At 35.7% G+C, this 52,042-nt stretch overlaps 4 protein-coding genes and 1 long non-coding RNA gene across 8 annotated transcripts; 3 read left to right on the top strand and 2 right to left on the bottom strand.

The window, feature by feature from the left end:
• The first annotated feature begins 11,824 nt into the window (after positions 1-11,824).
• LOC124542521 (putative nuclease HARBI1) lies at positions 11,825-12,806 on the top strand. Its single transcript, XM_047120465.1, has 2 exons — positions 11,825-12,417; positions 12,564-12,806. The coding sequence occupies exons 1-2, from the start codon at positions 12,121-12,123 to the stop codon at positions 12,804-12,806; spliced, it is 540 nt and encodes a 179-aa protein (XP_046976421.1). The 5' UTR covers positions 11,825-12,120.
• Positions 12,807-13,270: 464 nt separating this feature from the next.
• LOC124542520 lies at positions 13,271-15,256 on the top strand. The gene has a single exon (XM_047120464.1). The coding sequence runs from the start codon at positions 13,271-13,273 to the stop codon at positions 15,254-15,256; it is 1,986 nt and encodes a 661-aa protein (XP_046976420.1).
• A 1,522-nt stretch (positions 15,257-16,778) lies between these two features.
• On the bottom strand, positions 16,779-19,994 carry LOC124542666. 2 transcript variants are annotated; one of them, XR_006967336.1, is made up of 6 exons: positions 18,201-19,994; positions 17,976-18,085; positions 17,815-17,882; positions 17,433-17,534; positions 17,221-17,343; positions 16,779-17,071 (listed from the first exon to the last, which is right to left on the bottom strand). XR_006967336.1 is itself a non-coding variant. In XM_047120594.1 (3 exons), the coding sequence occupies exons 1-3, from the start codon at positions 18,270-18,272 to the stop codon at positions 17,627-17,629; spliced, it is 438 nt and encodes a 145-aa protein (XP_046976550.1). In that variant the 5' UTR covers positions 18,273-19,994; the 3' UTR covers positions 17,542-17,626. The 2 variants fall into 2 exon arrangements, 1 of the variants encoding a protein (XP_046976550.1); XM_047120594.1 differs by lacking the exons at positions 16,779-17,071; positions 17,221-17,343; positions 17,433-17,534 and having other exon boundaries at positions 17,542-17,882.
• Positions 19,995-22,246: 2,252 nt separating this feature from the next.
• Positions 22,247-25,333, top strand: LOC124542665. Of its 3 annotated transcripts, none has more exons than XM_047120593.1 (3): positions 22,247-22,812; positions 23,312-24,763; positions 24,910-25,333. In XM_047120593.1, exons 2-3 carry the CDS (start codon positions 23,794-23,796, stop codon positions 25,308-25,310), a joined length of 1,371 nt encoding a protein of 456 aa, XP_046976549.1. In that variant the 5' UTR covers positions 22,247-22,812; positions 23,312-23,793; the 3' UTR covers positions 25,311-25,333. The 3 variants fall into 3 exon arrangements, with proteins under 3 accessions (XP_046976549.1, XP_046976548.1, XP_046976546.1); XM_047120592.1 differs by having other exon boundaries at positions 22,247-22,869; XM_047120590.1 differs by having other exon boundaries at positions 22,247-24,763.
• An 8,502-nt stretch (positions 25,334-33,835) lies between these two features.
• Positions 33,836-40,991, bottom strand: LOC124542667. Its single transcript, XR_006967337.1, has 3 exons — positions 36,691-40,991; positions 36,148-36,460; positions 33,836-34,875 (listed from the first exon to the last, which is right to left on the bottom strand). It is a non-coding gene; the product is annotated as an uncharacterized LOC124542667 (long non-coding RNA).
• Between the last annotated feature and the right edge of the window lie 11,051 nt (positions 40,992-52,042).

Below are 52,042 nucleotides of genomic sequence, written 5' to 3'. Positions count from 1 at the left end.
CCGGGTATCTATAGGTTTGACAGCGGCAAATAAACAAGCTCCTCTCCTGATGCATGTCGAATATCGTGTCTTATTGCCTGATCATGATTGGGTGATTGCTTCAAGGCACAAATTGATCCCTAGTGTATATGCTGGGTGCATCATAAAAGGAAATTATATGGGCCGTGCTGAAGCAATTACTTATTCAGGGCCAACATACGTGGCGATTAGAAGTGGCAAACATTCCTCTTCGACACCTTCTACTCATGCTGTGGACTTCAATAAGCTTGCTACACTCAACAATTTCAAGGAAATTATGCGGGATGAAGAAGGACGCCTAAAACCAGTTGTTCTGATTTCATCTGATGGAGGACCCGATGAAAACCCGAGATATCCAAAGGTTATTTCCCATGCCATACACCACTTTGTCAAGCATGATTTAGATGCAATATTCATTTTTACGAATGCACCCGCAGCGCATTCAACCGTGTTGAGAGAAGAATGGCGCCTTTAAGCCGGGAATTATCTGGACTCATACTTCCGCATGATTCTTATGGAACTCATTTGTATGAACAAGAGAGAACAAAAGATCATGATCTCGAAAAAATGAACTTTCAGAAGGCTGGAGAAGTTCTCACAGAAGTATGGAATAATATGGTTATCGACGGCCATGACGTCGTAGCAGAGTACCTCGAGCCCGATGACACTGCTGAAAGCTTTGTTCCAGACTTGCCTTCTCTGCAGTGGTATAGCGAGCATGTGCGAGAGAGCCAGTATTTGCTTCAGGTACATTAGTAAAATCTCATTTATTATTATTTTATCATGCACTTTTCTTATCTAATATGATTAAGATATCTTAATATGGTGGTGGTGAAGTGTGATGACCACGCTTGCTGTGGAGACTTGCGGAGTTCTCTTCGATCTATTCTTCCTGAACGCTTCGTTATACCTCCTTACCCAATTTTGCAGTCGTCTAGTGGTCTATGTATTCCGAAGCCTCAAGAGCATGATGGCAAGACGTTTGCTACATTTCTTCTGCGTCGGTTAAGGTACATGTAAATTCATGTCACAAGCAACCTAATCCGAGCAGTAATAGTGTAGAGATGCACAATGTTCGTTCTTCACGCATCCTCACGCGACGATCAATCGGCAGATCGAAAGAAATTCTCTGCGTTGTGCGCGAAAATGATGACACCGAGTGGCTTGATGACACCGAGTGGCTTGATGAAACCGATGTTGATTTTCAACAAAGCACAGTGCCAACAACTGACCTGCAAGATGCTTATCCAGTTGTTAGTGTTAAAGAATGTCTTGCTAATCCGTGGTCCGAGGACAATATACATTAAATATATTTATGTACTAGTACAATACATGTTTTTCCTATGATTACACTCTTCGTTTATTATTATTGTTATGGCAATAAAAAAAAACTTGCAACCTGGTGTAGACATTTTTATTATGGTCCTTAATTTCAGAATAAAATAAGATTATAGTTTATACCTGTATTTAAATTAAGATAATATTCAGAAAATTTTAAGATTTGTTGTAGGTACTAAAAATACACGTGATGTTGAGAAGGGGGCGGGGGGGTGGTCTTAAACCTCACTACGTATCACCAATAGGGGAGGGGGGGTTAAAAATGCTAAAAAAAGATGACGTGATTAATGGACAACCCCTAAGAAAAAAAGCAGGGTCTTCTAAGTTTATATATCAAATTGTGGAAGACAAAGCAAGTGTGGATGTTAGAGATGTAGTTTTGCAATTACCAAAACCAACTTTCTCCAAAGGCACATCTCGAACATCGTCGCTTTATTCATTTTCGGTAGATTTAACTTGATATAATATCCAGTAAATTGTTTTGTAATTTATATGAGAGTTTTTAAGATTATTTTTGTTAAATTTTTGATGTTAGTTTAATTTTTTTAAGAAAAACATTGTTAATTTTGATAGGAGGTTCAAATATTATATTTTCATTAACAGTATTCAATGTTAAAGTCTGATTGCTTAGTTAGTGTATAACTGATTATATAATTAAGAAAATAATAGAGAATTAGTCTTGTTCTATGATGGCAATATTGTTTTTTTTTTGTGATTATATTCCTTAAGTAACTTAAAAGACTGATTATGGCTAATTTATACTCTTAATAAAAGGTATTTTGTGATCTCAATCAATAAAATTGTTTTATTTCTTAATTTTAAATAATAATTCAATTTATTTTAGGTTTTTAGTCAGTTTAAATTTGCATTTCATATTAAGAGAGGCCCCGTGGTTAGAACGCGTGCATCTTAACCGATGATTGCGGGTTCAAACCCAGGCAAGCACCACAATATATATATGTGCTTAATTGTGTTTATAATTCATCTCGGGCTCGGCGGTGAAGGAAAACATCGTGAGGAAACCTGCATGTGTCTAATTTCATCGAAATTCTGTGCATTCCACCAACCCGCATTGGAACAGCGTGGTGGAATATGTTCCAAAACCCTCTCCTTAATGGAAGAGGAGGCCTTATCTCAGCAGTGGGAAATTTACAGGCTGTTACTTTACTTTTTTTTTACTTTTTTCATATGGATTTGAAACCTTCTCCCTAAAGGGAGAAGAAGCCTATGCCAGTAGTGGGATATATACCAGCTGTTACTTATGGATCTGAAAGACGTATCAAACTGCCCCACCCAGTGTATCAATGGGCCCCACTGGTGGGGCAGATTGATACAAAGATGATATTTTCTTAAAATCAGTTTATCTCTATACGTCGCCAGTTTTTGCGGTTTTTGCGTACCCAAAATATAAGCTGACATATCAGCCAATGCACACATCAAAACAAATATTTAAATATAATGCTTTATGGTCCTCAGAAAAGAGATTAAATTTTTGTGTATCAAAGTGCCCCCCCTACCCCTATATATTTAGCTAGAAGCCCTACTCCGAGTCAAAACTCCCAACGGTCCCGTACCAGTAACTGATGGTACTCACCAGTTTCTCTCCTCGTGGGCGAGGCAAGTGTGCAGCGGGCCAACGCCGTCGAAACACTAGCCAAACCACCTGGCTAAAAAACCCTGGCCCAGGTTAATTTCGGTACTACGATTTTGAATGCCGATGAAAGGCTTGATGACCTTCTAGGGAAAGTTCAGTGTACAAAATGATATCGTGAAGTTCAGATTACAATACAATAAGATTGAGCACAAAGAACGGTTCGGTCGGGCACAGAACGGGGTGTAGGGTCACAATAATTGTAGTAGTGTGTGTAGTGTATCATGTATGTAACAAACACTACTTGACAAAATGTGCCTATAAAAGTGCATGCAATACGAAATGTGTAGGGAGTATTCATTGAATATTCAGTCTGTATTCAGTTAGTATTAAGAAGTCATAATGTGAACACGCCCAGTAAAATACCGAAATAAACAATGACTATTATTTTGTCTCCCGCTTAACCTCCACTTCATAAAGAAATAAATTAGGGACTAAATATAATGGAATAGCCCCCTAAAGTGGTGACCCCGACGTGATACCAACAACTCTGACGTGATATAAAATGAATCCACCAACAACGCCAACTCACACCGCGGTCTCGCACGTCAAGATGGAGGATTACGGAATGGCGGCGATATCTTTAAGTTCTCGTATTCCTGACTTCTGGCCAGATCAACCTCGCGTGTGCTATGTTCGCGCTGAATCGATTCTTTTGCCACAGAAACTGAACAATGAAGCCAAATTCAACGTTATCGTCTCAAAGCTCAGGAAGGAACCTAATCAGCAGGTAACAGATTTACTTTTAAATCCACCGGATACTAACAAGTACGACGCTTTAAAGCAAAGATTGTTAGCCATATATGAAGAATCAGAAAATAGACAGATTCAAAAGTTGATAAGTGAGATGGATCTTGGTGACCAACGGCCCTCTCAGCTGCTGCGACGAATGCGAGATTTGGCACGCGCAAAGATACCGGACGATACATTACGCATCCTATGGCAGAGCCATCTGCCTCAGGCTGTTCGCGCAGTACTGGCAGTTACGGAAGCCAGAGACCTCGAGCATCTCACGACCATCGCTGATAAGATCGTTGAGACAACGCGAACGCCAAAGGTTGAGGAGGTAGCCTCTACCGCAGATGCAGCCACCGCAAATTGACGACTAAGATCGAGCAATTAGAGAAGAGGTGCAAGAGCAGACCACCGCAGCGTTCCGGTAGTCGTCACCGTCATCGTTCGAGTTCACGTATAATGGGTAGAACGAGGCGTTCACCATCAAACCCAGACTGGTTATGTTTTTACCACTTCAAGTTTAAAGAAAGAGCCAATAAGTGCATTAAACCCTGTGCTTATGAAAACGGTCAGTCAAACTAGTGCCTGTGCAGGTTGCGGCGGAATCCTGTACAGTATCACCGAGTCACCGCCTATGTGTTACAGACAGGAATAGTGGTTTACAATTTTTAATAGACACAGGCGCCAATGTGTCGGTAATCCCAGTGAGTAAAACATGTTTTTCTAATACTAAGTGTTCCGAATATAAACATTTTGCTGCGAACGGCACGGAAATAAAGACATTTGGTGTAAAGACATTAACATAAGATTTACGTTTACGTAGAGTATTTCGTTGGAATTTTATTATCGCTAGTGTAAAACAGCCTATACTGGGCGCAGATTCTCTCAGCCACTATAGACTGTTAGTAGATTTAAATAGACGTAAGCTAATAGATCAAGTTACAAGTTTAAAGGTAGTAGCACCTATTTGTACTTATAACGATAGCGATTTATGTATTAAGACTGTAGATAATAAGGATCTTTGGCATATACTGTTATCGAATTACCCGGAGTTGACTAGGCCCGTAACGTATAAAGAGACATGTAAACATTCGGTGTTACATTACATAGAAACCTCCGGACCACCTGTGCATGCCAAAGCTAGGCCTTTACCCCCCGACAGGTATCGTAAAGTCAAGGAAGAGTTCAAAATAATGTGCGAATTAGGCATTTGTAGGCGTTCAAAAAGCGCGTGGGCAAGTCCGCTGTGCTTTGTTTCCAAAAAAGATTTCCAAAAAATAACAAGACAAATTCGTCCTTGAGGCGATTATAGGCGCTTAAATTCAATAACTAAACTGGATCGTTATCCAATTCCGCGTTTGCAGGACTTTACGTATTTGTTGGCGGGAAAAAAGATTTTTACTCGAATGGATTTAGTAAGAGCTTATCATTTCATTCAAATCGCTCCAGAGGATATAGAAAAAACCGCAATTATAACGCCCTTCGGGTTGTTCGAATTTCCGCGAATGACTTTTGGATTGCGTAATGCCGCGCAGTCATTTCAGAGATTTATGGATACAGTAGTATTAAAAGATTTAAATTTTTTGTTTAACTGTATAGATGACGTCATAATAGCCAGCGATAGCGTCGAACAACACAGAGAGCATCTAATTACAGTCTTCAAGCGATTTAGTGAGTACGGTATTTCTATAAACGTTTCAAAATGTTTGTTTGGGAAGGTTAAATTAGACTTTTTAGGTTTTGAGGTATCATCGGAAGGCATTCGACCCCTGGAGGATAAGGTACAAGCTATTAAAAATTTCCCGAAACCGAAGACCGTGGAGGAGCTACGCCGATTTTTAGGTATGTTGAATTTTTATAGGTCCCACCTGCCTAGAGCTGTTGATTTTTAACCTGAGTTAAACATTTTTTTGCACAATAAGTAAAAGAATGATAAGTCTATCATTAATTGGTCGGATAAGGCTAAGGTAGCATTTGAAAAGTGCAAGGAAAGCTTACAAAGCGTTGTTACACTTTCGCATCCTTTTCCGGATACTCCATTAGCTCTCATGACAGACGCCTCAAGTACTAGTGTAGGCGGTTTTACAGCAAAAAGTTGATAATAAATGGTATCCCTTAGGCTATTTTTCTAGAAAGCTAACGGAAACCCAAAAGAAATATTCCGCTTACGATAGGGAATTGCTCGCAATTTACATGGCTGTTAAACATTTTTGTAATTTGATTGAAGGTCGAATATTAACAATATTTACGGATCACAGACCTTTAGTTTTTGCTTTTTCTAAAATTAAAAATGACAAAGAAAGTCCGCGCAGAATTCGACATTTATCATACATCAGTGAATATACCACTGACATTAGGCATATTAGTGGAAACGAAAACATAGTAGCGGATACACTTTCGCGCATAGAAACGATTAGCTGTCCCACTGTGATAGATTATGCGTTGTTAGCAAAAGAGCAACGGAATGACGAGTACCTACGTGACGCCATGCAGGTGTCCGATAACAACTTGCACTATAAACAATGTCACAATCCGCAATATGACACCTATTTATTGCGAAATTTCGACTAGTAAAATTAGACCGTATATACCTGAAAGTTTTCGTAAAATAGTTTTTGATTCTGTACATAGTTTAAGTCATCCAGGTATTCGAACAACAAAACGTTTAATTAAACAAAGATTTTTTTGGCCGAATATGGATAGGGATATAGCCAGATTAGCCAGATCTTGTGTACAATGCCAGAAAGTTAAAGTCAATAGGCATACAATCTCAGGATCTGAAAAATTTCAAAGGTAGATCGTTTTCAGCATCTGCATATCGATATAGTAGGTCCTTTACCTACGACGGCCGACGGATATCGATATTGTGTTACTATGATAGATAGGGCTAGCGGATGACCAGAAGCCTTTCCAGTTAGAGAAATTTCAGCTGAAGCAGTAGCTAAATTAGTTTATGAAGGCTGGATATCTCGTTTTGGTTGTCCTTCTATGCTTTCTAGCGACCAGGGCAGACAATTCGAGAGCAATCTGTTTGGGGAGTTAATGAAATATCTCGATATTCGTAAGATAAGAACCACCCCGTATCATCCACAAAGTAATGGCATGATTGAACGATGGCATAGAGCATTAAAAGTTGCTCTGATGGCACTTTTGAATGACAACAGTTCGTGGGCCATTGAACTGCCTACAGTATTACTAGAATTACGAACTGCGACTAGAAGTGACAACGGCGTGAGTGCAGCCGAATTAACATACGGCAGAACACTACGTTTGCCAGGTGAGTTCCTAGAATGTGATACTAATAATAGTTATATTTCAAATTTTGTAAATGACCTTAAGAAAATAATTAATAACTTAAAGCCTCGACCATCGAGTCATACTGATTCAAACCCAATTTTCGGTCATCCCGATTTAAAAACATGTGAGTATGTATTTTTGCGAAAAGATGTTCTTCGTAAAACCCTTCAACCACCCTATGATGGCCCACTCCGCGTCATAAGGAGGAGAGGTAAAGTATTTACTATTTTAATAGATGATCGTGAATATTGTGTATCTATAGATCGTTTAAAGCCCGCATACATAATAGACAAAAATTACTATGGACAAGTTGACAAATCTAAAGAGAGTGTTAATAAGGCTCCAATAGAGACTGATAACTCGACAAGCGATGCCACTTCCAGTAAGGTTTTACTTCCGAAGATATCGCGGAGTGGTAGAATTATCAGCCTAACTGTGCGTTTTGCAGACGCACAATAATTAAGTTGTTAAACATAAAAAAATATTAGAAACAATAAATTTTACAAAGGGAGAAACAAATAACATAACATGATAACTTTTAAGCGTAGGCAGCTGTCGCAACGTGTTGTTGCTGCTGGGATACGCTCAATCCGCTAGCGCTCCGGGGACTCACATCGGGCGCTTGCTGCTGTATCCAATTTTTTATTCGGTGGACGCAGCGTAGTTTAATTACATACACAAGAGCTAGTCCTAAAAATAACAGGGTTATATCCTAACATTTCTTCAGCAAGTTTAAAATTCAGCAAAAATGCATTATAAATCATATAAGTAACATATAACTTATTGAAAAAACAAAATGAAATCTTATTGATACATGCTTAAAAAATAGTACACGAAAACAACTTAATTATTGTGTTCCTCAAGGTGGCGTTCTCTCACCTCTGCTCTTCTCTATTTTTATTAATAATATATTGCGTGTTATTTCTTCTCCCTATCATCTGTATGCAGATGATTTACAATTGTATCGTCATTTTGAGTTGAGTGAGCTGTCTGACACTGTTAATTGCCTTAATGAAAATCTTTCGGCTGTTCAGTCCTGGGCTAAATCCTTTGGTTTATTGGTTAACCCCGACAAATCTCAGGCCATGATTGTTGGTAGCAGTAGATTAAGATGTAAAATAGACTGGTCGTCTGTACCCTGTGTCATGTATGCTGGGGTTCCAATAGCATACCATGAGAAAGTAAAAAATTTGGGCCTGATCATAGACTGCAACATGTCTTGGACTGCTCACCTCAACGATATCAGTAAGCGTTTTCATTACACTTTTCACTCTCTCAAACGTCTCCAATATTTTCTGCCCTTTAATACCAAAATTATGCTCGCTCAATCACTTCTTCTCCCAATTATTGACTACGCCGATGCCTGCTTTCTAGATGTAACGGAGGAGCAACTTAATAAGTTAGAGCGCCTACAAAACCTCGCTATTCGTTTTATTTTCGGGCTACGTAAGTATGACCATGTTTCTCATCTCCACTCTCAACTTAAATGGCTCCCTATCCGATTTCGCCGAGATATGCACATCCTTTCTGTCCTTTTCAACATACTCAATAACCCGCATACTCCTTCGTACCTTAGCTCCCGGATCAACCTCCTACCCACTCCCATACGCTCCTGGCGTTCTTGCATCACTTCGATGCTTGATGTGCCTAGGAGTAACACAAAATTTCGACTGCAATCGTTTACAGTACGAGCTCCGATACCTGCCGAAATCCATCCAAAACAGTGGTAGTATTGAGTTATTTAGAAGCCGCTTTAAACATTATTTTCTCTCACAAGCTAACCCTTCATCTTAACTTTACTTCTCCCCATGTCTTATCTGTTTTATTTTATATACTAAATTAACCGTCTACGGAAAATTCGACTAAAACAATTCGTCTAAACCAATTCGACTAAAACAATTCGTCTAAAAAACTATGCGACTAAAAAAATTCGACGAATAACAATTCGTCTAAAACAAATCGTCTAAAAGAATTCAACTAAAGACAATTCGACTAAAACAATTCGACTAAAAATAAATCGACTAGAAACATTGCTCATTCCCCATTACACTTCAGTCTCGCGACTCTGCAGTCTTCATCGATGTTATTGAAAATTTGCGACCACTTGTGAACTTTCTGTCTTCCCGACACCGGCCCGGCTATGTCCCACACACCATCCGAGATGCCCCACACCCTTTTTTTTGTTTATTTTACGCCTTCCGCCTGGCCGGGGGACCGGGACGGGTATGTGGGACTCAACCGGGGCCATAAGGGCCCCGTGCCAGGGCTGAAGGACCTGTCCTACCCACTAAAACCATCCTCGGGTTTCCACCATGCCGCCGAAAGGTGAGGCAACGGGATCGCCCAGGGCATGCAACCGCGACCCCACCAGCGGCAGCCGCCGTAAAGCAGCTGAATGACTAACGTGGAAAGCGCGCCTAGTGCGCGCCTTTCTCCTCATCCTCCACGTGCTCATGTGACGAACTCCCCCGAGTCCGCCACTGGAGGCTGGGCGTCAACGAAGCTGACGCCCTGCGGCGGAAAAGATGCCGCCTGTGTAGAACACCTGGGAGGCTCGAGTAGCGAGCCCACCCACTCTCTCCTAGCCAACGAGGCCACTCACATGGTCCGCCCCGACGCCGACCAGGAACGTACCAGAAGCAGCCACGCGGCATCCTTCCCGCCAGTCTTAGCCGTGGCCGACGAGCAAGCTCAAGCCGGCCCCGTTGCCCAGGGTGCACTATGAGGAGGTGACTGACATGCACCCCTGAGATGCCCCGAACCCGCCCAACTATGACGATCCGATATATACAGACAGATCTGTATACATCAAATCAATTGTGAACAGTCTGTCGATATGAAGAATTTATTTCATCATTTTATATTTTTCTTTTTTTTTATTGTATTCTTTCTTTCATCTTTGAAATCAGCTTCTCTCCATCGTTCGTTCAAGAAAATAATATTAAACTTAATATAAAAAACAACAAAATATAAAAAAAACTTTTTATATTTTTTCAGCAAAATTTTTATATTGACGAATTATTATTATTAGTATAATTTTTTTTAGTAGAATTGTTTTAGTCGAATTGCTTTAGCCGAATTGCTTATAGTCGAATTGTTTTTTAAACGAATTGCTTTAGTCGAATTGTTTTAGTCGAATTGCTAATAGTCGAATTGTTTTTTAGACGAATTGCTTTAGTCGAATTGTTTTAGACGAATCGTTTTAGATGAATTTTCCGCAAATCAAATTAACATCTATCTGTAAATATGTATGTATATGTATTTATATAGTTTATATAAATAATATACGTAGTATATGTATTTTGTGCACTGTATTTTTATGTATGTTTATGTTTTATATTTTTATTTATGTATGTATTTATATTTTCATATTTTTCTATATATTTTCTATACTAGTCTGCACTATCTTACCCGCTACAACACTCCGTCACTCACCTCCATAGGTTGACTGGAAGAAATCTCTTTTAGAGATAAGTCCACCTGTGCCTGTACTTATTTTACTGTACAATCATTGTATACACATATTTTAGTGCAATAAAGAATATAATAATGATATTCACAAAAAACATACGTGTATTCCAAATATGCTGACTTTACTCTAAATTAAAAAAAAGTCGTCTAAATTTTTTTTAAATGGAAACCTTGCGAAGTCGAAGAAAACTTCTCGATTTAATATTATTATTTAAAATTATGAATGGCACTGTCTAATGTGAACTCCATAAAATTAATATTTCAGTCCCATGTCGCCCTCCTAGAACACCTAACAATAAATTGTTTTACATAGCGAAGTCACGCACAAATGTTTCTAAATATTCCCCGATAAATAGAATATGTGGCCAGTATAACGATTAACACAAAATATTGATTTTTTTTTTTCGATTCCATGCCGAAGTTTAAGCGAAAAATTTGTGATGTTTTGTCAAGTTCTGTTAGTAAAATTTAGCTGTAGTAGTTTATTTTACTTGTTATGTGACATTCTTTTGTTATGTGTATTTTTTTCGTAATATTTTTGTATTTGAAAATTCTTTTGTTATCTTTATTTTATTTTTGTAATCTCAAAAGTTAAGTATTATTATTAAGCAGCTAGACAGTAATCTTCAGCAGTGCTGTGTACGTCTGTAATTGGTACATACATCAGATAAGTGTCAGTTTTATATGCTTAGTTTTAAGTGTTTAATGTATGTACTGTTGATGTGCCATTCAAGTAAATAAAACGTTTACTCAAATTACAAACCCCTTATAAAATTAAATAAATATCTATCTATCTATCTATCTATTTAATACTAATCCTCAAAGTGCTAGAACTCAGTGCAACAAAAGTACTTAATACTAACTATGGTATTCAAAACAGTATCTTTAACCAGTCAAAAATATTATAAGTTTTGATTTTATGTACAATTTAGTATGTTCTCTAACTGAATTTTTATTTATTTTATTGAAATTTATTATTCGTTTCTACGATATTATTTATCTTTTCTCGTTTATACGATATTATTTATTTTCTGACCTTATTGTAGTTGCCTGTGACTTCCGTTATTTGTTTATAAACAATTATATACATAGCATAGATATGCTATGATTACACCTACGTAATTAGTTTTTACAGTTTAAGGTAATCGAAGTGCTACTAATAATACACCCATTACACTATTATTTTAATAATACAACTGCGTTAAAAATTAAATGGAAAAATAGTTAAATGTTGAATACATTAGTCATACACGTAAATTACGTACCTAGGTATCTAAACATGCCGTGTGCCTAAACAAAACGATTTACGGCCTTACTTATAAACGTTGATTAAAATTAAGACACTGTTAAACAGTCTATTAAAAAATAGGTTCACTTAAAAACTATAATTAACGCTAACCAACGTCTTAGCGACGTCTTAAATAGCTGTCAAGTTAAGTAGCGTTGCAACCTTGTTTAAAGCCCTAATTACCAACATGGCGGACGAAATTTGAAAAAAAAACAGCTGACGACAGCGTGACGTGCGGTACGGATAGGATTACGTTCCGTGCGGCCATTTAACCTCTTTTATTTAATAATTACAAAGTGCATTTTACTGTTTGTGAATTAAAATGGATATTTTTGAAAATGATGATGTGTTGCACACATTCCGAGAAGACATAGAAGATATAAGGAATTTCAGGAACGGTATAGGGAGAAATAGGAAACGAAAAGTGTACAATACAAGAGCGAATCCAATGGAAGAATCGAGTGAAGAAGACTTTAAAAAACGCTACAGATTCAGCAAAGAAAATATGGAAAAAAATATTAATATTTTGAGAAATGATTTATCCATGGATAACCGGGGTGGCAGTATATCTGTGGAGTTGCAAGTAATGGCAGTTATCAGATACTGGGGCCGACACGAGGTAACTACTGACCATACATATTGTCTTGTCTTGCCCATTATTGTTATTAATTAATTCAGGCAGACAGTTGATATTATATATCGGATATTAGGTAGGCACCTCTAAAACTATCTAGAGAATTGCTAACATGATTTGTTTTTTTTCAGATTCAAGAAGACTGTGCCGAACTCCATGGTATGAGCCAGCAGACATTATCAAAAATGTGTAAAAGAGTTGCTATAGCATTGGCTTCAAAAAGTTCCATTTATATCAAAATGCCTTCAAATTTAAGAGAAGAGACAGAAACCATTACAAAATTTCAATCGATTTGTGGATTTCCACATATTATTGGAACAATAGATTGCACTCATATTAAAATAAGAAAAGTTTCAGGAAATGCTGGTCAGTAGGGGAGACCGAGGGCATTTGAAACAAAGGTGATTTGAAACAGTACAGATTTCTTGGAACTCAAAACCGTTAGCGAACTGTTAACGTCGCTTTACACCAACTTCCGCGGACATGTCAGTTGGCGTCCGTCGCGTAAGTCGTGCGGTTGTGGAGTTTTGTGTGTTATGTGACAAAAATCGTGAAAAGTAAGTTTTTAACGTATTTTTAAGATGCCTATATTTTGTTAAGGGTTTTGTATTTTGGTTTAAGATATATATGTTTCAAAAGCCCATTAACTAATGATTTGTTATGTATATTTGGTACAATTGGTTTCTGTGTATTTTCTTCTTGATCACAAATTTAATAAAACTTGGGAGGTTTTTTCTTACTGAGGAGATTTGAAACAGGCTGTTTCAACTCTCCTCGTTTTCACTTTTATATCGCAAATATTTTGTTTGTTGATTTAATTAGGTTATTTTGTTTTAGCATGCCTACTGATTATAAACGAAAGACTGATAGAGGTATGGCGAGTCGCGAGATATATGATCTCGCAGCAGAAGAAGTGACCTTGCGACAGAAAAGTCTCCGTGACGCGGCTTCGAGTTACAACCTGAACCATACCTCCCTCTACAGATATATTAAGAAAAAAACTGCTTATGAAGCTAACGAAATGGCGAATGCTCCAACGGTTGGATATCCAGAAAAGACTGTTTTTACAGCTACAGAAGAGAAAGTACTCTGTGACTATCTTTTAAACTGTGCTGCTGCTAACTTTGGCCTAAGAACTAAGGAAGCCAGAACTTTTGCCTATAGTTTGGCTGTCGAATATAATAAAAAAATTCCTTCTTCTTGGACTAAGCATAAAATGGCTGGAGAGGTTTGGCTTCGATCTTTTATGAAGCGTCATCCGGTTCTTTCTCTAAGACTACCTCAACCTACGAGCATCGCTCGAGCTACAAGTTTTAATAGAACAAACGTGCAGCTTTTTTTCCAAAATTATACCTCAGTAGTTGACAAATACAAGTTGCAAGCAAAGGATATATGGAATGTTGACGAATCGGGCATCACGACTGTTCAGAAACCAGACCGCGTCATTGCCCGACGAGGACAGAAACAAGTGAGTGCCATGACTTCCGCAGAGAGGGGAACATTAGTTACTATAGCACTAGCAGGAAATGGCCTTGGGAACCACATACCTCCCATGTTTATATTTCCGCGAAAAAGATTTAATGATCACTTTATACGTGATGGACCTATTGGATCAATTGGCACTGCGAATGGGTCAGGGTGGATGCAAGAAGAAGACTTCTATATATTTCTTGCATTTTTTAAAGACCAAGTTAGGCCATCTAAAGATAATAAAGTCCTATTGTTATTAGATAACGCTTCACACACTGTTGTTAAAAATATAGAGTTCTGCAAGGAAAATGGCATAGTCCTATTAACTTTTTCACCTCACTGCACCCATAAGTTGCAGCCAATGGACAGAGCTGTTTTTGGACCGGTGAAAAAAGCAGTCAACACAGCTTGTGACAATTGGATGCGGTCTAATCCAGGAAAAGTAATGACGATCTATGATATTCCTGGGATAGTAAAAACTTCGTTTGATACAGCCGTCACACCGCGAAATATATCTTCCGGATTCATCCATACCGGACTTTGGCCAGTTAACACTGAAATATTCCAGGACGCTGATTATCTTCCTAGTCAGGTTACTGATCGCTCTTTAGCGACTTCCAATAGTCCTGGTCCATCCAGCTCTAACTTGGTCGGCATTTCAAGAAGTGAAGAACCCGTGCCATTTTCTACCCTTGCAGACAGTATTTTACACGATTCCCGTACACTTAGTCCATCAATCATAAATTTACCGGCTATTCCTCCTCTATATAGCTACGATATAGAAGACGTACCTAAGCCTGCAGAAAACCCTCATGAGAATTCGCCTGATCTGGCGATATCTGAACCCGTTGTTCCCTCTACATTTATTACATCTGATGTAATACCTGTAGCATCAACATCACGAGATACTTCAGTTACTATGACAGCAATTCCATTCTCACCTGACTGTCTTCGACCCTTGCCAAAGGCTCCACCCAGGAAAGGAAATCAAACAAATAGACGCAAAGCGAAATCCGCTATTTTAACCGACACTCCTGTAAAAGATGGACTAGCTGCAATCGAAGCAGTTAGAATGGCTAAGAAAAAAGTGAAAAGACCTAACTTTGAAGAAACCAAAAAAAGGAGATCAAAACCAGATACTAAAACTAAGAAGACCAAGGTTGGCAAGAAACAAAGAAGAAATGAAGACAGTGAAGAAGAAGAGGAATCTTTTTGCCTTTGTTGTTTTGAGCCATATTCTAATAGCAAAGCCAAAGAAAAATGGGTACAATGTCTGGAGTGCAAACAATGGGCTCATGAAGCTTGCACTGGTGGGGAACTTTCTTATGTTTGCCACAACTGCTTGTCAGATTGATATTTTTAATTTCCATAATATTTTTATTTTTCTCATTTGTGAGATGGTTGTATTGTTACTAAAATATTCTAAGAAATACTGATTAATCAAGACTGATTGTAAAAGTTAAGGAACGACTGAAAGTTAATAAGCATTTTATGTTAAAGACTTAGAACTTATATTAGGTAATGTTATATAAGATTGTAAAACATTTTGTTTATGTGAGGTTATCTGTTATTTTGATTCATGTTACTAGTAGGTCGATGTGATATTAGCGGTACTTTTAGCTACTTTAGAAGTAGATTATTCGTAGACTTGTAGTTACCTTAATTGAAAATTATATCAGTATAGAATATTGATAAAAAAGTTAGTTTCGTACTTGAAAAGTTTTATTTCAATAAATACCTTTATATTATATCTTCATTTTTATTATAATATCCCTCAACACTTCTTCAAAATATATGTTTCAACTCTCCTCGACCCCTGTTTCATCTTACCTCGGTATGAGGGGAGTTGAAACAAATTAACTTGTTACGGTTAAGACGATTTTTCACCGTAATATTTATCGCTTACCATTTCTTTATGTTAATCATTCGCAAGTGTAAAGAATGACCTATCGTTTGGTACTAATATCATATGATTTCTATCTACAGCGTTGGGTTTGTGAAACAAAATGTCAAAATTGTTTCAATTCCCCTCGGATTCCCCTACTATGTGAACCGGAAAGGTCACTATTCAATAAACACTCAAGTAAGTAGTCATTCAATAAAGCATAGTTTCTTTTACATATTGGTAAAGGTGAAAGTAACATTAATTTACAGGTTGTCTGCAATGCAGATTTTAAGATTTGCGATATTGTTTGCCACTGGAAAGGCAGCACTCATGATGCAAGAACGAATTAAGAAGGAGATTCCAAGATAATGAATTTAAGGGAAAACTCATAGAAGACAGTGGTTACCCTTGTACTCCTCACTTACTCACCCCAGTTTTAAGGCCAAGAACTGAATCAGAACAGCAATACAACTTTTGACGACCTCCATGGTCGAGTGGTGTGTACACCGGTTTTCATGGGTACGCCACCTTGAGGTCCCGGGTTCGATTCCCGGCCGAGTCGATGTAGATTACCATTAGTTTTCTATGTTGTCTTGGGTCTGGGTGTTTGTGGTACCGTCGTTACTACTGATTTCCATAACACAAGTGCTTCAGCTACTTACTTTGGGATCAGAGTAATGTATGTGATGTTGTCTCATATTTATTTATTTATTTATTTATTTAACTATAGCAACATTCGCACAAGAAATGTTATAGAAAGATGTTTTGGTGTGTTAAAACAACGATTTCGAATACTTCTTGAAGTTATGAGAGGATCTTACAGTACAATTGTAGCATGTGCAGTATTGCATAATTTAGCAATAGAATTTAAAGAGTCGTTAGATTATGGTAAGCCATAATATAAAATTATAAAATAACTTAAATTCTGTTATTATTATTCTGTTTTCCTTGACTTAAACATGTTCTATAATTAGGAACCTTTTCAGATCCAACTTATAGAGACAGTGATGAAGACATTGAGGACATTGAACAGGGCTCTAATAATTTAACAAATAATAATTTAACAAATATTACCAGAAATATTTTTATTGAAAATTACTTTTAATAAAATAAAACATAATTAATAAAAAAACAGTTTCAATCCAGCATCTTTAACTTTTTTTCCCAATATTGCCGTTCCAACTCCAAAATTTCCTTCCTTTTTTTATGTATTTCTTCCTCTCGTAACTCTTTGTTTTCCTTTGCTTTTTTTGTTAATAAAAATAATTGGTGTTCATAGTCATCCTGTAACAAAACAAACATTGGGCATAAATATATATACCAAGTCAAACAAAGTAACAAATATTAACTTCATTGCTCATTCTTGAACAAATTTATCAAACTTTCTGATGTAACTAACTACTAAATAAAGTACTGTGACTAAATTGGCTTACCATTTTAGTTTGTTTTTTTGAGGGTTTATAAAGTTTCCTTTTTATATTGTTTTTATTTCTCAGAACAGTTTCTGATGTTGAAGCGAGTGGTGTGATTTGTATTTCTGCTTCAGGATTTACTAACTGCAAATGAAAAAAAAGCATATGAGCATGAACAAATAATTTTATAAAAAAAAGTTCATCAAGTGAAAATCAATAATTGTATACAATACCTCAATTGATTTCTCAGAATCTAAAATAACATTAACTGAGGATAGTATTGGTGGCACTTCTAATTCGGGCTGATGTACGTTTTTAATTTCAGCTGTGTGCGACTGCAATAAAAAAATGTTTTAAAATATTTAATATTAATTATCAATTATTTAATATAGATGAGTAACCAATTTTAAACAATGGTATGTATTGTTTAAAATTGGTGTTTTATTGTTTTCATAAATGCACTGTCGCTGTCAAATGCATTACTGTCCACCACAAACTCATTTGGTATAGACTGAATGATTTCAAGGTCTTCAGGTGGGGGGCTTGGTGGTGGAGGCCCTCCTCCTGTCATCAGCCTAGCGCGTCGATATTCCGACTCCCTACTTTTTACTTGACCTTTTGTATTTCGCCACTGTGTTATCAACTGAGTCAGGTCTCGTTGTTTATTGTTCAGACTGTTAAAACTGTAAAAAAAGGTTAATTTCATTATTTTTATACATGCCTAGTTAATATTATTTCCTAATTATAAGTGCACGATGTTATAAATTTATTGTTACCTAGACAGTATCTCTTGCCAAGCCGCTTTCTTCTGTGCATGCGTATTTGTAGAGCAGTCTTTCTTCTCTATAATATCATTTTTTTCAATTATAAGTTGTCTTAATAGTCTCTGCAAGAAAGTAACAAGATTAAAACATCAATCGTAAACGGTCTGAATAGAAACATGAATAACAACACCAATATAGCACGTGAAAATACATATAAAAGTAAAAATATGAAAATACCTTTTCTTCTTCGTCCCAGTTCGAAGAGCGGGCACTTTTCTTAGTGGGCTTCGTTTCTATTTGATGTTCCATTATAATAAACAATAGTCGAGTGAGGAAGAGAAATACTGTTGTCGAACGATTGAAACAATTCAAAACAAGTTACACTCGATTAAATTACCACGCACGCCGGTTTGACAGCAAAAATAGTGAAATGACTTCAGTTTGACATTTCGTATTTTTAATTTTTGCCTTGGGTGACGGCATTTTGGCAGTGCAACATGACTAATTGGTCAGTGTTGGTAGAGTAAAATAAAAATCCCGTTAATTAACCGTTCATTAACTAAGTAAACCTTAAACAACGTTTTTAAGTAAGAAGTAGTTAATTACTAATTAAGAGGTTAATAAGTGATTAGTTAATTAGTCTCTAAGACGTTGATTAGTTGATTTTTATAAGTAAGGCCGTTAACCTTTTATCATTTTGAATACGGTCAGTTTTATGCTTTGATAAGTACGAGTATGAAGGCGTTGTGGTTTTACCTATGTACATAATGAGTCACGATTAATATTATTAGGGCTTTTGATGGATAGGCCGGCCAGATCAAATGTTGTCAAGTTTTTAATTTATTGTGATTATCGGATTTTAGTTATTGTTAGATTAAATAACTCATTAGTTTACCTTGAATAAGATAAAGTAAAGCAAAGTAGTAGTAGTACAAGCAGTTTTACTAAAAAATAGATTAGGTATTGATAATAATCATATTGTCTTTAGTTCATAAATAATTAAATAGGTACCTTATTTTAACTAAGATTGTTAAAATTGAGAAATATTTTTTTTCTTGTTCGTAATTAACTTTCATTTAGCTTTATAGCTTTTTTAAACGACTTAAAAATGGGGTTTTTAATTTGTCGGGACTTTTTTTATGTAGGTAGGTATGTTACCGAATCTCAAAGACGGTTTGACCGATTATGAAAATTCTTTTTTATTTCAAAGTATACTTAACAGTCGGTCTCATTATTAGGAGTTGAGGATCCTATTATAAGATAGGATCCGCGAGATTAGGTACATAGTTTACAAAAAGGTATAAAATAATAATAAACTTTGCTACGTTATACGAATACCAAATAACTTAATAATCTTTTGCAAATTAATTAGTCAAGTGTTTAAATTGGAACATGAGAGTGAACATCACTTTTTGCTCGGCACTTCAGAGTAAAAATTTCCGGGAATCCTAATTCCGGACGTAAACATAAAATACAAACATTCACACTATGATAAACATTCGTCATCGTAGCCACGAGAAGAACAAAATCTGTTGTCCTGCAAACATTTGCGCGTCGCTGTGTCAGTTAAACTGATAATACGAAGACGTATAGCGAAGCGTGTGGGCGGCGCGAATCCCTTCTACGCGCTTTCCGAAAACCGCTGGCCAATAGCGTGCCAGTCACGTGATTACATTGAGGGTTTTTACTATTATTATTAAATATGAATGACACCACACGGAAGGATATTGAAATGTTAGAGAGTGCAACAAAAACTTGGAAGTGTTTTTTTGGAAAAAATATTTAGTTTTGTTCAAGGTCATAAAACAAAAGTTGTTGTTTGTGATGTTAGAAATAGGTTACTGCGAAATTGCTGAAGTTTTAAATTTAACCCTGTATATATAACAACTGAATCTAAGAAGCGCAAAGGGCTTTCCATTACTCAATGGAGGAAATACAGATAAGTCACTGCTACACCACTTTAAAACATAAATCATAAAATAATAAAACATTAAAAAGTTATAGTTTGGAATGTGTTCCAAATAATTTAAATTGAAACTTAATGATTTCTCACAGGTCAGACCGCTAGGCCATGGGAACCGTCGCATCTGATGTGGCCTGCGGTGGCCTGATGTAACCCGTTCGACCCATAGGAAGTCGGTAAGTTCAAAGGCGCGGCGCGGCGTGGCACAACGGTGCCTGTCGCGGCCCTAGATTATTTACATGTCTAGATGGAGCGTCATGTGCTCGCAAACGTGTCAAAAAGTGTCAGCCAACTATTGGCTCACAAGTGCTTACCCGCTAATCAGTACAAGTCGTGCCGCTTTACTGTCACTACGTATTACGCACGCTTAGTAAGAAGCAAATAACTGCGATAAAATGACGGTATGTACAATTACATTGTGCCGGAATTATAAGGGAAGGTTAAAAAATACCAAACATATCACCTATCATCGGTAAGTAAACAAGAAACTACATATTTATTTTTTGTTTTTAAGATAATCTAATCACGCCATATTTTATGAGTGTTGCCAGTTTCTTTTGCATTCTCCCAAGTTAACGTCATTTAGTGGGTATTCGTATTAGCTTTTCCTGGAATCTATAGGTCAAACAATATTCGTTTTTTTTAGTATATATTTAATTAAGTAAATATAATTTTTATTAACAGCTAAATTTAACGCAGTCGGGTATTTTATTTTTAAATGATTAGTTTTTATCATAAAATATATCGTGTTCATTTTTTATTCAAGAGTTTATTTTAATAATTATATTTGCTTTGGGATTGCTATAAAACCGTTTTGAAAAGTGCCCAGAGTAATGCTTTACACGATTGAAGTCAATTCCAAGTAAATATTGTTATGCATTGTTTTATTAGCTAGGTAAATAGTTTACCTGGTAACGACTTTATATTCACATTTAAGTAATAATAAATAACTGACACTGATTAATGGTATTAAATCATGGGTTTAACCTGCATTTTTTTCCACGCTTAAAGCTGATCTGACTTTTCAAAATATGTAATACTATTTAATAAAATAATTAGTAAAATATGGTGATCGTGGTAGTATATTATTATTTTAGAATACCAAGTAATCCTATTATCAGGAATCAATGGATACACCGCATTAGAAGAAGCCGCGGAGATGCCACGTGGAAACCTACAAAAACTACCGTAGTGTGTTCCGATCACTTCCGCAGCAAGGATATGCAAATTGTCGACAAAAGAGGGCGCAGAAGACTTAGAAAGGAAGCAGTGCCAAGCAAGGTGAATTTATCATACTAATATTATAAATGTGAAAGATGGAGTATGGATGTTTGTTTTACTCTTTCACGCAAAAACGGCTAAAAGGGTTTGGATGATATTTTGTTATACAGATAGCTTATAACCTCAAATAACACATAGTTTATCTCGGTACTATGCAGGAAAACCGCGAGCGAAAGCTAGTAAAATCAAATCAATTTTATTCAAGTAAAATTCTCAACGAAGTGTTTTTATTTTTTTTATTTTTTTTATGGTATAGGTTGGCGGACGAGCATATGGGACACCTGATGGTAAGTGGTCACCATCACCCATAGACAATGACGCTGTGAGAAATATTAACTATTCCTTACATCGTCACTGCGCCACTAACCTTGGGAACTAAGATGTTATGTCCCTTGTGCCTCAAGTTACACTGGCTCACTCACCCTTCAAACCGGAACACAACAATACTGACTACTGTTATTTGGCGGTAGAATAACTGATGAGTGGGTGGTACCTACCCAGACGGGCACGCACAAAGCCCTACCGCCAAGTAAAAAAAGTTTTAAATTGTCGATAGTAAAATACACTGTTTCAAAAAGGATACAGCGAGAAGAAACGGTCTTGTGATGGAACCCGAGTCTAAGCCCAGGCGTCTTTTTTTCAAATAAAATTTTAACAAAAAGAAAAACCGACTTCAAACAAAACACAATTTTAAAACAAATTAAAATGTACTAAAAAGTAATAAAAATAATTGCATATTTAACATATTTTTTAGAGTCCTCCTAGGTAAAATGAAATGAAAAATATTAGACTACTTAAAAGTTGATTTACGATAATATAATGTAGTTATAATTATTGCTATATTTGGAGTCGGTGTCAGCCACGGCTACACGCCTCAAAATCCAAAGAAAGAAGCGATACGAACAAAAAAAGGAGGACCTTTTTTTGAAGTCGGTTAAAAAGTACTCTAATGAATAATAAGACTTATTTATTAATTTAGACTCAATAAACTTTTTAAATTTTGTAAATGGTAATTGATTACATTTCCCGGTCTTTTTTTTATATATGCGTATACCCAGTGTTGCCAACTCTACGTCTTTTTACGTAGATCTACGTACTTTAAACCTTTCTTGCAAACCTACGAACTTTAGTCCCAGAATCTACGTATTTTCTATCAAAATTGTTCAAATTTGCAAAATAGACTGAATGGGCATATTTACCTTTACTTTCGCAAAAAAAAATCAATAAACGTTCCGTTTCATACTAACTAACGCACACCCCTCGCCTCGCTACTCAACACGTCGCGCCATTCATTTGAAACGGAGGAGCCATAAATTAAAAAAAAAATGAAATGTCAAAGTGTCAAAGTGAATCTTCATAACCTAAAAAAATATTATTTTTCAACTTCCTGCTCCATTTAATTGGATTCAATTATGGAAATAAGCAGTGACAGTGAGGAAGAGCAGAATGTTACTCCTACTAAAAAAAGAAAGCTGCATTATGAACAAAAATACTTACAATTATGGGAAAAAGACAAAAATTATTCCAGTTGGATTAAAAAAAGCGACAAAGGAGATTACTATTGTTATTGTAATGTCTGCAAGTGCGACTTGAAATGTGGTGGAGGTAAAAGAGTTTTGACAAAGCATGCGGAATCTATTAAACATAAGAATTATATTAAAGGTTGGTGTGGTCTAAGTCTACTTACTTTACTGGTGTGGTATTTTGTTTTGGTTTTAAATTATTTACTTGCTTTTCTAATAAAGTGTAAGAAAGAATTAGGTAATGTAAATATTCTGAATGTAAGTTTATTTAATCATCAGATGTGAAGGGTTATGGTTTCAGTTTCAGATTATTATTTTACAGCCAGCATTTGTGTACGTCAGAATGGCGGGTGTATGAGTATAAAAATAGATTCAGTAATTATATTATAAATATACCTTTAATGTACTAGTTAGTACCTGTAAATAAATTCAATGTACCTCTTTAAAATCTGAGTTATTTACAATGATAAGTGAGTCGCCAACCTGATGTCAGAATCGTTTGGTAAGAAATTTTATACTCATACACCCGCCAATCTGACATACACCAGCATTTACACATGATAAATTCATGATAATTTCAGGTGCAGTACTTCAACCTACTATTACTTCAATGATGCCTGGGTCTGCATCAAAGTCATTCACAGATAAAATTAAGTCTGGAGAAATAAAGATGGCATGTTTCCTAGCAGAGCACAATCTACCATTTAGCTTAGCAGATGATCTAAAGGATCTTATACAATCAGTTGCCCAAGATTCAAAGCTTGCATCAGAATTAACTTTTGGAAGAACAAAGGCACATGCTATTGTTACAAATGTTACTGGTAAAGTAGCAGAAAACCAATTAATTGAAATATTAAAAAAAAACAAGTTTTCACTAATAGTTGATGAGAGCACAGACTGATCATCAATTAAACATTTGGCACTTATTGTAAGAACTGCAGTTGATTTTCATGTTGAAGATAGTTTTCTATGTATAATACCAGTTGTTGATGGTACGGCTACAGCTTTACATAATGCTTGTACAAAATATTTTGAAGAGAAGAATATTCCATACAAGGAAAATATGGTTGGATTTGCAGCTGACGGAACCAATTCCATGTTTGGACAACATCATTCCTTGTCAAAATTGTTTGCAAAAGATATTCCGAATCTGTTTCTAATCAAATGTATATGTCACTCTTTTCATCTTTGTGCCTCATATGCTTGCAAAAAATTACCACGAGGTGTAGAGGACTTTGCTCGTGATGTCTACAACTATATACAGAATAGTCCAAAACGTATTGGAGACTACAAAGAGTTTCAATGTTTTGTAAATATTAAACCACATAAACTATTACACCCTGCCCAAACAAGGTGGCTGTCTTTGTTACAAGTTGTGAAAAGGCTTCTTGAACAACTACCAGCATTGAAACTATATTTTCAAAGTGCTGTGTTAACTGACAGATTACTTGCAGCTCAATCAATCCTTGATAAATGTCTGGAACCAACCACAGAATTATATTTAGAGTTTTTAAGTTTTGTGCTGCCATACTTCAATGATTTGAACAAAGAAATGCAATCTGAAAGTCCAAAACTCTACTTGCTATATGAAAAAATGTTTATAACCTACAAGACTATATTGGAATGTTTTTTAAAGCCAGAATATTTGGAATTAACTGAAGAGGAAAAAACAAGCATGCAAGTCCATGACAAAGTTGCAGCATTGGAATTATTGGAATTAAAAATAATGAAAATTGATTTTGAAAAAATTGAAAACCATTTACCCCTGGAAGACATTTACTTAGGAGGCAATGTTGCTGCTTTAATTATAATGAACAGAAACAGTATTCATCCAGATCAAATAAGACAGTTAAGAAAAAAATGTCTTGAATTTTACATTGAAAGTCTTAATCAAATAAAAAATCGCTTTCCCTTTGAAGATGAGCACCGACAAAGATTGAAAAATTTAAGGTTTTTAAACCCCGACATATTGCTGGACTCAAATTTAAAACGTTCTGTACCATCTATAGCTCATTTAGGGCAAATGTTTCCAGGTAATATGTTTATCATTAACTTCAAATATTTCATTTATGAATTGAGTCTGCATCTTAGTTAAAATTGATTAAATAATTATTATAAATACCTTATTTCAATTAATTTATTCGTTTATAAATTAATCATTTAATATATTTATTTTCAGGATTATGTCCAACAAATTTAACAGAATTAGACAGGGAATGGAGAGCTCTAAGAAACACTAATCTTCCATTTCAAGGGGATCAGCTAATCAAAGCAGATGAGTTTTGGCGTCACATTTCAAAAATAAGAAAAGGCGATTTCTCTCAAATGTTTCCTTTATTGGCCCAATTTGCACAAAATTTATTAACATTGCCACATAGTAGTGCGAATGTCGAGCGACTGTTTTCTGCAATAAATTTGATGAAAACTAAGATAAGAAACAGGCTTCACACTGACACACTCACAGGATTACTTTATACGAAAAGTGGCTTGAAAAAAAACCGCGAGCCTTCGCAGGAACACTTAAAGCATTTTAATAAAAATATGTATAAATTTAATTTGCCTGAAAATGATACTATATAATAAAAAAATAATAATATAAATAAAGTGATGATACTGAAAGTAAACTTGTTTAAATTAACTACAGGTGGTATAAGTTTACCAGAATCTCATGGCAAATAAGCCAAACTTTATACACAAATATATTAAAATCCATTCATTATTTAACCTTATTTATTTCATACCCTATGTGCAAATATATAAATATCTATATAAATAAATGATTTTATATTTGCCATGAGATTCTGGTAGACCTATAATTCATAGATTTTTTGTTTGCTCACAGTAATTTATTTTTAAATTTATTGTTTGTATTTTAGGGTAATATAAATTGTCGTTTTATTTACTTTTACCTACCCTATTCTCTTAATTTCACTAAGAAAAAAAGTACGTAGATCTACGTATTTTCTATATGGCAATTTCACATTTCTACATAATTTTCTTTATCTGACCTACGCCTTTTTAAAAATCCGAGTTGGCAACACTGCGTATACCATTACCTAAAAACGTTCACTGTACTGTATGCAAACGGATACTAGTATCCGTAACCCCTAGTTTATTCCTATTTCTTATATTAGTAGCAATAGTAGTAAACTTATAAAATCGTACGGTTTTTCATTTAGTTATTTTTTTAAAAATTACATTTTCTTACAGGCATTATTTTTATCATCAGCAAAGTCCAGTGAAAGTAAAGATTCTGATGATATTGAGATAGCAGAGGTAATTTAAAAATGAAATTGAATAAATCTTGTTTTAACTTGTGTACATAGTTTAAAAAGATGCTTATTTGTATCTACATTTATTTAGTACTTCATGTTTCGGTTTATTAGCTAAAACTGAAATAGTGGTATTCGCAAAAACTATCTATAGATTATTTATTACATATAACTAACCATAGATTATTTTCAGAAATCGAATTCTAATGAAGTTGGACCTTCCAGCAATTACAATGAGGTGTGCTTCAATAAAGAACCTTCTAATAATAATTTAACGATTAATGATATCGAACAAGAACCTAACATCGATCAATCTGACGCAACAATTAGTAAAAAAACAATAGAGGTGCAAAAAAAACTAAATTAGATGAGGAGAAATCATTTTCTGATCTTGACTCTATTTTTGACACTCCAAAGAAAGCTAAATTAAGACGTGAATTACGGCGGAAAATAGTGCTGGATAGGAAGCATCACTTAAAAATTAAATCACTTAGGCAAAAGAATCAACGACTACAAAAAAAGATTGCATCTTTTAAACAAATCATTCAAACACTTAAGAATGAGCGATATATTGACAACGATATATACAACAGCTTAAGCAGTAATGTATTTGTTGCAGACTTGTATGCGAATATGAATAAAAAACTAAGAGGAGGTGCCATGAGACCTGTAACAAAATATGCTCCATAATTCAGGAAGTTTTGTTTAACTTTACATTTTTATTCAACAAAAGCATATAATTATGTTAGAACAAAGTTTGAAAGTTGCCTTCCTCATGCAAAAACAATATCGAAATGGTATTCAAATATTGATGGTTCACCAGGTTTAACAGAGGACGCATTTAAGATATTGAAGGCTAAAAGATCTCAATCTGATAAAAATATGATTTGCGCATTAATAGCTGACGAGATGGCGATCAGACAGCAAAAGTGCTTTAATCGAAAGACCTTGCAAGATGAAGGTATAGTAGATATGGGAAGTGACCCTAATGAAAATATGAATATTAAAGCTTCGGAGGCATATTTTTTTATTTTAGTGTCTTTGAACGAATCATGGAAGTTACCGATAGCTTATTTTTTAATCCACGGAATGAATGGCGAACAAAAGGCCAATATCATTAAAACTATATTGCACAAATGCCACGAAGCTGGTGTTGACGTCATGTCATTAACCTTTGACGGTCATAGTTCAAATTTGTCGGCCATGCAGATTTTAGGTTGTAAATATAGTAACCCAATAGAACTTAAATCAACATTTAAGCATCCATGTGCTGATTATGAGGTAGCAGTGTTCCTAGACATTTGCCATATGGTTAAATTAATACGGAATCATTGGGAATCCAAAGAAAGTTTTTTGCATGATGATCAAAAAATTGATTGGTCGTATTTGAAAAAACTAGAATTGTTGCAAGAAAAATCAGGTATACATCTTGCTAACCGACTTTCAAAGAAACACTTGGAATTCCGGAACTCCATAATGAATATAAACCCAGCTTTTGAGCAGTAGTGTGTCAAAAGCAATGGAGTTTTGTCGACAAGAATTAAATTTACCAGAATTTTCAGACAGCAAAGCCACTGAAAAGTTTATAATGGTTATGAATGACGTTTTTGACATATTCAATTCTAGAAATTTAAAGGCCCATGGTTGCAAACATCCTATTTTTTCTAGAAATAAAGTTGAAATGTTTGCTGTATTAGAAGAAGCAAAACAACTCATTTTGAATTTAAGCCTTTAAAATTCTAGAAAGAGAACTTATAAAGAGCAGCAAACCTCAAAGAAAATTATATTAAAAACTTATATCCCTGTCCTCAAGTCTCAAGCGTATACAGGATTTCTTGGCGTGCTTATTTGCATAAATAGCTTGAAGACTCTGTATGAAAATGTGGTGGAAAAAAAACATCTAAAATATTTAAGCAAGACCATATTGAGTTGTTGTTTGGATCGATACGCATGCATGGTGGCTGTAACGACAATCCGAATGCCCGACAGCTGAGAGGTATTTATAAAAAGCTACTTTGCCATATGGAGCTTAAATCGGTCGAATCGGGAAACTGTGTTCCTCTTGAGAACATAAGTGTTCTAATGTGTTCTTCATCCCTTAAATGCATAAACGAAACTGCACCTTTTTCACGCAGAGATGATGAGGATGAAATTGTAAATGAAGAAGAACACTTTTGGTCTTTGGACGAAAATGAGGGTACAACACTATTAGATAGTTCACAATTATGCGAATTTACTGATCAAATTGTGGGCTATATAGCAGGTTGTGTTGTAAGGATATTACGCAAACAGATAAAATGTAATGCTTGCATTGAATCTTTAATAACGAAAGAAAAATTACAGTTTCACAAATTAGTGTGTATGAAAGATAAAGGTGGCCTAGTGTATGCTTCGCAGGATGTATATAATATATGCAAAAGAACAGAAACAGTCATTCGCCAGTTTATAAAACAAGATTTCTTAATGACAAGTGCTAATTATTCCAAAATAGTATCTACTGTAATGAAAAACTTTGTAGGTGGCACTAATATTTTTGCAGTAGAATCGGGTCATATTTGCGGTATGCTACATCAAGTTAATTTAATAAGGCTAGTGATGGAAAAGTATTTTGCGATAAGGTACTACCACAAATTAAAATTAGAAAATATAAATAGCAACGTAGCTTCTAAGCGAAAACTTTTTAAAAAACAAATACAAAGAGAAGGTCATTGATTTTGGTTTTGTTTTATTTTACTTTCATTGATTGTGTTACTGTTTTAACAAAGATTTTGCGTATTTAAAATTAAAATTAATTCCTAATATATATGATCTTTCATTTCAAATTTCCAAATACTGCCTAAAATATCAAATATTGCTATACTTATTGAATTGACTTAATTGATTTAACTACCACATTCAGCCACCCTCTCTTATTCAGGTGGAAGCGTCGATCATGTCCATGAACTTCAAATTATCCTTTGTAACCGTAACACAAGCATTAGATTACTTAGCTTGGACGAGATGACGCTGTGTGGAATGTACAAAGATATTATTATAGATATTATATGTTAATACACAATCACTGAAAATTGTATTTATGATTTTAATTCTTAGCATTCTGTAAATATACATTTTTTATGTTTACGACCGCAACTCAATCAATCATCAACATGAGATCTGATACAGACTTACTGGCGCTATCACCTAAAATTAGTGTTACTAATTTATTTAAAAAAGTACTTAATTAAAAAGAGTACAGGCAGTCCTCGACTTACGTCGTTTCGATTTACGTCGTTTCAAGTTACGTCGAACAATGTTTTGATACTATTCCTCAAGCATACGTCATTTGTTTCGATTTCCGGCATAGGAGAATTCACTTGTCGCAAGGTCAGTGGGGCCGGCGGGGCGCGTTGGCGGCGTGCGGGGATTACTCCGCACATTCTGCTGATTTTGTTTAGTTACTTCAGGGACAACGGACAATCAAGACGTAATACATTAGTTTTTTTGCATCTTTAACAGTTTTTTTTTACATACATATTTAAGTGAATTTTGAACTATGCCACCTGAACAAGACAGTAATAGTAAAGTGAAGAAGAGAGTAAGAAAGATGATTACAATGGAGGTTAAATCTAAGATTTTAAAACTCAAAAGATCGCGGTTGTTCGACTTCATCTATTGGACGAGAACTTAATTTATCACGCACGACGGTACAAACAATATTGAAAGATAAAGAAAAACTCTTAACAGCTCTACCTTCCGTCTCTTCAAACAGCACTATTATACGAAAAAGAAATGCTTTAATTTATGAAATGGAAAAACTCTTGTACACTTGGATTCAAGATCAAACTCAGCGACGGGTTCCTCTAAGTTTGGCTATTATACAAAATAAGGCGCTGAGTATCATCAACACACTGCAAAATAAACGTGGCGAGAATAATAGTGAAGAAACAAAATGTTTTTCTGCCAGTCGCGGATGGTTCATGCGTTTTAAAACAAGATATTCGTTACATAACATTAGAGTGCAAGGAGAAGCTGCAAGTGCCGATCATGTGGCTGCTCAGAGTTTTCCTGGAAGTTATCGAAAGTGGAGACTATTCGCCTAAACAAATTTTTAACGTGGACGAAACTGGTTTATTTTGGAAAAAAAATGCCTTCTCGTACTTTTATATCGCAGGAAGAAAAGTCTATGCCTAGGTTTAAAGCGGCTAAAGATCGTTTGACGTTGTTATTGGGTTCGAATGTTGAAGTTGATCTTAAATTGAAGCCCCTTTTGGTCTACAGGTCTGAAAATCCTCGAGCTCTTAAAAATTACGTCAAGAGTACTCTTCCAGTTATATGGAAGGCTAATCCAAAGGCATGGGTTACATCAGTACTTTTTGAAGAATGGTTTACTAAGCATTTTATACCTGAAGTGAAACAGTACTGTTGAAACAATAATTTGGCTTATAAAGCTTTACTTATTTTGGACAATGCTCCCGGCCATCCTGTGCGTATTGCCGATATCGATCCTCAAATCCAAGTTTTGTTCCTGCCTCCAAATACCACTTCGTTGTTACAGCCGATGGATCAAGGCGTTATAGCGTCTTTTAAGGCCTATTATCTCAGGAGAAGTTTTTCACAGGCTGTAAAGGCTAATGAAAATGATGGCATGGAGCTGAGAGATTTTTGGAAAAGTTATAATATCTTGCAATGCGTAAAAAATATTGCTGCTTCATGGGATGAGGTGACACCCAACAATTTAAAAGGAGTTTGGAAAAAGTTATGCCCACTTTTTTTTGAGCCATCTGAAAGTTCTTCATCCACAGATCAACCAAATATCAATGAAATCACAACTGACATTGTTCATTTGGCTAACCGTTAGCCTGAAATTGCAGTTACTGCGGATGATATTGATGATCTGTTATGCTCACATTCGCAAGAACTGACTGATGAAGATCTTATTGAATTGGAGGCACAAGTACAAAAGGAAGCAATCGAGTCACAAGAAATAGCTTCTTCTATTAGTAACTCTGAAAAAGAACTTACACTAAAAAAACTTTCCGTAGCCTTTGCAAATTTGGAGAATGCCATGAAAATTTTTGAAGAAAATGATCCTAATTTTGAGAGAAGTTTTAACGTTAATAACAAAATTTGTGCAGCCTATCAGTGTTACCAAGATCTGTATGATAGCAAGAAGAAAGAAGCAAAGCAATCTAGAATTGATAGTTTCTTTAAGCCAAAAGTTTAATTTATTATTTCTCATTGCATATTTTGATTACATATGTAATATGTTGTTTATTGAAACAAAAAACTTAGTTGTTGCTCTGTAAAAAAGTTATTTATTTTTTTAAAGTTTGATACAATGAATATTATATTTGCAAATACTATTTACGACTACTTATATACCTAGTACAAATTAACATTATATTATTTACTAACCTGTAAAAAAGAAACAACATTAAAAGCTATTGCTTCAATTTCAATTTTACAATCGTTACATATTCCTTTTCAAAAATCTTAACTTGTAACTATAATGTACAATAAACCAGAGAGCCTTTTTCTACAGATTAAATTATATAATAAATACAGAGTAAAAAGTGCTGCCACCATAGATAATAATTATAGTAAGTAATGAGCAAGTGTAATTATTTATTAAATTAAATGAAGAGTAAAAGAGCTTCATTTACACATATTAAAGTTTCATAATTATTATTAAAATTAAAAACACACAAATACCAAAAAAAAATTATTCTAAGAACTTACTTTTGATAATAAAGTATGTATATCCTTTGTTATAAATGCAGTTTTTTCTTTAAATTACGAGTCCGTATGGATCCTAACCCTTGAGATTTACATGTAAACATATGAAAAAATATGTCTCGATTTACGTCGTTTCGATTTACGTCGCGTATTTCGAGAACCTAACATACCGTAAGTACGAGGACTGCCTGTAATACTAATATAACCTTAACATTGTCGTATTTAATAAGTCAAGTATTTAATTTTATTCATTTTTATGACATTTATGGGAAAATTGTTGTAGCTGGTATCATTATTTACGCACACAGAGATATATACGCATAGTGTAAAATGACGCCTGCACGCACACATTCTTAAAATTGTTGACTCGTTTTTTTTGTTATGATTGTAGGGCGACGCTCCATCTAGACATGTATATAATCTAAGGTCGCGGCCTGTACGGGAGCGTGTGCGTCGGTTGTAATCGTTCATTTCACCTGCGGCCGTGCCTGAGAGTACACGCACATGATGGAATAGACAAACGAGCTGATATTTGAGTTTTTAACTCTTTATGAAAATGAACCGGCGCTTTGGAATAGTTCGTCGCCTCAACATAAAAATAAAAATGATGTCCATGATGCGTGGTCACGCATAAAAGCTAATTTATCAGATGGAGCTATCCCTATCACGGAGTTAAAAAAGAAAAAAGAAAATTTAATGTCTACCTATAGAAAAGTGAAAACAAAAATTAAAGAATCTATGAAAACAGGTAGTGGCACGGATAATATTTATAAACCAGAGTGGCCATTCTACGACACAATAGCCAAGTTTTTGGATGACGTGTATAAACCCAGAAAAACCAAAACAACGATAATGGTGAGTAACTTTTATTTGTATGTAAGGGCCTTCTTTCTTGTTCTAAGGTCTTATTATTTGTATTGATTTTTATTTATACCATAATATTGCGTACAACCCTTTTACGTAGTAGGTACGTATATAGGTACATTAAATAAATTACTAATAAGTTGAACTCATGGAAATGAAATGTAAAAATAAACACATGAAATAAAACTACTTTACATCGGATAAAGACGCGTTACTTTTATAATAAGTATGTTTTTTTCGTTTATTCATAATAACAACATTATAAAAAATCATATAATTTAGTATACCTGAATGCTTTTTTGTTAAAAAAAAATTGAAAAACTAAACTCCTTGTTTTTGTAAAATGTTCGATGGTAGTAGCAAATCATGACTGTTTAAGGGTTGGCCCATATCAAGCAACTTGCAATCGCGTTTTCCGTCGCCCTTTCTCTTTCTGTCGTTTAGAACTGCCATTTGCTAGACCGAGACAGAAAGCATAATGCGATAACACGCGACGGCATCCTCGACGCGATCAGCATCGCGGACAAAATGCTGGCAGCACGGAATCGCATTTTTCCGTCGCCTCTTCTCTTTCTGTCGCTTAGAACTGCCATTTGCTAGACCGAGACAGAAAGCATAATGCGATAGCGTGCGGCGGAATGCTCGAGCCGCGATCGGCATTCCGGAACGCTGAAGCGCGCGATAGCATGCAAACGCATCCTTTCACCGCCGATCCCTTGCCTGCTATCGCATGCTGTCTCACCCGATCGTACAATGGCGCACGCGGCCGCTCGTCAGCTCCAGTGTTGCTAACTTAGCACTTTCAGTGCTAAATTTGGCACTATTTTCCAGCCAGCCAGAATAGCCAGCACTGAATAATAACTGATAGCACCTACCACTCAATCTAGCATTAAATAAAGTCAATAAAAATTCTCTGATTACCACAAAATAAAAGGCAAGAACGGCACACGGATAGTAACGAAAAAAATTAGGTGAACAAAACGCAATAATTGCTCATTGTTTGGGCGGATATAGTGTACTAGGAAAAACAGTACTTTTACTTTAAGTTGTCTTCATGATCATGATACATAATAAGAAATTCACTTTCGCATTTATAATATTAATAAGAATCCCTTACAGGTTGTAGACATCTGAATTAATCAGAATTAATAAGTTTTACGAAACCTTGCCCTAAGACGAAAAAACAGGAATTCTAAGTTTGTATGAAACTTTCACATTTTTAAAGTAAGAGACATTTAAAATTATGATTTATAGATATGCGTGTGGAAGTGTGCCAATATGAGTAATCCCTTATCTTTAGAAATAAAACCCCCTTCTAACGCATACGAAGCCTCTATAAACCTAAAGAGTTTGTTGACGGGTTGCATTTGAAAAATATTTTTACTGCTGTGACCAATAGGAGCGAACAGTTTGTGAGAATGAGGAAGAAACGGGGTACAGTAGCTATTTATTTTTGAGGGCTAACACAAAAACGGCTGATTCGAAATTTGGCAGGAAAATGGTGGGGTGGTAGAAGTTTATGAGTGGTTTTGTTGCCAAAGAAAGAGCTATGTCGCGGCAACGAATTTGTTGCAAACCGAAAACCAAGCAGGCGAAGCCGCGGGCGGCCGCTACGTTAATTTATTTTTGTAAATCCCTACTAATGTTTATCAATGCGAACCTCATGCTGCAGCATGCTGACGCGTGCGATCGCCTTTTTTGTCTGCGGAATGCGACAGCGCGGGATCGCATGCGACAGCACGCGATAGCACAGGCGGAACAAACACGATTGCGCGATGTTAGATGTGGTCTAACCCTAATTGAACCATTCCTTCAGATGAAGATGCGTGTGAAACCATCGTAACCTTAGGGAAAATCATACTATAAAAGGTAGGCTTTTTTATCCGGTAAAAAGTGGTTTTATTTCATTTCTATTCTATTCTATTCTAACACATTAATAGTTATACTGCCACGGAATTGCGCCGTCATTCACAAAGTATTCAGCAAATTTATCTCTGACGCTCTTGGCAGTAACGGCTGCTCTTCTTGGTAATGATCTGAGTGCCATCAGAGAACTCATACCTTCTGGGTCATTTCGCCAAGAGCCAGGTTAAATAATACCTCCATGATCAGTGTCAAAAATGCCAAATGCTGAATGTTCCCTTATAGTTTATGAACCACTGAACCACTGTGAATAGGACTTTGTATAACAACATGCTATTTCCATCAAGTGCCCCCAGACAATGAGGAAAGTTCCACTTGCGGTTAAATTCTTCTGCTATCTTCAACCATTGATGTGATGAACGTGGCAACTGTAACAAAATAGATATTTTTTGGTTAATTAAGACAAAAATAGGGTGCAGAAAGAAAGCCCACAATAATATATTTTACTCTCAATTTCTTGCAGGTATCCGATGATAGTGATGATGATGTTAAGGACACCAGTAATGAATCAAGCAAAAATTTTGAAAGTAGTGAACAACACGATACTGCGTTCAAAACTCCGACGGTAATTCCAAAGAAAAAAGTAAACTAAATTGGACTCAAAATCGGATGGATGAAGCTTACAATTATTTAAAACAATTAAGCCAAATGCCAAAAAAAGATGTATCTTCTTTGTATTGTGATTTATTAGCAGAAAAATTGGGTCTACAGGAGTATACACGAGAATTAGCTATGCTAGAAATAGATAATCTAGTTTTTAATCTGAAACGACGAGAAAGAGAACAATTCCACCAACCAGATTATCACTTTGGAGCTACTACCAACAGGCCTCTACGACCCTTGAACCAGAGCCCCTGTCATTCCCCACAGGATTCACCATCATCATTTTACCGGAGCCAGAATTATTTACTCACACAGTCATTACCACAAACATCCCTACAAGCACCACACACTTCCTTACAAGCACCACACACTTCCTTACAAGCACCACACACTCAAACCTTTCTTAATCCACAACACTCGCCAAGTACCCAGTCGCCACAAGATTCCCCAAGTTTTCCAACTCAATTCCATCCTCGACGATCATCTGCATCGAAGTCGCCGGCTAACCAGAGCCCCAATTATTTGCGGTCATCACCAGATACATCTTCACAGGCACTACCCACTCAAACCTTTCCTAATCCACAACACTCGCAAAGTACCAAGTCTCCACAAGATTCCCCAAGTTTTCCAACTCAATTTCATTCTCAACGATCATCTGCATCGCAGTCGCCAGCATACCAAAGCCCAAATTATTCGCAATCATCGCCACAAACATCCTCACAAGAACCACATACTCAAACCTTTCTCAATCCACAACACTCGCCAAGTGCCCAGTGTCCACAAGACTCCCCTAGTTTTCCAACTCAATTCCATCCTCAACGATTATCTGCATCGCAGTCGGCTAACCAGAGCCCCAATCATTCGGAATCATGTACACATACTTTCTCACAAAAACCAAACACTCAAACCTTTCCAAATTCACAACGATCGTGTAATACCAATCAGGCTGCAGATACACCATCACTAAAGCATTTTTATGAGTCTCAAAATGAATATCTTTACTTGAAATAAATATTATTAATAATGTAACAACTTACTTTTATTTCTTCCTTTAATTCTTGTATTATAGCTTTGCAAACGTCGTCAACGCATCTTGAGACGGTTTGTATTGAAACCTTAAATAAATACGACAGGCTTTTGTAACTATCTCCAGTTGCCAGAAATCTAAGTGCAATAGCAAATCGTTCTTGAATTGGAATGCACTGTCTCATGTTTGTATCAATCTTTGAAATATGAGGGCCAACTTTATTTAGAAGGAACGTAAAATCATCTTGTGACATTCTACATAAATTTTGAAATATTCCGCTAGGTTCCCGTGCAAAATCAGTCAGCATATCAGTTGCATTATATCTGTTATAAAGAAAAAGACGCTCATATTAAAAGACAATGTAAATTAAAAACAATCATAATCATAGTCTTAAATAATGTATGTAAAAAAATCAATCGATTATATGTTCCTGTGGAACAATATAGGGAGCGCGATATAGCCGAATTCCACACGGGAAAAACCGCGGGCAAAAGCAAGTCAGTGGGTATTCATAATTTTCACGACAATCGGGTTAATCTAGTTATGGTCCTACCTTGATCGGCTCTTGTTGTATGACGACACCCACCAGCGTCGTTTCTTTTGCTTTCTTTTTGCTTGGCTTATCAAATATTCACCACTGAATAAAACCACAGCGGCTGCACACGCAGCCAAGCGTTCCGTATCACTACTCATATTGGAATGTCAGTCAACAGGCCGACAACTGCCGTGGGAACGCTCAGTAAAGGCCGTGACAGGCCTACACAGGTGGGGCAGCGCCTGGTGAGGCCTGTCGCCTAGCGGGTCGTGGGAATCCACCTATAGACGTGTCGCTAGAAAAATGTGTGACTCTGTACGGAGTCACAGACGTATGAGTTTAATTTTTTTGCAAATATTAACAGTCTGTGGTGGTTATGGTCTGATTGTCTATGAATATTATTTACTACTTGCAACACTTGCACTTAGAGCAACGCATTTGAAATTTTGAACTGATTCACAGTTGTAAGTTTTGTTCATTTTTTGAGCTAACTACTTTGAACTAACTAGTTTTGGGAGTGAAAAATGTCTAAGTTGAATGATAAAGATATTGCCTATATTCTTGAAAACAGTGACGCTGAATCTCTGCTTGATGAAGATCTTGTGCTTGATGATGACCCAGACAATTGTGTTATGGAAACATTGCAAGATATTTCCGATTATGTCACAGAAACCAATCCTTCGAGGGATGAAGACATGTCTTTTACCATGCCTTCGACATCGTCCTCGAGACCCTGCGTGGTAAGAGAAGAAATCAATTTACAACAAACTAATAACGAAACTTGGAGTTATAGAATAAACGACCTACCCCCCGCTGATTTTATTGACACCGCCAGTCGCCAACAGATTTATTTCGATGGTATAAAAAAAAATATTGACGCTCCTGATAAAATTAAAATGACATGGAAATATATTAATTGCGAAACTGGAAGAGTCAAAAATAACATCTCCGACATTAGTTTATCTATTGATAACACCGGTCAACAAAAAATATTTTTTTTTTGCGCATGGGTTTTACTCATGCAATTATCATCATATAAGCACATATACAGTACCGGACAAAAAAAAGTACGCATCGTTCAAATTTTCATTGATATGCTATTCTCGTTCTAAATATTATAAATAAATCAATCTTTGATCAGTTCCGACGAAAGTTTATTGTTTTGCCTTTAATTTTATGATGATTTTTTTTTGTTAAATATTCGTTTGGAGAAACAAGTCGTTGTCAGCGCTTAGTGTTTCTATTATAGGCTGGACAAAAAAAAGTACGCACCTGAGGATTCGTATTCTCATACGTGAATACAACGCGATATTTTCCTAACAAAGCAAAGAATTGTGAGTGTAATAGAATCATAAACATAAAGATAGTTTTCGGCCAGTTATCAGTTTTATAATTTTTAAATAGGGTAACCACAAATCCAAGATGCCAAAAATTTCGGTACAAGTACGGGAACTCGTAGTTAAAGATCAGGAAAAAGGACTTTCGAAAAGAGAAATTGGTCGAAAATATAATATTAGTGAAGGCGCTGTAAGAAAAATATGTGAGAAGTTTAAACAGTTAGGTATAGTTAGTGATAAAATTGAACGCGGTAGGAAAAGAAGAACAACTGCATCAGATGATCGGAAAGTTATCAGAGAGGCAAAAATAAATCCAACGGTTACTAGCCGATTAATTCTTGAAAATACAGGACTAAACATTTCAGATCGAACAATACGCAGGAGACTTCGAGGAGCAGGCTTAATAAATAATTTTGCACAACGTCGTCCGTTAATTCGAAAAATTAATAAAACCAAGCGCCTCGAGTTCGCAAAAAAGTACGTGGATAAGCCGATTGCGTTTTGGAAACAAGTTATTTGGAGTGATGAGAGCAAGTTTGATTTATTTGGTCAGAAACAACGATCACGCGTTTGGTTTAAGCCGGGAGAACAACTTTTAGAAAGAAACGTTCAAAAGACTGTCAAACACGGAGGAGAAAGTGTGTTAGTGTGGAGGTGTTTCGCGTGGTCTGGAGTGGGAAATTTGGTTCGAATCAATGGTACTATGACCGCAGATGTTTATATTGGATTGATAAATGAAAATCTGGAAGAATCCCTGCTGAAGGTCGGTTTGCAGGATGAATTTATCTTTCAACAAGATAACGACCCTAAGCACACGGCTCGAAAATCAACTGATTTTTTCCGTTCTTCGCGGATTAAACTTCTGGATTGGCCAGCACAATCCCCAGATTTAAATCCCATAGAGAATCTGTGGTCGATTTTGGACCGTAAGGTTAATAAAGGCGAAGTAACCAACAAAGACAAGCTTTTTGCTGCTTTGCAAGAGACGTGGGAAAAAATCGATGAACAGCAAATTCAAAACCTAGTAGAAAGTATGCCTCGGCGTCAGGCTGTTATCCATGCCAAAGGTGGCCACACAAAATATTAATAGCGAATGTGAACATTTAAGTTTCTTTTTTTCTCGGTGTGCGTACTTTTTTTTTGTCCAGCTTAAAGTTGGCATCCTAAAGATTTAATTTTTTTTTGTATAAATTTCTAATATTTGTGTTGATTTTACACTGAAAAATTTATCCTGAATTTATAAACTATCATTAAAATGGCTGTGGAAGTACTTATTAACTATTTTCATTTGTAAAATAGCACCAATATTAAATTCTAAGCAGTGCGTACTTTTTTTTGTCCAGTACTGTATGAACAAAAATGTGATTACAAATCGAAACTAATTGCTTTTTAAGATTTTAGAGCAATTTAACTATTTTTGATTTTCGCGCTGAATGAATAACGGTCTTTGCGCTCTGTCGGTGTAGAAAGAGAGGTTAGAGGGCGTGTAGTTGTATTTCTTGCGCTGTTTGTTGCGTACGACAGTATGTGTTTGGCTGTTACCGATTAATAACGCGTTTCATATTTTTTTCGCTGTATTAACCTGTACAAAATGGCTACTAGACGTTGTAAACGAGACGCTGACTCGTTTTGCTATATTTGCGGTTTATTTATTAAAGTACGAGAAAAAAAGTATGATTTAAATACAAATTTAAAGATTTGCGAGGCATATAAAGCTTATTCAATCTACCTGTTAAAAATCAAGCCAAAAAATGGGCTCCACATGTGTCATGTAACTCTTGTAGATACAATCTAGACGGTGAGTTTATTTCCTCTTTTTTTTAAATTTTATTAACTATTGTACACTCGTACTAACATTTATTAGATTATATATATTATATCACGTTTTATTTTAGGCTGGTACCGAGGTGAGAAAAGAGCAATGAAGTTTGCAGTGCCGAGAATTTGGAGGGAATCCAGTGATCATCACACCGACTGTTATTTTTGCGTTGTAAATCCACTTAGAGGTAAAAATTCAAAGAAAACATTTTATCCTAATTTACCATCGACATCCGCACCAATACCACATACAAAAGAAAATCCTGTACCTGCTCCTCCTTTGTTGAGAAATCAACTACTTTCTCAAGGCAGCCATCAATCTCGGAGTTCATCTGTATCCGTACAATCCGAATTCGTTTTTGAATCTGAATCAAAAATACCACACCTCATCAACTCTGAAGATCTCAACGACTCAATAAGAGACTTAAATCTACCAAAAAGTAAAGCAGAGTTACTAGCATCGCGGTTGAAACAATGGAATTTAATTAAATCTGATGTTCGAATATCGTATCAAAGAAAACGTCATGAAGAATTTTCTTGTTTCTTCAGTAAGGACGATGGACTCTGTTTTTGTCATGACGTGAAAGGTTTATTCAAAGAAATTGGTATTCCATGTCATACATCTGAATGGCGCCTTTTTATTGACAGTTCAACAAAAAGTCTAAAAGCTGTTCTACTACACAATGGGAACAAATTTCCATCTATCCCATTGGCACATTCCGTACATCATAAAGAAAATTACGACAGTATTAAAATGCTTTTAACTGCAATTAAATATATGGAATACAAATGGGAAGTTATTGGAGACTTCAAGATGGTCTGTTTTTTGACTGGAATGCAAGGTGGATATACTAAACACTCCTGTTATCTTTGTCTGTGGGATAGTAGAAATGATGCTGCTCACTACCGACAAAAACATGGGCCCGTGCGTACTGCGTACGAAGTAGGAAAATACAATATTAAATGGGAAGCAATTGTCGATCCTAGAACTATATTAATGCCGCCATTACATATTAAATTGGGTCTTATTAAACAATTTGTAAAGGCTCTAAATCATGAGTCCAAAGCTTTCAAATATTTGAAGAGTTTTTTTCCAAAGCTTTCAGAAGCGAAAATCAAAGCTGGAATCTTTGTAGGTCCACAAATAAAAAAAATTATGAATTGTGATATATTTTTTTTTTTTTTATAATTCTTTATTGCACACCACAAACAGAAACAAAAAAGAAAGTAACATAAAATTAATAAAATACAAAAAAAAGAATAAAAAAAAAAAAACAAAACAAAACAAAAGAAGTACATTGAAATTGTTGTACAATGGGCGGACTTATGGCTTTTTAGCCATCTCTTCCAGACAACCCAATCAAAGGGAGAATCCAAAACCAACGGCGTAGGCGGTGCAGTCATAAACTTACATACAAATAGTTACACACTAATACTTATACTTCTTATATATATATAAATATATACATATATATTATGTATAAATAATATATATCTCTATCATACACTAATACATACTTAAGATAATAAAATAATATAAAAATACATAAAATTACGTAATAAATGTTATATAAAATAATTAATTAAAGTCGTCTGAATTATTATTTAGGTAATAGTTTTTAACGGCTCTTTTAAAAACTGAAATTGATGGAGCCTTTTTAATGTTTACTGGAAGGGCATTCCATAACCTTATGGCCTGTACAGTAAACGATTTGTTAAGAAATTTAGTTTTGTGTACAGGCATTTTAAGCGTTAGGTACCGCTTAGATCTTAAAAACAAAGGATCACCAAGAAATTCAAATTTATCTTTTAAATATGTAGGAAAACTATAGTTAAATAGCGCACAGTACAGAAGAGAAAGAATATGTAAGTTCCTATAGGAAGCCACTTGAGTTTTGAACGATATTCGGAGACATGGTCATATTTTCGTAGGCAAAATATGAATCGAATAGCAATATTTTGAAGTCGCTCAAGTTTATTCAGTTGGTCCTCGGTGAGATCAGGATAGCTTGCATCTGCGTAATCTAGAATTGATAAAAGGAGAGAGTTTGCTAGCATAATTTTGGTAGGAATTGGAAGTACAGATTGGAGTCGCCGCAATGAGCTCAACGCAGCGAATATTTTCCTACTGACCTCTTTTATTTGTACTGACCATGATAACGTCTGGTCTAAATACACACCGAGATCTTTAACGTTAGAGTAGTAGGCTATTGTAGTACCTCTGAATTCCACAGATGGTAAATTTAATAAATCTACCCTAGAGGTCATGCCTGGACTACCAATTATGATTGCCTGCGATTTACTTGGATTGATGTTAAGTCCGTATCGCTTGCTCCACTCAGAGATTGAAACAAGATCGTCATTAATAGCATCAATCGCTACAGGAAGATCTTGAAGTGTTGCATGTCGATAAATCTGGATATCGTCTGCATACATATGGTAGAGAGAAGAAATGCTTGAAGTGATAGAATTAATAAAAATTGAAAAGAGTAAAGGAGATAAGACGCCACCTTGAGGAACCCCTGCCTGAACATCACACCATGAGGAGAAAGACTCATTATGGCGAATACGATGTCGTCAGCCTTATTTTCCTAGAGTTACTTAGCAATGAAGAGAAAAAAACCTGGAACAGTTTTAAGGCAGTAGTTCATGGTTTTCTTGGTAACCGTAGAGTAAATTATGAAGAGCTGATCACTGACATGATTACGAATTTTGCCATCATTGGATGTAGAATGTCTCTAAAAATTCATATGTTACATTCTCATTTGGATAAATTTAAAGATAATATGGGAGCTTATTCGGAAGAACAAGGGGAACGCTTCCATCAAGATATAATGGAATTTGAGAGACGTTACCAAGGCCAGTATACTGAAAGCATGATGGGAGACTATATTTGGGGTTTAATAAGAGAAACTTCTACTGAACATGACAAGAAAAATAAAATTGTTCATTTTTGAACAATGTAACACTGTTTTGAAACTTTTATTGTAAAAAAAAAAATCTTTAATGGACGTTCGGTATCTTTTAATAAATCACCTCTACGTCAATTTTTAATGTATTTTCATTCATTTTAATTTTCCCATTTTTGACACATAAAAGCAAATTCAGAACTATTTTTTATTCTTATTCTTATTTCTAGACATAAAATCAATAAAAATAAGTTACGTTTAACCCATGAGCAAAAATGCTGTAGACCGGTGTAATAATTTATTTTCCTCAAATCGGGATGTTGCAACTATTTTTGAAAAATTTTTTGCTGACATTCCTTTTTCGACTACTAGCTGAATCATTATTAACCCTTAATTTGTAGTGTACGTCCCAGGGACTCCGTCCGAAATTGTTTAAGTTAATATTTTTTTACTATACGCGGATACAGCGCTGTGCGCTTGAGTAGCTTCCGTCAGTGACGCGGCCGACGCGGGGACGAGAGGTCGTGTGTGGGCGCATAACGCTAAGGTGAGTAATTGCCACTCTCGGAGTCCAGTGGACTCCACCATACATTTTATGTATTATATTGTGATTTTCTTATATGATGTTTTTTCACATACTACGGCTTTATTTATTGTTTTAGATTATCGAAATGGCATCTTCCAGCCGAAATACAAGGTCTGTCAATATTGTGGATGAAAATGCGGCCTCAGTTATAAGTGACTGGCTAGAAAACTGGGAAGAAGATGCAGACGATGAAGAAAAAGAAGAGGATTTCTCATCTTACGTCCCAAACGATGTGCTTTCTGACAATGAAGACGGAGAATATATACCATCGGATCACAACACAGATTCTGAAGAAAATGCTACCTCTGATGTGGCCGCCGATGTTGACCACGAAACAGCTGTGAGCGATATTTCGCATTATTATTACGGTAAAAACAGATTCAAATGGTCCAGTAATCCACCAACTAGAAATGTTCGTACACCTTCGCATAATATACTTCGACTTCCAAGTATTAGACGTAATAATAATTCAGAAGTCCTGGACCCTGTAGACGCATTTCGGCTGATTTTTGATGATCGCATGATGGAAATAATATTACATTGGACTAATAAAAAGTTAGAGGATATTCGAAACAAGAATACAAACGCAGACAAGTAAATGATACGAGATACTGACGTAATAGAATTGAAGGGTTTTATCTCTATTTTGATATATACTTCAGTATTCAAATCTAACCGTGAAAGTATTCTTTCACTTTATGCTAATGACGGATCGGGAAGAAACATTTTTAGAGCAACTATTGCCATGAGACGGTTTTTGGTTCTACTTGTTGCTTTGCGATTTGATAACTTTGCAGATAGAGAGGAACGTAAACGAACTGATCCAGCATGCGCAATCACTGAAATGATAAATTTGTTTGTGGAAAATTCTCAAAAGAATTACAATCTTGGCGCCAACATGACTATTGATGAAAGGCTTATAGCATTTCGAGGTCGGTGTAAATTTAAAATGTACATGCCATCAAAACCCGCAAAATATGGCTTGAAAATGCAGTGCTTAGTGGATTCAAAGACATTTTGTGTATATAACACCTATCTTTACACTGGCAAAGATTCAGATGGACATACACTGAATTCTGAAGAACGTAATGCGTCAATTCCTACTCAAGCTGTTATCAGACTATGTAAGCCAATATACGGATCCAATAGGAATATTACCACCGACAATTGGTATTCATCGTTAGAACTTCTTGAAGCCCTCAAAAATAGAGGTCTTACTACTGTCGGAACATTAAAAAAGAATAAGCGTGAAATACCTTTGGCGTTTTTACCTCAAAAGGATAAAGTGGTTGGCTCTAGTCTCTTTGGATTTACCAAAGACTGTACATTAGTAAGCTACGTTCCTAAAAAAAACAAAGCTGTTATTTTATATTCGTCCATACATCATGATAACACTATTGATAGTACTACTAATAAGCCAGAAGTGATCATGGAATACAACCGCACTAAAGGTGGCGTAGACGCCGTTGATCAGAAATGTTCTGTGTATTCGTGCAGCCGCCGGACGGTTCGTTGGCCACTGGCAGTGATGTTTCGGATTTTAGATATGTGTGGAACTAACGCTTTTGTCATATATCAGTCTCAAAAAGAAAGCGTTAAACTGACACGACTTAAGTTTTTGAAAAACGTAGCTAGATCCCGAAATGAAACTAATTTGAAAACGCGAATGTACAACTCACGATTACCGAGAAATACTCGTTTTATAATATCAGAGATTATTCAAGAAGATCTTCCGAATGATGTAGATGAAACAAATGATGCCTCTGCCCAAAAAAAATTAAAAGAAAGACTGCTTATATTTGTAATGCATGTGGCAAACCAATATGTTTGTCTTGCTCAAAAAAAGTTTGCAGGCAATGTGCTGTTCGTACAACTGACTGAACCATGTTATGTTTTTTCTATCTTTTTATATACTATTTGTCAAGAAGACTGTTATGTTTACTAAGTTTAATAAGTAAAAATGTGATTTGTTTTTAATTTTTTTAAGTTAAAGAGGTACAAACTGAGTATGTAAATTTTTATGTGATTTTCAAGGCTGAATGTAAAATTAATGTTTAAAACTAAGGTTAACGTAAGTTCCTAATTGTTATGTTTATAATTAAAAGTTTATAAACCATGTTATATTGTCCAATAAAAAAAAAGTTGATTTCATAATGATGTGTATTTTTTTTCTTAACTTTCATTGTGGAGTCTCTGGGTCTCCACCTTACATTCAACGTAAGTTTATGTCACCCTGCAAACCTAGGGTTAAAAAACAATGTGAAAGAATGTAATATAAGTTTTAAATTAAATACAATAGGTGTAAATGACATCATAAGTTCTTTCAGATCGCTAGATGTTAAAAAAACTGCCGATCTGCGGGGGATCTCTGTTAAGGTAGTCAATTCAATAATTGATGTAATCGCACCCTACCTTTTCAACATATTCAATAATTGTGTTCTTAGTGGCGTGTTTCCTGACCTCATTAAACATAGTAAAGTAATACCAATATTTAAGTCAGGTGGTACATCAGACCTCAATAACTATAGACCCATCTCTGTACTACCAACTCTTAGCAAGATCTTTGAAAAATTATTACTAAATCAAATGCTAGTACATTTTAACAAGAACAAGTTGCTACACAAGGAACAATTTGGATTTACAAGGGGTCGCTCGACAACTGACGCTGGTGTTGAGCTCATAAAAAATATCTACAGGGTCTGGGAGGAGTCACAGGATGCCTTGGGGATTTTTTGTGATTTATCTAAGGCCTTTGATTGTGTGCAACACGAAACCTTGGTCAGGAAGCATTATGGAGTCAGGGACACTACACTCAGTCTTCTGATTTCGTATCTGAGCAATCGGATTCAGAGGGTTGATGTAAATGGAAAGAGATCTCCCGGGGCTCAGGTTACTATGGGGGTCAAGTATCAATTCTTGGTCCATTTCTCTTCCTTGTTTATATAAATGACCTACCACATGTGAATAATACTCTCTCGGAAATAGTACATTGAGTTAGTGTCAATAATTTAATGTTAAATAGTAAAAAGACAAAATGTATTAAATTCACTACTCCCAATGTAAGATGTGTCAAAACGAATGTACTTTTAAACGGGGAAGCATTAGATGTATTAGAGTCAACAGAGTTCCTTGGTATGACAATTGACTCTAAGCTCCAATGGGGCCCCCATATAAGTAAATTGGCAAATAGACTCAGCTCTGCAGCCTATGCGGTAAAAAAGATTAGATTTTTGACTGATGTGGATACAGCTCGCCTTGTGTATTTTAGCTATTTCCACAGTATTATGTCGTATGGCATCCTACTCTGGGGTAATGCAGCTGACATTAATACTATTTTTGTACTGCAGAAGAGGGCTATTCGTGCAATTTATAACCTGGGCCCAAAAGATTCGTTAAGATGTAAATTTAAAGAAATTAAAATAATGACTGTCGCTTCTCAATTTGTTTTTGATAATGTTATGTATGTACGCAAAAAAATATAAATGATTTTCCCAAAAATTGTGACGTACATTCCATTAATACTAGGAACAAGAATAAACTTGTTACGCCTAGTACACGATTACACAGGGTTAGTAACTCTTATTTTGGGTAATGTATACGTTTTTACAACAGGATCCCAGAAAACGTTCAACAATATTCAATTATAAAATTCAAAAGAATCGTTAAAGAGCGTTTGTGTGCTAAAGGATATTACAGCACTAATGACTTTCTAGTTGACTGCACACCTTGGGAATGAGATGATTGCCTCCAGGCTGTTTCAAATAACAAGAATATGTTTATTGTTGTAAATTATAAATTGACATTATAAAAAAAAAATCCCGCTGAGTTTCTTTCGCCGGTTCTTCTCAGGTCTGAGGTATTATATTCCGAACCGGTGGTAGATTATCGACAATCAATAAGAAAGTGTAAACACTTCTATTTTGAATAAAAGCTTTTGACTTTGACTTTGAAACAAATCAGAAACGTATCCGTTCAAGACTTGGGGAAAACGGGTAATATCAATGATGTGGATTGATATTAGGTGAGGGCCATCATAGCGGATTGTGTTTGAGATCGTGAAATTCAGATTACAATACAATAAGATTAAGTACAAAGCACGGTTCGGGCGGGCGAAGAACGGGGTATTTGGGTGAGAATAAGGGATACAACGTATTTCAGTACCAATTCTTCAACTATGTATATAGTTCGCTAGAAGCCCGACTCTGAGTCACAACTCCCAACGGTCTCGACCCAGTAACTGATGCTACTCACTAGTTTCTCTCCTCGTGGGCGAGACAAGTGTGCAGCGGCCCAACGCCGTCGAAACACTAGCCAAACCACCTGGCTAAAAAACCCTGGCTCAGGCAAATTTCGATACTACGATTTTGAATGCCGATGAAAGGCTTCATGACCTTCTAGGGAAAGTTCAGCGATGAAAATGATATCGTGAAGTTCAAATTACAATACAATAAGATTGAGCACAAAGAACGGTTCGGTCGGGCACAGAACGGGGGCTTTAGGGGGTATTTGGGTAAGAAATAGGGATACGGGGTATTTCAGTACCAATTCTTCAACTATATATATAGTTAGCTAGAAGCCCTACTCCGAGTCACAACTCCCAACGGTCCCGTCCCAGTAACTGATGCTACTCACCTGTTTCTCTCCTCGTTGACGAGGCAAGTGTGCAGCGGGCCAACGCGGTCGAAACACTAGCTAAAAAACCCTGGCCCAGGCTGATTTAGATACTACGATTTTGAATGCCGATGAAAGGCTTGATGACCTTCTAGGGAAAGTTCAGTGTACAAAATGAGATGTGAAATTAACACTCTTAATAAGGCTGTTGAGAACATTGACGCTCTAAGAAGAATTAACCATTCTTAACATCGCCAATGCGCCGCCCATCTTGGGAACGAAGATGTTATAGTCGTTGAGTCTGTAGTTACACTTGCTCAGTGCACACTCAACCTTCAATCAGACAACCAACAACAGTAACTAACGCTGTTTGGGGTAAATTTACTTTGACTTACGACACCCGTATTTATAGACAAGTAACTACTTGATGCTAAGTAATTTCTTAATGAAATCATTACTTGAGATTAGAATTCTTAATTACCAAATTATATTCTATAATCGAGCAACACCCATTACTTACTTGAGCAAATGTTTAAGTCATACTTGACGTTTAGTTGTGAATTCTATGTGGCAACACTTCGCGCCTGCGTTTCGTTTCATTAATAGGTAAACATAAAATCTAGATTATTTAACACGATCTAGCAATAACCTTTTGATAATGTTGTCTTAAATTTTCGCGATGATTACACATTTAAATAAAACTATTTATAACGGATGAATCGCGTCTATTAATTATTTTTAAACATCCCGACGTTTCGAGCACTTTGCAGTGGTCTGCCCGTGACCACGAACACTGCAAAGTGCTCGAAACGTCGGGATGTTTAAAAATAATTAATATACGCGATTCATCCGTTATAAATAGTTTTATTTAAATAACCTTTTGGATTTTACTTTATTTGATATTCATATTAGTAATAGAGTTATTTAAAGTATATCTATTTGTACAAATTAAATAATAATTTAATCGGTACAAAAAATAATGTTAGGAGAGACAAAACGTTTGACATGATATAATCTTACCAAAGGAGAATGCCCAATAATAGTATCGCAAAAAATCTTCTTGTGTCTCTTTTTTATAAACTTAGTTATTATAAAGTAAAATTAAACAAATTATTTTAAATATGATGACATTATAATATCTCCGCATAACTTCAAACCAAAAAAAAGTAGTTGTTTCGTCTACATTGTATATTTATAAAATCGATCAACTCAGTTCGATTATGATGACGTTGCGAGTTTCAATTCTTATTTTTAAAATTAATTTCCAATATACATATAATATATTTTTTTACATTAAATCTAAAAATACTTAAAATATGCATAACGCTATTATAGTATATGCAATATGCATTAAAAATACTTTTTGTTTATATAGTAAAGGGGTCTTAGGTCAGTCAATTAAACTCTGCAATTACTTTCACTATTTTAATATATATTAACACTTATAACACTTTATGGTTTTGTCCTCGTTGAGCGCTTAAACCCGAGTGCCTGTCGTTATCCAGTCGTTCTCATCTATCATTGAGTCGTCGCTTGTGATTGGTGAACGCTTCTGATTGGCTATTGCAAATTTAGTCAAATTAACATCCAATAATCGAAATATTAATTGATCGGATAAAAATACTTACAAGAAAAACGTTTTACATATTATGAGAAATACATAACAATTTTTACAATTAACTGATTGGACAACAATGCAATACATAACAATACATAACTATTTTAACAAGTATATCTATCAAAACCTTACAGCTCGGCCATCCTACTTTAAGCGAGTCCCATCGCTTTATTACAAAACTTTGTTATGATGAACAATACTTTGATAATATTTATTTTATTTTACTTTCATTAATACATCATAATAAGTTATCAATACAAATAGTAGACTTAACATCTAATTGAATTATATGTTAATACGTAATTGATTCATCTCTTACACTTTATATTTAAATACATGCAATGAAATTTAATCTACGTACATAAATATAATGATTACAATATTTAATTACTCTGCATATATAATTACAAATTGATTTGTTTGTTATGTAACTTGAAATTTATTCATTTTGATCATCTCTGTTGGTGTCGTTTTCAGAAGAATCGGATTCAAAATTTCTATTAAAATTCATCCAAGGTTGTATCTTGTCTATTGCGACAATAGCTTGATATTTTCGACCATGTTTCCGTGTCATAGGTGTATCCTCGATTAAAAATCGGTCATTTTTGAGTATTTTAATTATTCGGTAGGGTCCTTGAAATTTTATAGCTAGTTTCTGTGATTTACCGTCGCTAGGTACTTGTCTTTCTACTCTTACTAGATCCCCTTCCTTGTATAGGGTTGCTGACTTCCTGTGTCTATTGTAGTTAGCAGCGTCTTTTACTTGTTGTTCTCTTATTTTCTCTCTAGCCTCTTGCCTTAGATCGACTAATTCTTCAACAGGAATTCTATTTACTGTATCGTAAATGACTTCACTCAATTTACCCTCGGTCTTGCTGATAATGTTGAAACCAAATAACAACTCTGAAGGGCTTTTCTGTGTTGTTTTATGTTTGGTAGTGTTCATAGCAACTTGGATATCTGCAATGTGCTCATCCCATAGCTTTTCGTCTCCACCATGGTTGGACGTTGACAGTGCATCCAGAATAGTCCTGTTAAATCTTTCAACCTGACCATTGGCTCTAGGGGTGGCCACGGCGTTTTTTATGTGCTTAATGCCGTATGATGCAATGAAGTCCTGAAATAGTCTGCTAGTGAAGCTCGTTCCCTTGTCTGTAATCAAACGCGTCGGTACACCGAAAAAACTTATATATCGTTTTAAAACTTGTATTGATGTTGAAGATTTTGTATTTTTGACTGCGTTAATACTCACATATTTAGTGAACCCATCTACAATTATCAATAAATAGCAGTTACCTTTTTTACTTTTTATGAATGGTCCCAGATGGTCCGCATGGATGGTATGAAACGGCGTGCTTATCTTTTCAATAGGATGTAACTCACCTTCACGTTTCCCACCGGGAGCTTTATGGTGTGCACACTCTAGACATGAAACTACATATTTCTTAACAAACCTGCGCATCTTTGGGAACCAATAATGTTCCTTTATGCGTTGCAAAGTTTTTTCGTATCCCCAGTGTCCAAGATCATCGTGATTCATTTTTAAAATCTGCCATCTCACACCTCGAGGCACGAGCCATTTCATCTCATCCCCTACAATACGATAAACTTTATCATTTTTGAGTTTATAGTTTTTATGTATGTCGATAGCTTCATCAACAGATGTATCCGAGAGAATCTGTTTGATTTTCCTTATCTCATCATCAGCGGATTGCACCGTCGATATCCAGTCTTGGTCGGTTTCCTGTACCGGTAAAACATCTAAAACATGGTGCTGAATTATATTGTTACTTACCGGGTTCCTGCTAAGTGCGTCTGCATGTGTCATTCGAGTACCAGGTCGATATTCTATTGTGCAGTCATACTCCTGTAGCTGAATCCACCAGCGAGATATACGGGGTATCAGATCTCTTTTTATCAACGTGGACCTAAGTGCGTTGCAGTCTGTTAGAATCTTAAACGGTACTCCTAGCAGATATACCCTGAATCGGTTAAGAGAAGCGATAACGGCGAGGGTTTCCAATTCGTAGGAATGTAACTTACGTTCGTCGGCAGTCGTCTTACGACTAAAATATGAGACCGGTTGTAGCACCCCATTAGAGTTTCGCTGGAGTAATAATATACCTGCCAAACCGACCTTGCAAGCGTCAGTATGTAATTCTACCTCTGCCTTTGGATCATATAGTGCTAGTATAGGTCTACTCGTGAGCAACTCCTTCACCTTTTCAAATGCTTGTTCCTGCTCGCTGTTCCAAAACCATCCAACGTTCTTCTTTAACAAGTCTGTGAGTGGAGCAGTAATCATTGCATACCCTTTGATGAAGCGTCGGAAGAAACCGGACAAACCAAGGAATTGGCGAACCTCGTGTTGATTAGTAGGACGCGGGAACTTAGAGACCGCCTCAGTTTTCTTACTACCAGGTCGTATGCCTTCCGCACTGACGTCAAATCCCAAGAAATCTAAAGAATCTAAAAATAAATGACACTTACT

The sequence above is a fragment of the Vanessa cardui genome, chromosome W, assembly GCF_905220365.1.
Source record: "Vanessa cardui chromosome W, ilVanCard2.1, whole genome shotgun sequence".
In the NCBI taxonomy this organism is placed as follows: domain Eukaryota; kingdom Metazoa; phylum Arthropoda; class Insecta; order Lepidoptera; family Nymphalidae; genus Vanessa; species Vanessa cardui.
The sequence above is the reverse complement of the archived record's forward strand: the minus strand, read 5'-3'. Positions and strand labels throughout refer to the sequence as shown.

Coding starts and splice junctions, on each gene's coding strand:
- LOC124542521 (XM_047120465.1), top strand. CDS start 12,121: ATGGATATTTTTGAAAATGATGATGTGTTGCACACATTCCGAGAAGAC. Junction 12,418..12,563: donor GATACTGGGGCCGACACGAG/GTAACTACTGAC, acceptor GTTTTTTTTCAG/ATTCAAGAAGACTGTGCCGA.
- LOC124542520 (XM_047120464.1), top strand. CDS start 13,271: ATGCCTACTGATTATAAACGAAAGACTGATAGAGGTATGGCGAGTCGC.
- LOC124542666 (XM_047120594.1), bottom strand. CDS start 18,272: ATGGAACATCAAATAGAAACGAAGCCCACTAAGAAAAGTGCCCGCTCT. Junction 18,086..18,200: donor ACTGGGACGAAGAAGAAAAG/GTATTTTCATAT, acceptor ACTTTCTTGCAG/AGACTATTAAGACAACTTAT. Junction 17,883..17,975: donor TGGCAAGAGATACTGTCTAG/GTAACAATAAAT, acceptor CTTTTTTTACAG/TTTTAACAGTCTGAACAATA.
- LOC124542665 (XM_047120593.1), top strand. CDS start 23,794: ATGGTTGGATTTGCAGCTGACGGAACCAATTCCATGTTTGGACAACAT. Junction 24,764..24,909: donor TTTAGGGCAAATGTTTCCAG/GTAATATGTTTA, acceptor ATTTATTTTCAG/GATTATGTCCAACAAATTTA.